This window comes from Diadema antillarum, unplaced genomic scaffold (genome assembly GCF_040938485.1).
Source record: "Diadema antillarum isolate AM-2024a unplaced genomic scaffold, OU_Dant_1.0 seq00002191_RagTag, whole genome shotgun sequence".
NCBI classification, from domain to species: Eukaryota; Metazoa; Echinodermata; class Echinoidea; order Diadematoida; family Diadematidae; genus Diadema; species Diadema antillarum.
Genome location: NW_027272828.1, coordinates 178,800 through 250,888, shown reverse-complemented (window position 1 = coordinate 250,888; position 72,089 = coordinate 178,800). Strand labels below are relative to the sequence as shown.

General features: G+C 39.2%; 3 protein-coding genes across 3 annotated transcripts in view; 2 read left to right on the top strand and 1 right to left on the bottom strand.

Moving 5' to 3' along the window:
• Positions 1-858, top strand: part of LOC139714208 (E3 ubiquitin-protein ligase TRAIP-like) — a 9,246-nt gene extending 8,388 nt beyond the window's left edge. The window contains exon 10 of the mRNA XM_071625923.1: positions 745-858. Within this exon, the coding sequence (XP_071482024.1) occupies positions 745-858 (114 nt within the window). The remainder of the gene's footprint in view (positions 1-744) is intronic.
• Positions 859-8,445: 7,587 nt separating this feature from the next.
• On the bottom strand, positions 8,446-31,794 carry LOC139714201 (ER membrane protein complex subunit 1-like). Its single transcript, XM_071625915.1, has 23 exons — positions 31,684-31,794; positions 30,290-30,480; positions 29,229-29,340; positions 26,587-26,712; positions 25,410-25,542; positions 24,746-24,892; positions 23,508-23,669; positions 22,864-22,932; positions 22,171-22,263; positions 21,490-21,583; positions 20,425-20,550; positions 19,858-19,913; positions 18,909-19,109; positions 18,046-18,210; positions 17,055-17,225; positions 16,231-16,447; positions 15,657-15,767; positions 14,559-14,671; positions 13,892-13,971; positions 12,576-12,706; positions 11,886-12,043; positions 10,028-10,103; positions 8,446-8,656 (listed from the first exon to the last, which is right to left on the bottom strand). The coding sequence occupies exons 1-23, from the start codon at positions 31,785-31,787 to the stop codon at positions 8,496-8,498; spliced, it is 2,997 nt and encodes a 998-aa protein (XP_071482016.1). The 5' UTR covers positions 31,788-31,794; the 3' UTR covers positions 8,446-8,495.
• A 21,238-nt stretch (positions 31,795-53,032) lies between these two features.
• LOC139714210 (translocation protein SEC62-like) lies at positions 53,033-65,416 on the top strand. Its single transcript, XM_071625924.1, has 8 exons — positions 53,033-53,095; positions 57,456-57,570; positions 59,996-60,101; positions 60,692-60,854; positions 61,976-62,128; positions 62,883-62,943; positions 63,579-63,698; positions 64,492-65,416. Exons 1-8 carry the CDS (start codon positions 53,060-53,062, stop codon positions 65,058-65,060), a joined length of 1,323 nt encoding a protein of 440 aa, XP_071482025.1. The 5' UTR covers positions 53,033-53,059; the 3' UTR covers positions 65,061-65,416.
• Positions 65,417-72,089: the final 6,673 nt, after the last annotated feature.

The window sequence follows — 72,089 nt, the reverse complement described above, 5'->3', positions numbered from 1 at the left end:
GATTTTAGTGGCCTGAATGGGCCACCAGAGAAAAACAGTTAGTGTCCCCCTGGAGCACCTTGGTGTGGTGGATGGGTTCTAAATAGCTCGTAGCTTCAAGCCCTGCCTGCTGTTAATGTTATCAGACATGTTTTGCTCACTCTGTTTCTCTTGACACAGGTGTTCAAATGAGTACGTAGCAATATGCTGTGGAAACGAAAGTGGCAGGGCCTTCAGTACCACCATCGACAAGCTACCCAGGATAAATGATGTCAAACCAAAATTATTGTCATACATTTTATGAAGAATTAGAAGGAGGGAAAATTTCAACTTAAAAGATTTGTATTTGTACTGTCATCAACAAATCAATTAAGTATGTGGGTAATGTATTCATAAAGAAGCAATTGCCGTCAATAAGTATTGTAAAAGTGGAAACTCTTGTGATCATTATCACCATCATGTACATTTTTGTGCTGGGTCAATCTCTGTGAACTCTGCCATTTTTGATCTTATGGAAACTTTCACTTTTATAATATTCTGTTGTGGTCTAGTCTTGATGAACTTCACCTGTGTATAATTTTATGAATGTGAGACTTCATGTCCAGATATGCATGTAGTATCCCAATATTTTTTGCTTTTCATCATTTTCATGATGGTTCTGGCGAGCACAAATGTGTAATCAGTTGAGCCTTGTTTGATTTCCTTAACTTCCCCTTCCCATTTCCTGTGTTTACTTCTTTCCCGTGGTCCCTTTCGCACCCTCAGCCCACAATCATCAGACCAAATCTCAAGAAGGTTCCTCGAGGAGTGAAGCGGAAACCCTCGGGCAAGCCCTGCCAGCACCCTCTCCCCACTCTGGACAAGTTCATGACGTCATGACAAGACTGACCAAGGATGCTCATCCATCTCGCAAGTTCATGAGGAGCTTGCCATGGCAACCACTGGTTGCGCAATGGACAAAGTCATAGCATCCTCATGACGACTGAGGATGTAGCATGGCTCATTTGGTTTTTGAACAGTTTGAGCACATAATCTGGAAATCTGCTCGACACCCGAAGATGAGAACATCATAACAGAGTTAAAGGATTCTTTTCTTGTCTGTGGATATGGTTCCATCACATCTTTAAGGGAAGGTCCTCAAAAATCACAGAATGAAGCAAAACCAACTTTTGTTCGTCGGGTGATGCGAGGCCAGTGCTTCTCAGGTGTAGGACTTCAAGACAAGGTCATCACGAATGTGAGAGAGAATGGAGCCTTCAGTGGATACCATGCAAACTGTTGAAGTGATCTTGACATACCTCATAATTTTTTTTTTTTTTTTCATATGAAAATGTCTTTGGAAGTCTGCCTTGACAACTGAAGAGAACATCGTGGCAACATCAAAAGATTCTTGTCTTGTCTGTGGATATGGTTCCGTCACGATGGTCCTTGAGAATCACAGAATGAGGCAAACCCAACTTTTGTTTGTCGAGTGACATAAGGCCAGTGCTTTTCAGGTGTACGACTTAAAGACGAAGTCAACCATAAATGTGACTGAGAATAAGGCCATCAGTGGCTACCATGGAAGCTATTCATATCATCTTGACATAGCTAATTGTTTTCTTTGTCCAGTGTATCTTTTTTTCTTTTTTTTTTTTTGCTTACATGACTGTCTCATGCTCTGGTCAGTATGTCACATTCATAAGGGTCAGATCTTGAGAAGGCTCCATTCAGAAGTAGAATTTGCTTCTGTGTGCATTCTCTTCCCTTTAACGTAACTTTTTATAATCTTATTCCTCCAACTAATGTTGTTGAGTATGTATGAGTATCATATGCAGCCATCTTCATGGATGAGACAATAACCAATCAACCAAAGTGAAGACAAATTCTACCTCGGATGGGTATAAACATGTCTTAATTCTATCGTGTAAGTCGCAGTTCACACAAGTCAAAGGATTTTTCAGTGTTCCATTGGATTCAACTTGGGCGAGGTTGACTGTAATCTCATTGCAACAAAGTAAATTTTTTTGCTCCAAAGTCAACATGTTTTTCGCATGGTATATTTTTCTTTGTTATTGGGGAAATTGACATTGCAAACTTGAGAAATTGATCATTTCACTGGTCCGAAGGTGTTAGTTATAAAAAGGTTCAGGTGCATCCAACAGTGTGTAAGAACTAGAACGGGAGTCTGGTGTAAATCATCTTCATATAGATTCTCAGGAGATTTATTGCTCTCTTTCTTTTTTAATACAGTCAAACCTGCCTATAGAGGCCACCCAAGGGAGATGAAAAAAGTGGCCATTATAGACAGGTTATCCAACTTTGTGTGCATTGCCTACATGTGCATGTATCATCGTATACATCTGTAAGTACTTACATGTACATGCATGTGTGTATGGGGATTGTGTGCACACGTGTGTGTTTATTATTATGCATTGAACAATGCCGGTGTATATGAAATTGTTGCACAGTAGCATGTGTAGAGTCGTGAAGAAAGCTTAACACTAGTGCAGTATTATGACTGAATGAGTGATGAATGCAGCGGTTGCAATCACTGAACGTTGCCCATGAATGACTGGCACAGCTACAAAGCAGAAAACACGCAGCATTACTGGTTGGGCTACGACTCCTTTGGTTCTGTGGCCGCTGTAGACAGGTTAAAATCTACCGCGGGAAACAAAATTTGTGGTCGCTGGCCGCGTTAGACAGGTAGCTGCTATACACAGTGTCCTTAACAGGGCTTTTCTCTAGGGGGGGGGGGGATTTTTCAATGGTCGCTATAGACAGGTGGCCGCTAAGGCAGGTTTGATTGTATTTTCCTTGCTTTAACAGTGGTTGTTGTTGTTGTTTTTTGCTAGTGCCTTTTTTTTTGGGGGGGGGGGGTATTTTTATGGATGTTTGGAGTCCCATAGACTGTGTTGGAAAAATTATGGTTAGCATACTACTGTGGATGGTATGATGCCTGCCAGTTTGAGTAAATAATGTATTGTAAATGACTGCTAGTAGATGACTGTACTCGACATGAATGTGAATCATGTAATTTATTCATATTGCTGTAAATATGTTCATAAAATATATAAAAATCTTTTTTTTTTTTTGAAGAAAGAAACTACTGTATTACTGTGTATTCTCATTCCTTTCAAAACAAGTTTTTGTCAAATGCATTTCAGTTCAGTCAGGATATGACTAAACACCATGGCTATACGTGTATTCTGTTTACAGATCATTTTGTAATCTTTTGTAGATTTGAAAGTTAGAAGACGGTACCAATGATTCTTTTCATCCCTTTTTTCTGACAAATTCGATGGACAATAAGCAGATAGTTGTGCTGTATAACAACTTTTCACAACAGACTATATCATTTACCCAATGACTTTAAAAAGCAGCCATCTGATTAGTGTAAAATTAGATGTGCACCAGAGGATGACTGCATAGGACAGTATGACACAGTGATGAAGATGAATATTTTCCAGATTCAGCTCTGTCTGAAATGTTGCTGTTAAAATGTTTCTTCGGATTTATGTCATCATATTCGTATTGTATACTACACTATGTACATGTACATGTATGTGTGTGTCTGCACATTTATGTCTCACTTTACATACACACACACACACACATCTTATTAAATAACCGCGTAAGTCAAAGGTCTTTTTAAAGTCCTCTTCTCTTTATATTCTATTGATTTTAATCCTTATCCCATAAGTCAAAATTTTCTCAAAGTTGAAGCTATTTCTTCAGTCCAAATAGATTCGACTTGGGCAAGGCTGACCGTGCATGTACATGTATGTACATTTCACCTGGTGCGGTGATGAAACATGAATATAGAAAAAATAACAATGATAACACTAATAATAAATTGCATTATCATGCAAATATATACCAAAGTCAGTTGAAATAACCATTCAAAACACATGTTTCTCTTACCAAACATGATATTTAATGTTCTGTGAATGTCAACAAAAACTAATCACCATAATCATATGCATAAAATGCCTCAGTTCCTGGTACAAAGTGCTTTGACAATAATACAGTCTGGAATTCAGAAAGACAAAACAAAACAACACGGTACAAAGAATAACAAAATATTTAGCTGTCGCCAAATGATTCCATATTTCATTGGGTCATCTGCTAAATCCCTGTGCCTACCAACAAATTCATGATAAATTTATTGCAACATTCTTTCAATTCAGTGATTTTGATACACAAATTTCTCCATACTCCTTTCCACTTTCTATTCACATAATTTATACTAATCAACCAATAGCTACAATTCACAGACATTTCATTAACAAAAACAGAATAATGACTTCAAGAACTGACTTGGTGAGTAATTCATCTGTGGTACATTAAACTTGTGCGTCCGCATCAAATACTGTACTAGTACATTTGGAATGCGATTTCAAACATTTCTTTCAGCACTCAATACCAGAATTAGACACACCCTCTTAAATAATGCTGAAAGCACACTCACTGTAAAGTCAAGATTTTCCCCTGCATATCTTTTCAAGCTGGGCAAAATTTCAGTGAACTTACCATCATTTTTTAAATTTATATCGTCATGAGAGTACTTTTTGACATATTCTGATCCCTCTGGAAATATTCACTCATTATTTTCATGACAGTTCAGTGGAGCTAAAATATCTCAAATATTTGGTTTCTTTGTTTTGTTTTGTTTTCGGGGGGGGGGGGGGGGGATTTTTCATAGGAATCCCCTCCGACCAAAGTTGATATACATGTACAAGTGATAATTTACTCTCTGGCCATAATTGCTGAACACAGGTCTCATAGTACGTATGGCAGTATGAATTTCACATATTTGTTTTAACAGGGAGCAACTAAGATGCTGAAACCTAGAAGGCCGACTTTGACAAACAGACTTTAAGTCAAACAAACCACAGTAAGTTTCATTGATAAATGATTAAGGACAATCATGCTATGAAAATTTCAGTTCCATATACACATAATGGGCATTCATGTAGCAAATGAGACTTCTCCTTTAGAGAGAATCATTGCTAAACCATTGCAACAAAAGAATAATCAAATGTTATGAGATTTCTTTCTTTTTTAGAGGAAAGATAGCAAAGATTTTGGTGCACATCAATGAGAGGCTAAAGCTGGGATGAACACAGTTTGTAACACTCCTTTTCTTTTTCAGAATGATATTATGTGAAGTCAAATGTAACTTGAATCACGGCAATCAGTACTGACTTGAAGCATGGAACAAAGGTCTGATGGCTCCTACCTCAGAATACAAGCCAAGACAACCATGGCACTCCTACAAGGAGGATCTAAAAACCATGACAATTACCTTGTTATCACGTGTGGGATTTGTTACATTTATTACAGGATATAAATATAAAGAAATATAAAGACTTGGTACCTGTAAATCTCCTTGTTAGAAGGTTTTGTTGCATCTGACCTCTTATATAACGAGGATCCACTGTAAAGCCGAATTTTTTTTTTTTTTTTTTTTTTTTTTTACTGCAGTTACTTTATGACAAGTGGGGTTTAATGAAGTCAGTATGAGCAAGATTAGTTGACACATAAATGTAAGTGAACAAATCTTCATGTCACAATGTCCCATAGGAATTCTCAAATAATGATGTCATTTCAAAAGAATGTCTCAAGGCTAGTGCAGAATGTACACAGAATTGCACGGAACGTGCCCACGCTTTGGGGCTTAAAATTTGAACAAAAATGTTTCTTACAGTCATACGCAACTCGGCTAAACTTCGTCAAAGGTCTTCAAGCTGTTTAGCACTGACAATTGGGAGCGAAAAGCGTAGAGGCCAAGCACATTAGGGGATTTTTTAGATCTGTCACCATTATCATGTCGTTATTATGCATGAGCCAGTAGAAAGCCTAAGCAGCACACCACTCCTATTGAACAATTCAGCTATTCACTTCGACCAATGGCATTGCCAGGTTCACCCCCATGGGCTAACAGTCTGAAATGTATCGCGCAAGAGCTTCTTGGCAGAAGACAGCCCCAATGACTGGATGCGACATTTTGACACCAAATGCTGGTAAAAAAATAAGTAAATCAAAGGCGTAAGTGTAAGAAATTCTAATGGGTCTCCAAGGGCCACTTCGACTGGGCTCGCTTCTCGCTGGTGGCTTGACTTTGAATCTCATGATGGCTCTCTGATCGCTTGCTTGCCAAGTACCACGGCAAGAAAGCCTTGGACAGAGACTACAACTTAGCTCGTAAAATCAGCCTGTAATAAGGATTTATCAGCTATTGTTCGGTGATATGACAAGTAAACTTGAAAACATGCCAACTCTGTCTCTTCACCTTTGGCTCCCAACATTTTGTCATAGTGAGTTTTAACCCCACTGTACATCCACAAATTCTAAATTTCTCAAAAAATTCCACACATTTGGCAAGTCATAATCACTCGTGATACTGTCAAAGTCCACACTTATACAAAAGAAAAGACTATCATAATAATCTCATCCCAAACGTGTTGATATATAACCCACTACAAACTAACTACCTTCTACATATATGTTGAAATAGAATACAAATATGGGCACTTTTATTTGCAGACATTAATCCTACCCTGAACCCAATGGCATGACAATTTAACATATGTCATTTATTTCAACAACTGTCATACCACTGGTTGTGAGAGATTTCACATTGATTGATGCCAGGATAAAAGATTTTCACAAAACAGCATCCATGAATTACTTTGAGTAATCTCTCACAGTCACTTTTTGCCTTGGCGGCATTTCACCCCACAGTTCGTGAGTCCTGGTTGGACTCGTAAATCTAACACAGCCACACATCAAGTATGTCCTCTTGAAGTTTGTCAAAAAACTGTACCGACTACCTCTGATGCATGATGAATGTAGCTATGACAGCCATTCAAACTTTCTTACCTAGTGTGGTTGGACGATTACCAAAATATCTTCCACCTCCAGTAATTCCTTGTCTGGCAGTTAGCCTTACGTTGTCAAAACAGCATCATTTCACAAGATGCATCAAAGACTATCAATTCCTTTCATCCCAATATATCACTCTGACCCCTAATCTTGAATTTGGTGAAGATTCTATCCACAGCATACATTACTGTAAAACATGATATATTCGCGGTAAGAAATTTTCGCTAATTGCCAATGGCATTCAATGCATATAGAGTAGACAAGAACTTTCACATGCATTTTAATTTTGCGAATCTTGGTGCTCGCGAAATTCACGAAATTAAAATGCATGCAAACATTCCTCGTTTTAAAGTACTGTAAAAGTGGAAATTTTCGCGGTGTTGAAATTTTCGCACATTTCGCGCAACCAGAAGCTAGCGCGAAAATAAAAGCACGCTAATATTTTTGCTTGCCATACGTTCCCGTGCGTGATGTCTTGATTCCGCGGAATTAAAAACATGCGAAACTCTTCTGACCCGGCCTAGCGCGAAAAATTAGTCGCGCGAAAATATCCACTATTACAGTACTCCATTCTACCAGTCATACTTAGCACAGGAGCTTTCACATCAAAACTTAATCTCAAAAAGAAGAGGCTCAGGCAAAAGTATGAGTGAAGTTCTCCTGATAACAAGTGAGTCATCAAGTCCATAATCACATTGTTGTACACGCACAACTCACATTGCTATTAGATTTGCAGGACGGTGGTTTACAGACAGGAGTCCAATAAAGATGAGACAAACTACCTTCAAGTGTTTGCCATACAGGGTCTACCTTGCAGCGCCTACTCAAAGTCCCGGTCACAACTCACTGTGCATATCTCTGCAGTCTACAACTGGTTCAAGGCTGAAAATCCATGTGAGTTTGTGCATCTTTTGGGCATGCAAGTGCATGCAAGCAGCCGTACTGGACGCATCTGATCACTCCTAAATTTGGCTTTGCTTTTTAAATGAAGGAAGGGTAACAGGTATAGTCATAGCAAGGAGATACACATCTTGCTCCTTGCAGTGGTTTCACTGGAGTGGAGAGACGCCTTTTGGCCGTGAACCATGCTGTATCATGTCGAGTCAAGCTACAGTTGCACGTGGCACCTGCACTGGAGTTGTATATACATTCATCTTGTCGGTTCTTGTTGGTAAGAGAAGGGAGGAATTTTCATGTGGCAACAAGAAGTCACCCGCAAGGGACACAACTATTGCAGGAGTGGATCCACGACCAAGACACAGCTGCAGACATGCATATCGTCGCTGGGATGACAGGACATTGTATCTCAAATTTTGGTGAAAATGACTTTTTTGGATTAATGGTCAGATAATCAGTTAAGTGATGTCCTGTCCAAATCCTAGCTGTCTTACCCCAAAAATGAAGCCACCTTGGCATGCCAAAGGAAAGGGAATCCCATTCATCATAGCACTTTGGCTGCCATGTGTTTTTGCTCACCTGAACATATGAAATTTTGTAGATACGAGGTCCTGTCACTCAAGCGACGATATACAAGATCTCAAGAACAAAGAAACAAACACACAGACACACAATCTGCAGAGGGGGTTGTGACCGGGACTCTGGACTTATCTACCTTACAGCGTTTAACCTACAGAAGGGATGTGGGGCTATCTCCAGGCCTGTCGCAAGGCTTTCAGCGAGGCTAACCTCCTGGTCGAGACGGCGGCCACGACCAGGGCTAAGAGAACCATGACGATGAACATGTAGTCGAAATCCTCCTTCAGGACGTCAAACAGGTTTGATGGCATCACGCGTGTGAAGTAAAAATCTGCAGCACAATTTTCCGGTGACAAATATAAGCAGAAGAAATGATTATGTGACCATGCACCTCAAAACGAACATAAAGTCGCACACACTGGTTTTGCGTGAGGACTGAAAATAAGCGAAATGGGTCAACCTAGCCGAACTTGACTTTTTCATATTTTCTGAAAGAGCGGGTCTTCTTTTACATTATGCTAAAATTTGGTATCATAAAACGGACAGGAAAGTGTGTTTTTTAGCAGTTTATCTCGAACATTTTTGGTAGAATAGTGTGATTAGGAGTGTCTTTAGAATCCCTTTTTCATTTCTGGAAAACCTTGTCCACACTCTTCACTTTTAACCCTAATAACTTTTGAAAGGATAGGGCTACTGCTTTGAAAGTTGGCATTAATTATGGACAGAATGTGTTAATGAGGCATGCTTAATTTCAATTTAATCTGATAATCCCTTCATTGTTGTTGCTCTGGTGGTTTACTTCCTGTTTTTTGTCCCATTCATCACACAGCCAGCACGGTTTGGTAAAGATTAAGCGCTTGAATAGACACTGTACTTCAGAGCCTCTTTTCTCAGTTCACACTTTTCCTGAGTTTGTGCTTTCTTTCCAGTATTTAGATAGGTTAGGAGAGTCCATTTGATTTGAGTTATACATCATTGTAAAGCTTAAAGTCTGCTCTTTCAGAATATGGTCTTAACTAAAAATTCATGTCTGGCGACTTTTTGTTTGTTTTGAGGTGCAGAGTCACATATGATGTAATCACTGATGATGTATAGTACTGTAGCTCAACAGTAGAGGAAAAAGTAATGAAGGTCTTTGCTATTTTCATGAATGGCTTTATCCACTCTTTTCCATTAAAATTTTGGAACACCTCAGCACTAACATATGCATGCATATATACACCCACACACATATCAATTAATAATATTCATATTATTCGTTGATTAATCTATTCTTTCAAATAACTTTTTTATTCATGTCATAAAATCATACTTACTTCAAACAGAAAGGGCCAAACAATGTTCAGACACCATGGCACAGGGGTACAACAGAATACTGATACTTATTTAGGGCAAATGCCCCTTTAAGTCAAATACTTCACTAATACTGCTGTATATCTCATCTTATCTCATATCTACTTGGCATATATCAATCGCACTGTTGACATGTATGCTATCAAACATTCCAGCAAACATTCTTGGAATACTTCACGCACGACAATTATATACTGAATGCGTACCTCGATATGAAGAAAGTAAAACAGGTGAGCAAGAACAAAACGGGGCTTATACGGTTCGCAAATTGGTCTTTTACACTATAAACACTGCTGAAATTTTGATCATTTTCAATGAAACCTTCTTTGGATTAATAGCAAAGACTCACCTAATCCATACGTGAGAACAAGACATGTTGATTCCAGGCCCGCTGGGGCCGTTTGTATACCAGTCACACCAAATATCTGTTGGGGTCAATCCAGAAGCACAGCACAGAACAACAAATGAATGACAACATCAAAACATGGATTGAGAAGTGTAACTAGTGAATGGCTGTAGAATAGGTGTGGTTTTTTTTATAGGTTTTGCACATCAAACAGGGCTCAGTGGCAGACTGCCATCATTCTGGTGAATGGTTTAACTTGCATAAGTGATGGACAGACAGACAGAAAGGAAAAAAGAAAAGAATGTAAGAAACAAAATCATTACAGTTTGAAAATCTTAGAATTGTTCATGAAAGAAACAATGTTAAAACTATTCTTCCTATTTCAAAATCAAAGACATATTCATAATAAAAGTGCAATTAAATGCCATCTGCCATTTCTTTCTAAATCTTACATTTGCTCATCACAGAAACACTTTCAACGCCATACTCTCTGTTTCGAATATTTCAAACCTGTTCATCATAGAAGTAGTATCAATGACATCTGCCTACCTTTTAATATTCAACAAGAGACCATTGAGCATAGCGCTCACATGAGCAGCACATTTCTTCTTCACGGCACTCCACTTTAGGCAAACTGTTTCGAAATAACTGGCATTTGTACAAACTATGATCCCCCCCCCCCCCCACTGATGACTCCACCCAGTTTGGTCAAAACTCCAGCCACCAGTTTCCAAGAAGGAGATGAAAATGTCAACAAGTTTATGCACTGCATGATGGATGCTGGATAGCAAATGATCACGATAACTCACTTGACCTATTTGGCTCAGGTGCGCTAAATATTTGCCCATCATGCAAACAATGTCAAACACCATTGTCCATTTTCAAATTCATCCCTTGGATGGCAATGAATGATGAAGACATGATATCAATTGCCTCACTGGAATGAAAACAAGGAAAAGTAGAAATTACGCGGTGCGTAATATATGTCCCCGCCGGAAGTAGCATTTTGTAACAAAATGTGCAATATAGGTAAAAAATCAAGGTCAAAGGTCAAAGAAGTCAAAGGTCAAAATTCTGTGTAGAAGTTTTGAAGCCCTCACCTAGTGCTATCACATAAAGCAAACGGAATCGAAATCGGGTTAGAAATGGCGAAGGAGTAGCATTTTGTAGCAAAATGCACAATATAGGTCAAAAATCAAGGTCAAAGGTCAAAGAAGTCAAAGGTCAAAATTCTGTGTAAAAGTTTTGAAGCCCTCAACTAGTGCCATCATATAAAGCAAACGGAATCGAAATTGGGTTAGAAATGGCGAAGGAGTAGCATTTTGTAGCAAAATGTACAATATAGGTCAAAAATCAAAGTCAAAGGTCAAAGAAGTCAAAGGTCAAAATTCTGTGTAGAAGTTTTGAAGCCCTCACCTAGTGCCATCACATAAAGCAAACGGAATCGAAATCGGGTTAGAAATGGCGAAGGAGTAGCATTTTGTAGCAAAATGTACAATATAGGTCAAAGGTCAAGGTCAAAGGTCACAACTGAAATTCTGTGTACAAGTTTTAAAGCTCCCATGTAGTGCTATCATATAAAGCAAACAGAATCAAAATTGGCTCATAAATGACAGAGAAGTAGTAAATTGAACATTTTGATCACACACGGACGCACACACGGACGCACGGACGGACGCACGGACAGACGAACGCACGGACGGACGGACGGACGGACACACGGACACACACACGTACGGAGCCCGTTTCATAGTCCCCTGCTCGAACTCGTTCGGCGGGGACAAAAAACATAGAGGTAGTGGACTGCCACGCCCTCCCAATTTCTCCAACAACCACAACCACCAATGGTACGTGGACTCACCGACTGGTTGTAGTTCACCATGGACTGGTGGGCGACCGGAAGTTCCGGTAGGTATGGGATCAGCCCCTCCTCCCTGTGCTCCGCCTTCAGCTCCAGGGGTCTCCTGGGATCCAGGAAGCGCTTGGGGAGAGAGAGGAGACCTCCGGTAGACAGGGCCACTATAGAGGGGAGGTGGAGCAAAAAGTAGCTTATTGAAGCTTCTCCAGCTTGATTACATGAAATGTTCTACGTGAGCAAAATATGATGATGGTAGCTGCAGTGATTTCAAACTTGATCTGCATATATTGTCAGAGGGAAATGCCTTCAAGATGCTTTCTACACTCGTGCTCAAGGATCTCAATGAAGCTTACCACTCTGTAACTTCACAAAGAAATTGCAATGAGGACCCTGAACTGTGAATTCCCAGTTTCCGAAGGACTAGAAGAATTCACTAGTAAAATTTGTGGAATTCCATGGAAACAGGAACTGAGGAAAATTCCTAGATGTCCATGGAAACTTTAGAATTTAGAATTCTTAAAATTCCAAAGAAACTGGAACTCAATGAGTAGATTTTCCAGAATTCAAAACAAACTAGAATTTAGAGTAGAATTCCTAAGAAATTAGAACTTACTGAGTAGAAGTCATAGAATTCCAATAAAACTAGAACTCATGGAGTAGAATTCATAAAATTCCAAAGAAACTAGAACTCACTGAGTAGATGCCTGGCAGTAATTCCCTTCTCAGTGTAGGTGGCAGACATAGCCTGAAGAGACACTGGAAGGACGTACGACTGTCTCTCAACCAGCGGAATGTTTGGGGGATCCAGGGAGGAGAACAGCGTGCTGCGAAAGACGAAAGAACAGAACGTGAAAGCGGCAGTCTAGGCAATTTTATAATTTCACATCATGTAATACATAAATCAGTAGTGCCATGAATAGACTTGTGGAATTTATTGCGGTCCTTGAACAGAACCAATACTCTGAAAAACCCCAAAATGTCTACGCTTTCATTGCAACTGATTGACAAATTGCCCTGCATCAACGTAAATAAGCACTGAATTGATCAGTGTTTTAGTAGTAGTAGCCATGATAAAAAATCATGGGCGTACATACTCAAGCGAGATTCGAACCCACGACCTCCTAATCACCGGACAGGCGTCATCTCCACCAGACCACCGAGCTTTTGCCCGACAGCAAGTGTTGGTTCTAATCCTTATGGCATGCAGCGGGTACTGCGTAATTATTCAAATTCATGATATTCTTCCGTCGAGATGCTTTCATTGCAACTGATTGACAAATTGCCCTGCATCGACGTAAATAAGCACTGAATTGATCGTGTTTTAGTAGTAGCCATGATAAAAAATCATGGGCGTACATACTTGAGCGGGATTCGAACCCACGACCTCCTGATCACCGGACAGGCGTCATCTTACGCTTTCTTCTTTTGTTCTACTTCCTTGAGTACTCAAAGATGCATTCTTATGTGAAGCTATGTCACCTTTCTTATTCATTCTGATTTGGTATGAAATTTGAAAACATTTTTATTCCTCATCCCAATCAGTATTAATTCTGAAACTCTGTACCCAGTTTAACCAATTTACAGATGTTAAAATGTTAAAGTCTGAAAATCATCTGGAGGTCTCCTTTAACAAACAGAGTGTAATCACTCTGACAGAATAGTAGAAGCTTTGTGAAAATCACATTTGGTAAGAAAGTGGTGGAATTTTTATATATGTTTTCTTGAAATAGTCACATCATTTGCAACGATATAAGATGTGTTGAGCTGACACTAGCAACCATAGCTCCTTCTCCCTTCAAATCATTGCTGAGCTTTCATAACTTTAAAAATCATTTGAAGTACATGACATAGTTCATAATCTCATGGCTTAACGTCAACATAAAGTGATACGCCACTTTAAGATTCTCTTTCCGACACCATGTTAAAAATATCGCTTGAGAAAACAGCACAATAAATTGGGATGATGTATAGGAAAGCATTGAAGTAAGACTAGAGGCATGCTGACTCACCTATTTTTCTGCTTTTTGCCTTCGAAGAGCTCCAACACGGTGATCTCATTTCTCCTGAACCGACTGTTCCAAAACTGGTACTGCAGGAGACAAACCACAATTATGTGCCAATATTACGATTATCCATAAACAAGATAGGTGCACTGAAATTCAAAAACATACTCTGACCCCTTCGAGACTCATCCATTGTTACTTCTCCCAGTCAGCAAAGGGTTAACAACAAGGCATTTTCTGCCAAGTGACAAAAAGATGATCGCCTTGTTGTGGTGTCCCAGAAAGTTCATTTATAAGATGCATCCCCAACTTTTGATATTTCCTCCTCCCTCCCCCCCCCCCCCCAAAAAAAAAAAAAAAATGTGTCATATACATCGTCGCTGGGGTGACAAGACCTTGTATCTGCAATTTTGGTGAAAATGATTTTTTTGGATTAATGGTCAGATAATCAGTTAAATGATGTCCTGTCCAAATCCTAGATGTCTTACCCCAAAAATGAAGCCACCAGGGCATGTCAAAGGAATGTCTATCCCATTGGATACAGTGCTTTGGCTGCCAAGTTTTTTTGCTCTCCTGAACATTTGACATTTTGTAGATACGAGGTCTTGTCGCCCCAGCGATGACATGGAACTTTACAGTCGTTAACTGAGGAGTAGCGTATGATAAAACTTACCACCACCCAATTCTCTGTGTGTACAATGTGAACGGGTCCCTGCACACGCTTGTGGTCTGCACTGAAGACAATCGCTCCCGTCACCACGTCTATCAGGTACACGCTTATGTGGGCTGCGGAGGGGAGAAGGGCATTTCACACATGGGATGTAAGGATCACCATGGTCTATAGGAACTTTTAGCAAATTGGCAATTTTAAGGCCACTATAGGACAACTAAAATCAACTACTGGAAAATACTGGCTATTGGCAGAAGCACACACAGCTTCTCCACTGTATTGTACAGATTAGTTGGATAATTCTTCTGGCATTTGTAGATTTTTCCCAACATCACATGTAACATTTAAATGCAGTATCAATTATCTCAGAAATGCACTGTGATTTGCAAGTTGACACATTTGATGTCTGTAGTCTGTTCATCTAAATCTTAACAATTGGTTTGCCATTAGAATAATACTTTGAGTCAAGGTTTCTGTTTTTCAATATTGCTTCCATACCTTCAGTATGAACACAATATATCGTCGCTGGGGTGACAAGACCTTGTATCTGCAATTTTGGTGAAAATGACTTTTTTGGATTAATGGTCAAATAATGGGTTAAGTGATGTCCTGGCCAAATCCAACTGTCTTACTCCAAAAATGAAGCCATCACGGCATGTCAAAGGAAAGGCTATCCCTTTCACTATAGTGCTTTGGCCGCCATATTTTTTTTGCTCTCCTGAACATTTGATATTTTGTAGATACGAGGTCTTGTCGCAACAGCAACGATATGTGGTTCTTATACCTGTGCAGAAACCGAATAGGCATGAAATAGCTACATTCACAACAAAGAGGGAAAAAGGGGCCTGTTGTTATAAGTGTTTTATTTCTGGAGATGCTCCTAAAAAGGTCAAAATTTAATGCATCTCAATATTTCTGGTGTTTTGCTGAGAGTTCTTGAAATGGCAAATATGATGAATAAAATGAGGTACTTAGGTGAGGACCTTGACTAACTACGCTTTGAACTACAGAGCTTTCATCTCATTTCGCCTTTACTTGTATTCAAATGAAAGGTCACTGATGTTGGATTTTTTTGAAGAGATATGATCTCAATTCACTTACGTTTGCTGCCAATTTCCTCTCCTTCCGTAACCACGGCGACAAGATTTGGATTCAGGTATTTGTACAAGACAGAACGGTCTCCAAGCACGCGTCCCTGGGAGTGTACATGTTCTATGTATGAAAGGTTAAAACAAATTCAAAGTGACTTTGTAGCATATTTTTCTATTCAACAACTAGTTCCTATTCCATAATATTCATACTAACTATGCCCACCAAACTCTTCTTTTACCTTTCTTATCGTATTGCCCTGTAGAAAAGAAATAAGGCATGTGAATGACAGCCATTGTCTATCTTTACCCAAAATACAGAGAAAGAAAGAATGGGCAGCATGGACATCTATTAGACTCTTCTTTATAAAAGAACACATGAAGAACGAGCAAGATAGAATTAAAGAGAAATATTGATTGAATCATTACTCCACATCAAAAGAGAAAGAGTAAACAATGCATCAATAAAATCCAAATATTAAGGAAAGAAAGACAAAAAAATGCATTCATTGATCCTTGATTAGAACACAAGAAGAATGCCTGATGTTAATCAGCATGATGTATGATTTGATGTGAAAAACACTTACCAATATTTCTCTTTCCGACCACGTGGGTGATTTTCTGGAGGGACGTAGGCAGCTGGACGTCCCAGACTGGCCGAGCTTGCAGGCCGGACGAGGTGGCCACATTGTGAGCCAGCCAATAGCCGGTCAGCCGGCCGGACTCCACATCTGCTGTAAAGAGGAAGATACTCGCAGAGTGCTCCCTCACGATTTCTTCGGCGGAGGACGGTACCACGTGGACCTTTTTCGAATTTGAGGGATCGGAGCAAAAGTTTGTTGAATGTTACAAATCTTAAAACACACATTGCAATATGCTATTGTGTGGTCAGTCATCCTTTACTACAATACAGGATAGATTTTAATAGTACAAGATGAGCTTTTATGAGGTGTCTGCTGCTATGCCAAAATCAATTCTTCTACAGACTACCGTATAATATGTAAAGAATAGGTGCACACACATTATTATATATATATATATATTTTTTTTTACATACGAGGATATCTACACTTTACCTGTACAACCGCGTAGAAGCACCGTAATTGGAATCTACAGAATTTGGGCCCTCAATGGCCCTGCCCCCGAGGCCTCCAAGGGAACGACGTGTACCTTCTGTACAGTTGTGCATTCCCTAGCGCTGACGATAATTCCTACCAAGCACCATCAGAACGTATTTCAAAGAAAACGCCAACAGAGTTAATATTTGTGTGGAGGCATGTGTCCAAAAATACACCTTTAAACTCCAGTTAACAGGAGCTGTATGTGGAGTGTCGGTTTGGGTACGTAACAGTAATTTGTCACCTTCAGCCACCCACCAGAAAAGATTTTCCTCACTTTACTGTTCTCTTACATTATTTTCCATGTCTAGAAAGATGGTGATCTTGAGGAAGTTCTCAGTCATGAGGTTGAGCATGACGACCTGCTTGGCCCGGAAGGGGAGGGTGTTGTCCTGCCAACCGCCCTCCTGGGTTGGTTTGCCCGTGATGGGGTTAAAGGTGAAGGAGATAACATTCCCACTGGCCTGTATGCATTGGTATTGTGAGAGAATGAAAAATACAAAGAGTGATGACATGCAATGGGGGGGGGGGGGGTAAAGTATGGTCTAGGTGTTTGCACTTGAACAGAGGGGTTATGGGGGCTTCATCATCAGGCCCCAAGGTTTGTTTGTTTTTTTAATGCAGAGATTATCGCCGTTTTGTCATCAAATTGGCACCTCTAAATATCAGAGCATATTTTACATTGGAGAAAGATAGCAGGGCACAGGTTTGAATTCATCAAATTGACACAAAATCAGAGAGAAGTTTACAATACAAAATAATTTTGCCTATTTCAGAAACAAGCAGTCTAAAAAGTGTTGCCATTTTGAGAATCAGTTGTAAATTTAGCAATTAGGAGGACTTGTGAAAAATTTTGCAAACCAAAACAAACAATTATTACCATATATATCTTTATGGCTTATAGACAGATAATATGGCAGCAATAAAAGTAGCAAGGATGATGCATGGTTTGTCACAGCTAAGTACGGGATAACTTGAAAGCCTCACTTGTCAGAAACAAATCAATGAAATTACCTCCTGAGGGTAAGTATAAGACTAGCCAGTTAACAGTTGTTATCAATATTGATTCAAAACATTTCAATGCACAATTATTATTTCTAGTCTTTCCAATTCTACTTTCTGACGCAATGAATCCTACTTACTCTCTCTAACAATTCAGTCTAAACTCTCCGCATAGTTTGCTTTTGTTGAGCTTGATACTGTTTTTCCATTTACATAGAAATACGGACAAATGGTAAATGTGAGCTGTGCCAAAGAATCTCACATCCCATTGGTTGCCCTTACCTTGCTCTGACCAATCAGATTACATTGTGGCGGGTTGGGAAAGTGGGCCGTCGTCCTCTGGACAAAGAGGGGCAGGGAGGGACGGCCCGAGGAGTGGAACGGCTCCAGGTCCGGGAGGTAGTGGTCCCACACGATGGTGCCGTCCTGGGAATCTAGACCAAATATCTGGCGGAGGAGAGAGAGAAAGCCATTGAAGATAAAAGAGAGGTGTGGGTTTAGGTATTTATCAATGCAGTTGCTAAATCGCTCACAAAAAACATGACCTTGTGTATAATCCTTCATACATGTACAAACCACTTTAAGCATTACTGTATACGTCACATATCTAGCAAATCTATAATTTTCTTGCATCAAGATTTCCAGACAATTTCATAAGTGGTTCAATTCGCAATCGTGGAGCACATACAGCAGTGGACGGAAAAATATATGTGTGCACGCTGCATTCATGGCGGGATCAGAGTTGATATTTTTGTGAGTTGTTAAATTTGCAAATAGCACCCAACAATAAAAATTTGAAATTAAGTAGAAACATGATATATATGGTGTATGCAGTATTCCAACAATTAAAATTTGCAAATTAAGCAGAAACACTGTGATATATGGTGTATGCAATATACAGTTAGGTCATTATTACATAATCTAATCTAATTTGAATAAGAGGTGGTGACATGCATCACTGTTTTATGAAATAATGTGAAACACTTCAATTCCATAACTTTTGAATTTCTTGTCTGATGTTAATGTAACTTATATCATTTTATTTGGGTTTATTATCTGTTTATTTGGGTTCACTCTATTTATCAAGGTCAACTTGATCATTGGAGTAAGTTTCACCTCCATCCTTTCTATCACCCTCCTCTCACCTTCCCAGCTTTGGTTGCCACGACGATGATCTTGTGGAGGTTGAAGTCATCCCTGGTGAGGTAGTCGTCATCGTCGTCGCTGTCCTCTTCGTCCCTGAGCAGAAGCCGCTGTCCGGCGTGGGTGATGCCCGCTCTGCGGTGGTCGGCGGAGTGTGACTCGTGGCGGCTCTCGATCTTCTTCTTCAAATGGGCCATGTAAGACTGTCGCACAGAACGAAACATGGATAATGTAGACGTACACAGGAATACACCGTGTCTGTCTGTCTGTCTGTCTGTCTCTCTGCTAAAGTGTGAGTTTTCAATTAATACATACTTTGGGAATGTGGAGAGTTACATGGTACTGAAATAAGGACAAAATGAACACACACAAAAAAACTAGAAAATAATGTTTTTTCTTAATCCTCAAAGGCTAAGTCAATTATCAGTTCCTATGTATGAGCTTCTCTAGTGCGATGTGATTGAAAATGAGAATGTGAGAATGAGTTAACACACACACATACTGTACATACATACACACAAAGGCTTCAGAGAACTGAGCCAGGGTGGTCCACGAGGGGTTTTAGCATGTCGCTGCAACATGCTAAAATTCTTGTGCAACATCCTAAAAAGCCAGCAACATGCTATGCAACATCCTAAAGAATTTGCAACAAGCTCAAAGTAAGAGTATTCAAAAATGTGCAAAACATGTGCATAACATAAGAAACATCAAACTACCAGGTACTTTACATATTTGTGTGCAAAACATGAGAGAGAACATTGAATGTTAGCAGCACAAAGAGAGATAAGCAGCAAAATATTGCGTACTACGTACTCATTGTGTGCGCTCCACGCATATTCAATTTCTGCAATATTCTCAGATTCTGAGCTTGCAACATGCTAAAATTTCAAGTTGTGGACCACCCTGTGAGCGATGAATAAAACTAGAGAACTTGAAAAAGGATGAAACTACCTGAAACTGGGCAAGTTGTGTGCTGAGTCTCTTGGTGAACATATTCAAGATGTTTTCTGAAATAATGAGACAGAGAAAAATACATTTGAAATGTCACGGAACAAGTAATCTTTACAAACAAATGGTTGCTGGATTTCTTGACACCTTCATTTTCTCAGTGGATCGTAGGCCAGAACCGACACTACAAATATCATGCAATTCCCCTACGTTACTGCATGGAAAGCAAGTCGGATATTAATTTATTCCCTTTATTAAGAAGAATTCACATTACAACATGTGAGAAGGAATGGAAACACTATCTTTATGATCATGTGAATAAAGATGTAGTGTTTGACATGATTCTCACTCGGAAAAAAAAGAAAATACCACAAAGAAATAATCAAGAAAATATCTACTATCTACTTCTGTCACAATATGACAAATTTCATTACTACCCCAACCCTTTTAATATCAAATCTTCTGTTATTGTAAACATTCATAACTTTTGTAAATATTAACTCTGCATTGCTCTTTAACTCCACTGATATGATACTGCTTTCCTTGATTCCAGACGTTGGTCGTTTTTACCTCCATTCTTGCCTCCAAATTCGTCCTCGAATCTCGCCTCGGTGTCAGAGACGGGGAGATCCACCAGCTCCACCGACACGGTGTCCGCTAACGACTCATCCCTCAGCCACATCACTTCCTCCTCAGCTGATGAGAGGAAGAAACTTATCAATTTCATCTTCCAGGTGGACGAAAAGATGCATTTTCATTTTTCATCATACCTTTGTTTTTCAATTGTTCCATATTCCACACTTCATACAATTTTACATTCCACTTGATTTCCAGAGAGGAGTAAAATACAAAATAGCCAATTTGAGATGGAAATAAACAAATATGAAAGCAAATATCAATAATGTGTAATATGAGGAACCTACTAAAAAGTAGAAGCTTGTAGAATGTTGGCTCCATAGTAATGATTTAAAAACTTAGTAGGATGGATTAATGATGAAAAATGATGAAACATGCAGGAACACAAAAAAGTTGTGTAATGCACAAAAAAACAACAACCAAACATAACAGTGTGTTTGTCAACACCATTTTACATTTACAGTGGGCGTACAGGATTAAAATTATCAAATCTCAACAAATCAGAATATAAGGTAGAAACTTGTGAGGAGGGTGGATAAAGAGAGAAACTTCCTACAATGTAGATGTTGAATCAGTGCATTTTCAATGCACATTGTTCAGAGGGAAATACTTATTCCAAGAAATTGAATATGCCAGAGGATTTTTTTTTTGTTGTTGCCATGATGACTGCAGAATCACACTAAACTTGAGGGGTATGGGGAGGGGAATATAAGAGAAGAGGAATTATAAAGAAAGAGGGGAGAAAATGAGAGAAAGGTTAAGGGGAATTGGATGTCATGCCTCAAAACTACCCTACCCAATTAAAAGGTGCCATGCTACAGTTCACAATATGGTTATTATGTCTTGACTGGGATAGGTCTCTCAACAAAATGTAGTTATTGTCTCTCAAAACAACACACTGACCTTTCTACAGTCTGTACTACACATCAGTTAAAGAGAGCTTGTTTTGTTGTTTTTTACATATGCTTTTTTCATTTTTTTTTGGTAGATGTGACTTACAGCCCACGATGAAGGAGATGGCATCATCTTGAGTCCTGATCAGGACACGTCCATTGATGGTCTTGTCTCTCATCTCATGGAGGTCAATGTCAAGCTGTGATCAATGTGAGTCACACAAGGGGTTAACGAGATAGTCAAACCTGTCTTTAGCCACCACCCAAGATGAAACAAGTGGCCATTATAGACAGGTGGCCACTATAGACAGGTTATCTAACATGCTTTTTTTTCTCTCAGAGGTATTGTTTTTAGTGGTCATATATGGCAGGTGGCCGCTATAGACAGGTGGTCGCAAAGACAGGTTTGACTGTACTATAACTGCAATGAGAACCTCTCATTCAAGTTACCCCATTAAGGGCGAGCTGATTTTGCTATAACGTACATTTCCCATAGACATCTTTTTGCTACAGCTACAATCATACAGTCTTCACAAAATTATGGGGACTATTCCATACAGACACTATTATTTAGGCACCACAACAACTTATATTATTGTGTTGTTGTTTTTTAATGAAGATGATAATGGCTTGAAATCAATTTAATTTCATCATAATATAATTTGATAATATAAGCTGTTTTCAAGACTCTCACACCTAAAAATCCAAGTGTATGTAAAATTTACTCATGTTTGAGGATTTCAAAGTGCATGCGGGTGGACTGAAAATTGTCTAAAAGTTTGAATACCTGAATTGCTGATCCGTGGCTTCCAGGCAGGGTAACATCATTGCTATAAAGAATGTCACTTCCATCCAAATATTCTGACCGTAGTTCTATGATCTGTCAAAGAAAAACGGGGCAAAATGATCAATTCATATACACTCTGTAGTCAAGCTATAGGTGCGTTCAAGCGCTCTAATGAGAAAGGGTACCCCAAGAGTTATTTTTAATCATCAAAATGAATAGTCTTATCATTTGCCAGATATTTGCCGCGTTCAAGTCATGGCTTCCGAAATCTCCTCACCTGATGCCTAAAGGTCAGGGGACTGTTTTATGAAAGTTGTCAGCCCTGACAACTTGTCAGTCTCTGACAATTTCAACTCCCTAGAACTTGCCTCTCAAATAGTGGCTTGACTTGTCTAGTATGAGACCTTCTGCTTGCTTCTCTTGCAATCACGACAGCAAAGAAGGCCTTGGACAAAGGCTACGCCCCTTTCTAGTACGGTGTAAATATTCACAATTGAATGACATGCACCTTAAAAATCAATATAACAACAACAACAACTAACCAAGGGCAAGCTAATATTCACATTGTCAATCTTGCTTTTAAAATCACTTTTTTTTTGCTAATGAAGGGAATAAGTTGATGAATGCAAATGCTGCATTTTTTTTTGCATCAAAATTAAAATAATAAAAGACACAAAACATCATTAATCTCACCTTTCCCTTGCTCGCAGCTGTTGATATCACAAATCTCTCCCCCAAAGTGGTGCCACTGACAGCAGTTGTCTGGAGTAAATATAGAAGGAATAGACAGATATATAATTTTTGTTTTTAAAATTGGGACATCCCAGGCCTTTTCAACACTGTAAAGTCAAGAATAGACATACAACATACATCCACATCATTTTTTCATTTTTTTTTCCTACGGGGGGAGCGTGCGTTGCTGTTAATCTTGTCACCTAGAAGCCAGGTCACTGCTTTTTTAATCCATTTGAAAATAACTACTCTAACAGTGGAATTTTTCAGAGTGGAAAATTTTGCACACTTTGGGCAACATGAAACTACCTGTAGTGCAAAAATACGAGCACACAATCGTTTTTCTTGCTATATATGCAATACTATTTTACATATCTGACTTATGCAGAATCTAAAGCTTAATTCAGTCATACCAGGCTTAGCACACGCACACAAAAAAATACTCACGCAAAAAAATCTGCTTTCACAGCATGTCGCTCAGTCTGCAAAGTTCAAACTTTCTTAAAATCGAGGCAGCAAAGCATCAAATGGCATCTTTGGCAAACTCTCTGAGGTCTGTGACTACAAGTCGTGACACAAAACTTTGTAAAACCACTGTAACTCACCTTTGGGAGGTCCCTGAGGAGAGACAAGCTCTGACCTTCGACCTCCAGCAGTGCATGATGGTTCGCAGCCAGTTGGAGGGCGAATACGGGCGGGCCAGAGACGGAGGAGTACAGCCCTCTGATGAGGAAAGGGGAGTTGGACTGCTGGGCCAGGCCCAATCCCTGGAGATTGGGGGGAGGGGGGTGGGGGAAGGGGGAGAGGGAAGGGGGTATTAGCAGAATGTAACAAAACAAACAGACAAAAGAAGTTATATTTCAGTGTCCTAGATGGCTGGATAAGATCAGGCACTGATAAAAGCAACAGAAAAGAAAGCATGCATGTGCAAGGAGGAGGCAGGCTTGTGAATCAGGCAAAAAAAAAAAAAAAATACATAAAACAAAATGGAGGGGAGATTTTTGCTGTTCCGTCTTTGCGACATTTACATTACAAACAATCACTAAAAATAATTGGAACTACGATGGTGACAGGCATACATTCAAAACCTGACTGGCTTTGTAAAAGGTTGTGCCCTTTTTTTTGCAGCTTATGAAGTAGGCTGAACTTAAGTACATTTCAGAACAGTAGTGTACCAACGTCTAATGCTATTACTTCAAACTCAGTACACCTATCATTTGCAAGATGTCAGAATATGACCTCTGCCTGTGACCTGTGATGATTTTAACCAAATTTCTGCTGTCAGTTCCCTTGTTATATTCTGTCTTTACCCAAGGTTGTTTGAAATCATAATGCAAACTTCTTTACTCAGAATGAAAGAGACAACATAGTCCTGTTTACCTTTGGAAGAGTGATTTAAACAAAATTTTCAAGATATCACATTTGATGCATATGTGTAGGTCTGTTGTATCACAAAACATCCTACCATATAAAATTTTTGCAATGAAGCCAAAAATATGAGGAGATATCACTATTTTTCTCATTAAACCATAACTGCAGACAGTTCAGTCTAGAAATATCTTTATTATAACTATTGTTCACATTTTGTGTATTCAACAATACTTAACATTGAATATACAGATTCAGATTTTTACAGTGGTTGTTTCTATCCCTAACTCACATTCTAGAACTATTTCAAAGCACTAATGCTGGGTTTTTGTTTCTTCTGCAAATGGTAAATCATGCCGTTAATGTGCAGGCATGGCAATAATATGAGGACTAAAACCACTGAAATGCAATGGAAAGCACTTGAATACAAACAGGAGAATGTCCACGAAACAGGACAAGAATATCAACCACTCACCGCTGGTGAATTTGCCAGGAAGCTGTTCTGTTGCCCGATGGAGAGATACTGCAGGGTGCCTGAGGCGGACTCCACGCACACAAAGTAGCCTCCGGAGACCACGATGCAGTTTGGCGACTTGCCCACCCACACAGCCGAGACTGGAGTCTGGAGACGAGGGGGGATTGGCCAAGCAAAGAATATCGTTAGAGGTCACTCGCAAAGGGTAGTAGTTGTTTATAGCCCTTTGATTTTTTTTTTCTTCAGATGTTGTTCTCTAAATGGCAGTAGTATGTTGTAAAGCATCAATTTAACCCAGTGTTAGCACTTTGTATAAAGAGATTCTTCAAATCGACATCATATATTCATAAAATCAGGTATTATGGGTTTGCCTGTATGAGTTTGCAACAACAGTGCAACTCAAGAAAATTTGTTTTGTCTGATCTAATAAGGAAATACTTTGCTGAATCAAATACTTTACTAATCAGTTACAAATGATAAGGAATTTACTCTATCAAAGGAAAAAGAAAGTAGTTTGTCAGTTGGTATTTTGAAATCACTGCAGACCAGGGAGGTGGCATTGACTTTGACCCCTCAACATGCATCAACTTTCATAGTCTGCACAAGCTGATGAAAAACAAGCTCTTTTGTTCACTCTTGTAGCGACATGTGCCACATTAAATACCTGTGAGATTGGGTCACCATTCTGAGCATCGAGAGCAGCGATGATAAAGTGCGAATTCTCCACCACTCCGATGGCATACAATGGAGATTCAGGCTGGTTGTCATAGTACAGCCACTGGAAATCAATGGAGTCACTGGAGAAGCAGGTAGAAGATCACACCAGAAATTTGTCAGTTCATGTTTTCTAATGAGGCCTTCCAGTGTGAATAATAAATTCGAACGGCAATGTGCTAATACAAACTTGTGACATGATGCGTATACAGACCTCCCAACCTTTCTGACTGAAAAATAGGGATAATTTGGCTCAAAAGTAGGAATGAAAGAGCAAGGAGTGTATGGTAAAAAACTATCAAGAAAATTAGGAAACTCCTATTGAAACATGAGCTGGGAATGGTCAGAATTCAGATTTTTACAGATAAATGGCGCTATATAATGTTGTTTCATCATTATCATTACTATCAAAGACAGAATGGTTGGGAGGTCTGTGTGTATAAGAAACTGCAGATTCACGATACAGGCCGACTATATAATCAATGACTTACTCTTTAAGTGCTTCGAACAAGAATCTATTCATTTATTTATTCATTTATTTTTTTTTTTTACAAAGGCAAAGTATAGGAAATCAGATTAATGAAGCTCATGAATCCAGGAAACACTTTCACAAAATCAGGTATACTCTGTAAAGAGAAAGCAAAACTGGACATAATTTCTCTTTTTCTGATGACTGTATAAGAGATGTTGGTAGCAAGACAAGCATATGCAGAGGTAAGAGAAAATAAATATGGCTTGAATGCATAATATTTGGCAGCTGACTCTATAGTACAATTTTGTTATTGAAGTTACCATACAAGCAAAAAGACAAACAAACAAACAAAAGAGTAATCATAGTAAGTCAACATATAATCGAAGTTGTTATTGATATATTTGTGTGCCCCTGGTTGTATATGTACACTATATCAGTCTCCATCACACCTTTTTCTCGTGATAAGGTTAAAAATGATACAGAACGCACACTGATGTCTGCGGGGTATACCATTGCGAACAAACTTTCATCTATCACTGCATAAGGGACACAAGGGGTTTGGTGATACTACATGTGACATTTGTGGTTGGTAGTAAGCACTATCATGCTTTTAATGTGACATGCTCATCCAACAGAATGCAAGCTGTAATCTCACCTCTCTTGGTGAGCATACATCCAAGCCCTCTTTCCTGTCTTAAAGGAGTAGCTGAAGACATGATTTTTCACTGCCATCACGATGTTTTTTGAGTCCGCCACCGCCAGCATAGCAGTTGCTCCATCACTGTAAAAAGAACAGTAGAAGAAAACAGTTGTAGTGTATGCATTTAAACTGCCTATACTCTCCCTTTATCCCTTGTAAGATTAATACTTACTACAGTTGAACCTCTCTTATCCGGCCTCCCTTTATCCGGATCTCTCTATTATACGGACGCAATCTCGCCGTGATTTTTTTAAAATAATTACGGGAGGAAAGGGGGATTCCCAACTCCTTGAGAACTCCTACACAAACACACATGAATTAGTATTTACATATTACTTCCAACATGATTAACATACATTACATCAAATTTCCTTCCAAATTGCTTACCTTCAGACATTTTAACATCCCCAAACATCCCCAAATCATCGCAAGAACATGGACAGATAATGCGCTCGAGTCCTCTCATATCGCATTGCCACATATAGGTCCATACACAGCCGTCGATATGACTAGATAGACATGCATTGTTTCGAGTCATTGGCTGAGCAACGAATGATAAAATTGTTCACACACAGTACACATACTGCACACAAAGAGAGAGAGAGGGAGACCATCTAACAATGGCGACCTACAGTCGACTTTGCCGAGCCGTGATGATCGAATTTTGAAGCGTAGTTTCGTCGACTCGTACTGTTTATTTTCAAGATCTACTTGATACATTTCTTTATAATTATTTAGGTAAATCATCTCAAGAATTTATAAAAGAAAATGATTTCATTCTTGCAAACACGAACCTCTATTTTGGGGTCTGTTACTGAGTGTAACAATGAAAAGGTTGCAGTATACACATTACTACATGTGGTACTACAATGGGCTACATCAGTACATGTGTATGTATATTTACATGTATAAAGCATTGAGTCTCCCGTATCCGGCCAAATCCCTTATCCGAATGAGCCTCGGTCCCGACTTGTCCGGATACGAGAGGTTCAACTGTACTTGTATCATGATTTGTTTTGCGTGGCAGCTAAAGAAGCAATGACTGCATTTACCCATGCAACAATGGAAGCAATGTCTCTAAGGGTGCATTCGAGTGCTCAAAATCGAACCAAAGTGAACCGTACCAAACTGTGCCAGATTTGGAGCATTTGAGCGCTCTGTGGTGAAAGCGTACCTCACGACTTATTTTTAGAGGGGCCAATGAAGCAACAGGGATATTCACCTGGCGCACTTAAGCTACTTGCAGATGTCCCGAACAAAGAGAATGAACTCTAATGACATAATATTATATGTGTGTACATGCAAACTTTTGGTACGTTTTTTTACACTTTTAAAACACATCAGAAGGTAGTCCATATTTGGTTTGGTTCAGTTCGGTATGATACACTTAAGGAGCATTTGAGCGATTCTCTGGCGCGGATACGGTACAATTCGGTTTGCTTTAGGAGAGCGCACAAATGCACCCTAAGTCCTCTCCAGAGGACTACTGTAAAAGCTGTTATTTTCACATACAAATACTCTTGCGTATGAGGAGGTCATAGACATTTTTCATGAGACATTGTTTTCGAGATTTGACACCGAGGCTATCGTAAGTGCACCAATGGCTGTCCGTTTGCAATATTTTCGCATATTGTTAAATTCATGGTCTAACAGGGATTCTCAAAATTCGTATGCCCTCGTGAGAGAGGACATAATCACAGGATGCAACTACCAAGGGATTTTGTCATTGGGGATGAATGAATTACAACATCATGACAGTCTGTTCACAGCTGTAATGTGATGTGTGCGTCTCAGATAACCATGGTTGAAAATATTATGTTTAATGCATCAAAGATGCGCTACAGAGATAAGCAAAACATTAATCAGTGGTAATATCTAACCCTTAACCCGTTGAGGACAAGTCCCGAGTATACTCGGGCAAGTGTCTATGGGAAATGCGTGTTGTAGCAAAATCACATCGTCCTCAACGGGTTAAAGCGCAGCATAGGGATTGCCCTATCTCAAATATGTGAATTGCAGGTAAATGTACCTAAACAAGTGATCACAAGAATACCTCTCTCTTGAAATCCTAATCATATTTGGAGGGTCATCCTGATTAATTATTTTCTTTCTTTTTTTTTTTTTTTAGTCATTTGCCCTTGCCCCATGGATTGGATCCGATTCAAAGGGGCATAGTCCCGGTAGTGTAGAGGGCGCTGTTAATGATACTGCCGATCACCGTTAGCATTGATACAAAGATTACCGAAGTTGAGCTGTCATCAAGAGTAAAGTGCGTAGCTGTTGCTAAGTAACGTTGCCTTCGTTGTCTTCTCTACGCATCGCGCAGTCTGTAGTAATGCCAGGGTGCGTGCATATGTGCTTGTTATTATGACGTCACAAAAGAAGTTAAAGCTGTCATCCTCCTCAGCAAAATCATGAGCCAAACTGTGATCCGACCACTGACTACAGTGAATCAGACTTCTTCGGACTCGGGGAAGTGGGCCAAAGCGTAAGTGCTAAAGAGGAGTCGATAGCGTAGGTCTCTATAGGAAACTTGCGCCATGCGCCCGTGTATGCATTTGACTAAAACATGGTGACCATGTGCCTTTAAGTTTTACCTGAGGAGTGATGAGCTTCCTGGTGAGACGGGGGTTTCCCATTTCAGGTATCCCGTCGTCGAATTCCACACTCTGAGGAGACGACCTCGACCGGATAGCGTCACGATACCAGCTGGGGGGAGAGATGCCATCACATGCAGGATAAATGAATGGATTTCTTCGTTATAATGTTGCCATTTGTCTTTTCTATTTGTGCTGGCTCCCCATGGCATTTCAAGACTTTGTGATTTGAAATTCTGAAACCTAACACAGTCATCTGTGCTGTTCATATTTCAGGAAAACAAAATTACTGGTGTATAATGACTCCTAAAAATGCACCTGTGGGCATGTGACAATCTGGTGGCTTTGAGTTGGATTGTAACTCAGACCTGCCCATACCTGATAAGACAGTATACATGTGTATATATATTCTTTAGTCTCTTTTGTTGTTTTTCCATATTACTTAATATATGTATTATACAGTGCACTCATGCTATATATAGCACAGTAATAACAAAATTTCATTACATCAAATTGTAAATGCTGGTCCCCAAGTTATTGTTATATAATTTACATACTTTATTTGTTTGGCTGTAACAAAATTTTGATATAACAAATGATAACTACTGGTCCTGTGGACTTTGCTATAACGGGAGATGCCTGTATGCATAACATAAGGATGTTTAAAGACAACATTTAACACTGTGGTGGCTGAATTTCAGAAATAATCCAAATTTGCTGGCTGAGCTGTAAGATGATGTCCAAAGGCATGAAAAAGACATGAGGTCAAGCATACAGAGAAATATGCTGTCACCATCAAGATAACTACAATGTATGTGCAAATATGATGCTCATAATATTGTATGTACTGTTTACTGAATGGTTTACTCATACACAGATATCCTTTTAAGTGGCTAGTTTATATTGAATATCTTATTTCTCATGATTAATGATCAAAATCAATTTGCTAGTTTGTCCATTTGTCAATTATTATGTTACTTTGGCAGTGTGGTTAGCATTAACAAAAGAAAACAACAACAGTTGCTTGAGTCAAAGAAGGATAAAACGCATAATCTCCTTACCATCTGCAGGGGAGTAAATCATGGTAATGATGACCCCATCCTGACCCCTGCGCAAAATGTGCCGCCAGTTCAGCTGACCTGCGAGGTTGATGCTGGCGAGGACATTGGATTCTGTGGCGACGAAGATCTGACGCTTGTGCTTGCTCTGCTCGAAGGCCGAGAACTTTACACTTCCAACGTACTGGTGCCTCCTGTATGTGTGACAGATAATATGAAAGATGTGAAAGGGACAGTTTACTATTGCATGAGAGCACGGAGAGAACAGCATGACACGTGATGTCATGTGGGTACTTAGTTGTCCAGAGACTCCAACCCCAAGCACCTTCTGATCTGGAGATTCTCCCGTCTGAAACCCCTAGCAAACGGGAGACTCCAACTTGATGTGCGCAAAGCGCGAAGCTCCTTGCGGCCTGGGTCCAAGCTCTATGTAGGGTGCTACATGCTCTCTCATGCTATCTAAGGCTTATTTTTCAACATACGATGGCACTGAGTAAGAAATCATTTCAAGCGGGAGAAATTAGCTCTCAAGCGGGAGAACAGGAGAGTTTGCAAAAATGGGCTTTCCACGGGAGATCTCCCGTCGAAAGCGGGACAGTTGGAGTCTCTGGTTGTCTGCACAAGGGGGAAAATGTTTGCCCAGTTGAATCAATCTTTGTTCGCTGCCCAATGGGATACGCTCAAAAACCATGACTAGTGCAGGCCTACAAGAATTGAGCTGCCCATTAGCAAATTTTATATTGATTTCTCTGTTCAATGTTGGCCAGATTTAGAGACAATGTCTTACATACTGTGTAGGGACTGTAACCTCAAATTAGCGGAGCAGAGAGTCTAGATCTTGTGGATACGAAAATAAAACTTTGAAAAAAAGCTGACATTTTCAAGTTCAATCATAATTTCATTCAGCAATTCAGGGAGCATGAGTTGGCAGAATTCAGAATTTCACAATTTTACCCGATTCCTGTTTTTACCACAGCAGTTTTTTGCTGGCATCACACCCCCTACGCTACGCACAGCAACACAGGTTGCTGGTTACCACACACTCTGGCACTACTTCACTACTATCTAGGACAGTATCGGATATGGCATGGCATGGCCATGGCACAATGGGGACGGACCGCGACCGTCGACCGCCGGCCGCCGGCGCGGCCGGCGCGGCGCCGGTTAACTGCATGCTGACTGCGAACACAGACACAGCATCAGCATGCACACACAGTTACAGGCAGAGCAGTGGCTGGTGGGTGCAGACACATGCGCATGGCCTTTAGCCATGGCATTGGCATCGCTACTATTGAGGCGAGCTAAGTTTAGATAGGCCATGAGCATTTGCTAATCAGCAACCCTATCCCCACAGTTCATTACAATGTACAAATTAGTACACTTTTCTAGTCACTCACCAATCAAACTTTCCTGTCTGATCCTCATAAAGGGCACAAACAGCTCCGAAAGCGACAACTACTACGATGAATTGAAAGAGCGAGGAGCCCCTGCAAGTCGCCATCTTGATAATGCCGCCGCGGAGTGTATGGCGCCATCTACGCCGAACGCTCGGTCAGGCAACAAAATATTATGCGGTGCTATTTAGTAAAAAAAAAAAAAGTAATCCTAGTGATAGTTTGCGAATTGGCCAGACGACGTACAGGGTCTTGGGCAATACCCCTGGGCAATTACCTCGGAATCTTCACCTGGCCCTAATCCTAGTCCTAACCCTAATCTTTACTCTAACCTTACCACAAAAACCAGTATTTAGCCGGGGGGGGGGGGGTGGGGGCAATAAGGACGAGGAACGTTGTACATGTATAATCGTCCTTTTCTCAATTCAACCAGGGAGGTGAGACAAAAAGGAGTGGGCACTCTGCCCTGAGGGTTTTCCCTATCACTCAACACAGGATTACAAGGGATCAGTGCCCCGAGGAACAAGTAAACGACCTCTTACGTAACGAGGTCAGTCTGATCGTTATCACTGCTGTTTGATGTTCGATCCTCGGGGCCGCGGTGATTTGGCCCTCTATCGTTAGGAGTATGGACAGGACAGTTGACTTGTGTGTGTTCACAAGGACGTGTATGAGGGTTCTACATTCTTTATGCAGGCTCACACGGCATATACTCTTGGGACCTGCTAGTCTAAGAATTCAGCTCTCGATAGATACAAAAATTTTGAAAATCGGCCAAGAAGAAGTTGAGTTTTGACAATGTAACTGTTTAACAATAGCCATTGTTTTGTTCTTGTCTTAATCAAATTACGACGCAATGTCAAGTGTAAATCCTGACTAGTGCTGACGAAATTCACCTGTAGATCAGCAGATGTTGGGGTTTTTCTTTAGTCTGATGTATCACTTCATTGTTCGCTCGTGTTGGTTCTCTTGTCATATTTTTTGGGAAACTTGCGTACATCCGCCAAGACATGTTTTTTGTGGTCCCACTAACATATTTTTGTGAGCAATTTTAGTTCTCCAGGGGATGAAAACACTATTTGAATGTTTTTTTTGTTGTATGCTGGGGATATATTGAGGCAGGAGGGCTCGAATCTACAACAGAGTGGTCATGATGGAGACTACTATAGGACCTAATCTTGGTGAAATAACTTGCCTCCTTGCCTGGTGTACGGTGAAAACATGTGAGAGTTCAGTGAGAGCTGAACTATCTCACATGTCCTGTATCACTGTATGCCTGATAAGATATTCACCATGGTGCTTTTTTTTGTCTGTCTCTCTGTTTTTGTTTTATTCTTATTTGAAAGCTGAATGGGTATTTTTATGATGGTTGTTGCTGTTGTGGTTGGTATTTTCTGTGCTAGCTTGGTATTAAAATCATTATTATCATCAGACATTGTTAGGGCCTGTGTTCCACTACTCAGCTGTTCATGTTTCCTTCATATTCTTACAATCAGTATATCATTATTGGTGCTGGTAATCATTATTATTCAATGTTTTTAAGTCTGTGTTAATTTGTTTCCATTTCATGTAAAAGTTATTTTACCATAATAGCATGCAAAGTACATTTTTTGTTCCCAAGAAATCTTATAGTACATGGACATGTTAATGCACATAAATTATAATACCTTGAATACTAGCTGCAAAATTCAAAATGTGACCATGCAACCAGTTCACTGCACATCACAATGCACCAGTGTTGTTTGCAGGCACAGCAATGGGTAATGCACCAGTAATGCACCAGTATACACCACCCATCCAGTACCACGTGGAGTAATCCAGGTTCTGGCCAGGGAGGGGTGAGACCCACCAGCCTGTTGACAAGGATTGCGCATGTGCACTGTGCGGCCAAGCGGCAGTAATCTAGTTAGTGGAGTGGTCTCTTGGGGAGTGCGGCTCCGAGGATGGTTCAAAAGACACTAATCCAGTGCCCACTCCTTTTCCTCTCACCTCCCTGATTCAACGAAGAATCCCCAACAATGCACTCTTGCACAATCTCACTCGGGGTTAAAAAAAAATGTCATAATCTTATGCGTATGATGAATTGTAATCATATAGAACTCTTCTCTTTCACGGACATGCGCAGTCCTTGAAGCCGTTCCTTGAAGCCAGTCTCCGCGGAACATTATCCCCGACGGCCAGGTTACAGACGGATCTTTTGATCAAATTTACTTGCAGCCCGGTTGTAGTCTGCAGCTCTCTCCAAATACCTTCCCCCTTTCTTAAAGGGATTGTTTTGGTTGAGATTGAGATTCAGGTTTAAACTTTTTGCGAGACAATAAGAAACTATATATGAAATATTAAAGTCGGGGATAAGAGAAATTGAAAGTTGTAAATTTGATGAAAATCGGTTTTGAAAAGGCTAAGATATCCCCAAACAAAGCAAACCAAAGTGGTACCTAATCCACCTTTTATTAGGACATTTTTAAAGTGTGTGTCAAAGTTTCATCCATCGTGTACGTTATATACTCCCATGAATTTAGAAATTGTTTTCTTTTTTAATGTTATCATCAATCTTACTTATGTATTGGCGTATATGTAGTATACAAATTACGTGTAAAGAAAGTTTATTGGACTTAAACCAACGTGTTATACCAATTATTTCAAAATTTAAAGTACCGTTTAAAGAGAATGAGATTGAGAATGAAATATATCAGTATCATCGGCAAATGAAACAAAAGAAAGAAGGGCAAAACCGTGTCTCCTAATTAGGCCTAGAACATTCATGTTCGGTTGGTTCTACACAGCCATCAACATTGTATAATGATATTCTTTTTGCTCCATAAATACACTTTAGTGCGTGTGTCATTGGTACTTCCGCTAAAGATTGGCAAGTCCGCCTATTAGTCAGGGTGTATACCTTCCGGTTATATCATTCTTCTGCCATGATTATTATTACAAATTAATTCGTGGAGCTTGTGACGTGGAAGTTTTGTGACTGTTATATGATTCAAAAGGGTGCACAAGATCTCAGAATTTTAAGTCTAAAATCAGAGTGCTTCTGAATTTCAAGCATGAAAATGAACCACGTGTTGGAGGAAGTATTCCCCTCCCACAGGCTTGAATATAGGCCTATATGCTAAATCCAATTTCACCAACAGAGTGCACTTCGATATTTCAAAGTTGAAAATGCATAATCTTTCTCGTATGGGAGGAGGCAACATTAATTCCCCTTTTCACACATTCCCCCGCACATTATTTTCCCCGTATAGGGCCTTTATTATAATAGGTAAACTGATACAAAGGGTGCAAAATGCATGCGCTATATAGATTAGTTTGCAATTCTCCTCGTTTTTCTCATTGTTGTCCATTACTGCGTGTATTACATTGGTTGCCTGTAAAGCAGAGAATCATATCTAAAACTCTGTTACTATTCATGGTACAGCAACAGTGTACATACAGGAACTTGTAGAGTTAAGAACATCAATTCAAACATCTCATCACCTCCGAAGTTCACGGGTCAAACGTTATTGAAATATCATCAGGGAAATCAAAAGTTACTCTTGGTGACAGGGCATTTTCGTATGCTGCACCAAAACTATTGAATAATCTCCCTTTGTTAAGACAAGCAGCTACAATTAATGAGTTTAAGGTCAGGTTAAAAGTCATATATATCTTGAAGTAACGTATTTTATATGTTTGAATTATGTATGTTATTTTGTAATGCGCAGTAGAGTATTATTATAGTAGCTGCGCAATATATAAATGTCCTTTATCATCATTATATGTATAATACTATTATATACCTAACTTCAGCACGCCTATACCTCCACCCATCATCACTAAGTTGAAGAGTTTGTTTGCAAAAACCGATAAGTCCATATTTGTCAAATGGAGATATTTGCGATCAAAGGTCAAGAAAAATAAAGAGAATAATAAGAAAATTTCTGCTTCTTTTGACCATAACTTTAAAAAATACCTTTATAAAAAGTAACCAATATATCATTTAAAAGGTATTATTTTGTACTTTATGACAGAGACAGTATACTTCAAAATCTTCAAAACTGGACTTATCGGTTTTTGCTTCCCGCAACCGGTTGCCAACTGATTTCCGGCTTGCAACCAGCCCAAATGTGAATTGTACATCACATCTCTTGATAAAGGACAGGGCCCGAAAGCTTGCGAATAAAATCAAACTGTGAGGAGTCAAGCTACGTCTATCGTCTCATCCTTTCTCTCACCTACACACTACTAAGATGTGACGGCCCAGGGGTTTAACAACTGAAAACACACCTTTCACACAGCTACAATTAATGAGTAATATATATAATATATATATATATATATATATATATATATATATATATATATATATATATTTATATATATATGAAGAGTTTGTTTGCAAAAACCGATAAGTCCATTTTTGAAGATTTTGAAGTACGGTCTCTGTCATAAAGTACAAAATAATACCTTTTGAATGATTGGTCACTATACACATAAAGGTACATTAGAGTTATGGTCAAAAGAAGCAAAATTTTTCTTATTATTCTCTTTATTTTTCTTGACCTTTAATCGCAAATATATATCCCCATTTTGACAAATATGGACTTATCGGTTTTTGCGAACAAACCCTTCATATACATATATATATATATATATATATATATATATGTATACATATATCATTTATATATTATGGGCTTACTAGAAACAAAATCAGTATTTCACAAAAAGAGTGCACGAAATCTATGAATTTCAAGACCTAGTCTGAAAATGTAAAAATCTCCCAGGTGTGGAAGGAAGTATTCCTCCTTATACCGTCCCTCCCCCTGCACGTTTCCCTGATGATATTTGTCTTAATTTTGATGCATGCACAAGAATCGAACACATCACCTAAAGGGTGCACCAGACGATTTCTGATTTTCAAGTCTGAAAGATGCATAATCTCCACGTGTTGGAGGGAGTATTCCAACGCAGTTATCCGAATTATACCAAATACAATGGTCAATCCATAGATAGGCATACTTTTGTGCCAATGTTACAGACTGATTGCAATACAAGTTGTAACCCTTTACAACGAATGTTATACGTACAGCATTGATCTGGCAGAACTATTATACGCATATTAAAAAAAAAAATCTGAAATTTCTCTATATGTGTCAAAGCATGTGATTTGAGTTAGATAAAACATAAAAGTTCCCTTTTTGTTATAGAACACATTCCAAGTCAGCGGCGAATCCATTTAAAGAAATAAGCGGGGGGCGCGCGTGCGCCTCCATTAAAGGCACCTCCTGGACCCGCCCCTGCAAGTTATGTGAATACCTCGAAATCGCCGTAGTTTTGCCAGATCACGGCCGAAAATAGTTTATACCACACGCCAAGTAGGCCTAACATAAAACTGATTAGATTCTAATTCGGTTACAAATTTTCTTCGTTTTTATCTTCTTCTTCTTCTTCTTCACATTATGTTACTGTCCAACACCCCTATACAAAATTTGTTTAGTTTCTAAACACCTAACTAAACACTTTTCTGTGACAGTTTAAAAACACTGCGACGCGTTTATTTATTAAACATGTTTAGGAACTAAACACATGCTGTGTTTATTTTCAGCACACCCGAGGTGTTTATCACACACACATGTTTATGTTTTAAACGGTTCTGATGTTTAAAAACTAAACACCTGCTCTGTTTATAGCCTAAACACCAAACGTTTACACCATAATCACTCACAGTGTTTAAATACTAAACACCGCACAGTCACATAATCACCCACAATGTTTAAGATCTAAACACTGAAACAAAAAATAAACATGACGCACTGTTTACAATGTAAACACTGCGACATGTTTATTCGCTGTGACAGATTAAAAACACTGCGACATGTTTATTTGCCATTTTAGTGTTTATTCTCAGAACACATGTCTGATTTTTAGATCGATCACAAAATTGCATACACTAAACATGTGACATGTTTACATATTAAACATCGCAATTTCTCAGTGTTTATATGAGACATGTTTACACCTTATACATGCTGAGTGTTTATATGAGACATGTTTACGCATCATACATGGTAATTTCCACGTGTTTATATGAGACATGTTTACACATCATACACTCATACATGCTAATTTCTACGTGTTTAAATGTGACATATCATCATGTATGTTAATTCCCATGTATTTATTAATGTAAAGTGGATTGTTTCCACTTTTTTTTGCATGGAATGAGATAAACGCATAACATTATATAGAATTAAATTTACCCAGAATTTACCTCTGAATGCAAGTTATCAAAACATCAGTCAAAGCTTGGGCAATATCTGATGAATAATAAGTTGAAATCCTTTAAAGGGGAAATCGAGTCCAATAAATAAGATAGTCTGATAAAAAAGAGCAAAATCTTACAAGTTTAACAGTAAAAATTTTAATGAAATTGGACGAAAAATAAGGAAGTTATAAAATTTTGAAGTTTTGCTAATTTCTTCAAAGCAGTTAAAAGCGGATATGAATATGCAAATGAGTGAGTTGACCATGCCATAACCTCACAATTTTCCGTTGATCGTGTACAAAAAACGATGAAATGCAATGTTTATGTTAATGAAATGTGAAATATTATGGTATTGCTGGTTGAATAACTTCAGAAAAGTAATCAGTTAGATATATCAGGACTTGAGCCTCGGGAATAATTGCGTTTGAATGAAAAACTTGAATTTAAGTAAGTTGTGAGGGAATGACATGCACACATTTGCATATTCATATCAACCATTCAAGAACTGTTTCTTCAAAAATTAGCGAAACTTCAAAATGTCATAACTTCCTTATTTTACATCCGATTTCAATCAAAATTTTACCAATGAACTCTTAATATTTTACTCTTTCTTATCAGGCTAACTTGTATTTGGACTGGATTTCCCCTTTAGATATTGCCATGTTTTGCTATACGACACAACAGTGAGTTAAATGCAAGATACCTGGGAGTCACTGGCCTGTACACGAAGACGTAAATGAAATTCTCTCCTATACACACAGTAAAGTTTGTATATGCAGGAAATGGCACACAACTCATTTTGGAGGGAAAAAAAAATATTGCATTTAACAATTGATTTTCAGTCACATGTAATTCTTGGCCTACTTTCAAGAATTGCCGTCTTTCTACTATATTCAGAACTAATTCTTAATAGTATTGTAAAACAAACTAATAAACTTGTTGATTGTGAATTGCAACTCAACACTTCGGAAGCTTGACATGTATGTAACACCTCCAGGAACATAACTGCAGTCTGTGAACAAATCCATGCCGACCTTGAAGATTGCATCAATTATTGGCAAAGTGCTTTGGGGTGTACCCGAACCAGATTAACTCACGGCAAATTATACCATGCACAACACTATGGTCGTATTGGTACTGATCAGGGAGTGTAGATGATGCACTCCATCATAAGGAGACCAAAAATAAATAAATAAATAAATAAATAAATAAATGTTTTCACTGTATTTAGCCTGTGGTGAACATCTGCAATCCCTGATCAGTACCAATAATGGAACTTAAATACATACATGATATTGTTCTTTTCACTGCGACGATCACTGAAAGTACATGTAGGCTAACAGTACTGTATGGATTTTTCACTTTTGCTATTTTGAGAGAAATATCAGAATGTTAGTGGATTTCAAGGGGTGAGTGAGAAAAAACTTCTACCTTGCTAGAACCTTGGAGAAAGAAGTCAAACTCAATGGGTATACATGAATAGTCTCTTAGAATCTAATCAGTCTCATCATACTCCACATAATCATGGTATGGAGGGCTACTTTCAATCTCGACACAGCAGAGTTTTTGGTAAAGACAAGAGGATATGAACAAAGAAAAAATAATGCATTGCAACTGGAGGCGGGAGGGTATGCAAGGCTGTCATGAACACGCGATGTGATCAGCAAGACTCCTCCCTTGTCAATTTGTCAGTCAGTTGCAAGACTCCTCCCTATTCTCCATACATGTTGTAATACATTTCTAATACCTCTCTCAATGTGACCGATTTCAAGAATATCTCAGAAAGAAAATATTAACTACCGAATACTGCATTTCCTATCAGGTCTACAAGAAAATTGCAAAGAATTCCAAACAAATGTAACTACTGGCCTCTTATTTGCGTCAAATATCTGCTGATTGATTGGAAGCACTTGAGGGGAAAAAAATGAAATGGCTGATATTTTGATTTGATTTGTTTTGATTTCTATTCCTTTTTGCACTAGAATATAACAGAAAGCCAATCGAACAAAGTTCTTGAGTAATACCTTAACAGTGAATTACAAGGACATTGGTTGATGAATAAAATGAAGTGAATAAAATTGTTTTTCTTAATAGTGCAAAACGATTTCGAGCAAGTGTCTTTACATGTTAGATAAAATTACAATTTTACGTACCCAGGGGCGTCACCAGCTTTTTTTCAAGGGGGGTGCGTTTTGACACTAATGTTTACGAGATTTTTTTTTTGACAGACATTTAGAATATAGGAAGCTCTCAGTCATTAGACTTTTACTGTTTTTTTAAGGAAACCAAGCGGGGAAAGGGCACCGGTAGCTAGGATTTCATCTTGGGGGGGGGGGGGGGGGGGGGGGGGCACCGGGCGCAACTGCTGGCAATTACTGGCAGCAACATCAGGTGAATGGCATAATAATTAAACGCGAGCGAGCAAAGAGAGCGAGCTTTGAAATTTTGTCATTTTACAGTCCAAAAACTGCCATTTGGAGCCATCTTTTTTCGCTTTGGAAATAAAGGAGGGGTGGGGGCACAACGGGCGCAACTGACGGTAATTACTGGCAGCAACATCAGGAGAATTGCATAACAATTAAATGCGAGCGAGCGAGCGAGCTTGAAAATTTTAACATTTTACAGTCCAAAAACTGCCGTTTGTAGCCATATTTTTTTGCTTTGGAAATTAGGGGGGGCGCACGAGGCGCAACTGCTGGCAATAACTGGCAGCAACATCAGATAAATGGCATAACAATTAAATGCGAGCGAGCGAAGAGAGCGAGCTTGAAAATTTTGACATTTTACAGTCCAAACACTGCCATTTAGAGCCATCTTTTTTCGCTTTGGAGATAAAGGAGGGGTGGGGGCGCAACGGGCGCAACTTCCGGTAATTACTGGCAGATACATCAGGAGAACTGCGTAACAATTAAATGCGAGCGAGCTTGAAAATTTTAACATTTTACAGTTCAAAAACTGCCGTTTGTAGCCGTATTTTTTTTTTTTTTTTTTTTTTTTTTTTTTGCTTTGGAAATTAAGGGGGGCGCATCGGGTGCATCTTACTGCTGGCAATTACTGGCAGCAACATCAGGTAAATGGCATAACAATTAAATGCGAGCGAGCGAAGAGAGCGAGCTTGAAAATGTTGACATTTTACAGTAAAAAACAAACAAACTGCCGTTTGTAGCTATATTTCTTCGCTTTAGAATTTAAGGGGGCGCATCGGGCGCATCTGCTGGCATATACTGGCAGCAATATCAGGAGAGCATAATGATTACATTCGAGCGAGCGGAACGAGCGAGCTTGAAAATATTACATTTTACAGTCCAAAAACTGCCGTTCTTTTCTTAGCCATATTTTTTCGCTTTGGAAATTAAGGGGGAGGGGCACCGGGCGGAACTGCTGGCAATTACTGGCAGCAACATCAGGTGAATTGCATAAAGATTAAATGCGAGCGAACGGAGCGAGCGAGCTTGAAAATTTTGACATTTTACAGTCCTCAAATTGCCGTTTGTAGCTATATTTTTTTTTTTTTGCTCTGGAAATTAAGGGGGGGGGGCGCACCAGGCGCAACTGCCGGCAATTACTGGCAGCAACTTCAGGAGAATGGCATTACGACTAAATGCGAGCGAGCTTGAAAGTTGTGACATTTTAATGTCCAAAAACTGCCGTTTGAAACTATATTATTTTTTTTTGTGGAAATTAAAGGGGGAGGGGACGCCCGGTGCGCCCGGTGCGCCCCTCTCCCTGGATCCCCCATTGGTAGTCAAGGGTGTGGGTTTATGTCCATGACTGGGGGAGGTTTGACCAGCGAGGTGGCGTCGAAGTGACCAAGCGGGGAAAGGATGTCCAAAATCAGCACTTTAGAGCATCCCCTAAACTAATTGTGCGTGTTTGTTTGTCTGTGTGTATTATGTACATGGAAAAGTTAGGAATTAGCCCAGGTCAAGTCTTTTTACTGGCAATGCAAGACATTTTTACATACACTAGTATGTAAAGCAACACTGCAAAATCATAGCTTTGATATAACGAAGCGTAAAGTACAAAGGTGTACATTCTACATCACATCGCGCAACATTGTAGCCACTCTTCGTTCGGATGTACTGAGTACACTGCGCACATCCTGCTTATATGCAGAATGCCAGAAATCACGCTGAATCACAATCTTTTGTCGGGTCCGGGCTTTTTGAACAATGTTTCACACTATATACCTATCTAATTATGGTTAAAAGAAATCATAGAAAAATGTCTTGATCACCCTTTCATTCAAAAGCAGTTTACGATACACCTGAATTACTATTTCGGTATTTTTTTTTTTTTTTTTTTTACCAGCGGATTGGGAGGGGGACGCACCCCCCCCCCCCCCCGCCCCCCTCCGTAATTACGCCACTACTTTTGGGTGAAATAACTTGGACAGATTTCTTGAATTCTAACAAAAAAGCAAGAAAATCTTTTCATCGCGGGAATTATGATTATGTGGGGTGGGGCAAATGATATGCTTGCCTCCCAATATCTTTATGGGGGCAACATTTTTGTTTTCTTTCAAAAGCAAGAAAATCCTCTCATTTCGGGAATTATTAATTATGGGGGGGGGGGCAAAATTAAAATATGCTGGCCAATCCAATATTTTTATGGGGGTAACTTTCTGTTTTTCTGTCAAAAAAAAAGATAAGAAAATCTTCTCGTCTCTGGAATTATGGAGGGGGGGGGGGGTGGGCAAAATGATATGCTTGCCCCTCCATCTTTTGTTAATGAGGCTAAGGCTCGCTCATGGGCTGGCAATATGGAATGGTCAGAAGTAACGTACATAGACCCTACATACTTGTAAGTGTGCACACGTACATGCAAACGTGTATAAGTGCTCCGTATCGTCCAATACGGATGTACAGTACGGTCGATAAATAATAAACACTGTAGATTACTAATAGATATGTATAAAATCAGTGCTGCCAGAACCAGGGGTGCGAATTGATTTGTGTGTGTGTGTGTGTGTGTGTGTGTGTCCCTGGTGCAAAATATGAAAAAAAATAGAAAAGAGTAATTATTTAGCGTCCGGCGTTGAGGTCTCTCGCAGATTGATTTTTTTTTTTTTTTTTTTAAGGATCTGAAGGGGGGTGCGTTCGCACCCAACGCACCCCCCCTGGTGACGCCCATGGTACCAGCTGTTAAAAAAGACAATTACACATATCTATGAGCAATAAGAATGCAGGTGACCATTATCGTAAGCACAGAGGACAATAGAATCGCTTTGTTTTGGATATCCCTGCCATTTCAAAACCAATTTTCATCAAATAAGCATTGAATTCCTCTTCGAATTATATCCAGGCCCCCTACCTTCATAGTTCTTTAGAGGTTCGTCATTATGTAATACACACACGGAGAACTGAAGCCCCATCGCATACAAAACCCTATCATCCCCCATATGATTTACTTTATTCTAGTATACAGGTTTAGATGCACACTGTCATTGAAGACAAAAAAAAAACCATAGAAAGGTTGCTCTAACAGGTGGGATGCCTCCTAATAGGTCTGTAGTGCATCATGACGATGTGAGACATCACATGGCTAGCGGGAAAAAAATTAGTAACATTCAAAATTATTATCCATGGTTCATTTCCTTCATATGGCATGTAGGCCTATAGATATACTGTATATCAGTATATCTTGCGATGTCCTTGTAATCCTCAGATGTTTGCACTTTTAGACGGGTTGTATAGAAGTAAGCGCATGCATCTTTCATTCTAATCCAGACAGGTTTGGCGTGATCCCTGATCAATTCTTCCATGACGTACTGGTGCTGGTAAAAAGAAATGATTACACAAGGAAAACAAATCAGTTGGCTTTCCAATACAATGGACTTAACTGCTCCCATAGATTCTGAAAATGAATGGATAGCAAAGAAGTTGACTGAATCCATAAGCAAGTTCAAATTAAAAGGAATGACAGAATCCCTTCATCACATTAGCACTTTAATAGTGTCTCGCGTCAGTGTTTACTTTGATGAATCTTCTGGAAATAATTCAAGTCTTTGTTGTTGTTGTTGTTTCTTCTTTCTTATTCATCATCATTATCAAGCAGAGTTACGACCATTACTGTATCATTTGTCTCTTGGGTGAAGATTTTCACATCTGTAATTTACACTTCCAACAATATTTGCAATAAATCAATTTTTCATATTCATTTTAGCTAATGGATTGGATTCGGGAGTCTGGAGTAGGTAATCCCCCCCCCCCCAAAAAAAAACAACAAAAAAACAACAAAAAACAAAAAACCAAAGCAAAACAAACAAACAAACAAACAGAAGAACTTAAAGCATCTAAAATCTGCATTTTGTAGAAACTCATTTACATGCCTATTATTCATTGATTTGGCTCTGCAATTTTGAGTACATGTACTTACTTGATTTCCACTTTCCACATGGGTAGTATACAGTGATGTACTATCCCCAGTTGATTTACTCTGCTGACTGCACCATTCCTCGTTCTCTGCCAGCAGAGGTAATGTCTTGCAGAATTTAAACAGTCATCAGGACATCATCGTCACCCACTTTGGTGCCATCGGCATCCCTTTCCAAGACATCCTAATGGGCTTTACATTCAATTTTCACCACCTGTTGAGTTATGAAGAATTTACAGGGAATAAAACTGAATTTCACTCAAAATATAGTCACTAACCCATCGTCATTCACATGAAAGATACTTCATAACTTCGTAAAATTAAAGATACAGTGAGTTTACCCGCTAGGCCGAGTTTACCCATAACTACGGTACCGGTAATCTGTAGAGTGTAGGAATATTGTAACGTTAACAACACTAACACGTTACAGTTAGAGCGTTCCCCGTTCTAACGTTAGATTTAGAAATAGAAAACTAAAACAAACGAGCAAAATCTTTCAGGGCGTAGCCTATTTCTACGCCTACTACAGTTTTACATTAAATGAGGGCAATTTTGCAATAAATCTTGTTATTCACCGACTTAGCAGACTTAGTAGACTCACCGCTTTCATGCAGGCCGGCCAGGCTAGAACTTTATCGCTTCGACGCCATCTTAGCTGGATCCGCTCTAGTGCAGTATTAGTACGTACGACAGTACAGTCAGTCAGTGCACTGCAGCAGCGCAGTCGATCGAGTCGTAAGGACAGTGTAGTGGACGATACCAAGCCAGCCTCGAACGAATGCGCACGTACTGTAGGCCTACGCACATCACGCTGCTAGGGCAGCGTCAGCCAGCCAATCAGATAGATCCATCCGTACAGGACGTACGCGCACATCTCCTTTCCCGCCAATTGTGCATTGATTATGGTCATAATTATGCATAGCACGAGTGTGCGCTAGAAGCGTGCGTTGTGGCCGCGGCCGTCATGTCACATGCGCTGCTGACTTGTAGAGTACTGAGTAGCACAGTGTTTATGTTAAACACGTGCGGTGTTTAGAACGTGTTTACGAGGCGTTCTAAATGTAAACGCGTCTGTTTACCCTGACAGTAGAAGTGTTTAGGCCTAACCAACAAACATTTGGGTAATGCCCTAAACCATGAACGAAATTATTAACAAAGGCAACTCCCATTTTTTTCTAGCAGTTAGAATATAGAACTGTACATGCGAAACCAAAATATAAATTTATTACAGTTGTATTACATATTTTTAGGTTATCCTTTTTCCTTATTGATTAGGCATTTCCATGAAAGGCCTAAAACATGAATTATTTCATAGTGCATCTTGATGTCGTAACAGTTTCCACTTTCTCGTGATAAAAGGAAACTAGAAATTGCAATTTACACACCATTTCCAACACTTCTTCATATATATGGACATAGCCAGAATAAACACTCCAACTAAACACTCCAAGCTAAACACTTTAACTCTCAATACTTTACACGTGCTATACACACCGGGTGTTTAGATGTTAAACAAAGTGTTTAGATTTTTAACACTGTGTTTAGTTCATAAACATGTCGCATGTCGCATTTTTTACAAGGGGCCGCGTCCATAGGGGGATGCGCTGAGTGTTTACAGAGACTCCATCAATCACATCACATCACATCACATCTGATACGGAAGTAGAGGACTGGTCCTGTAGTATTCCGGTCTCAACATAATATAATCATCTTCTTGTTGCTTTATGTGCGTTGAGGAGCAGAGGTTTTAAATTTTTCCCCCCTCCAATGTCTGTCTAATAAATCTTTGAAATTATTCATCGAGGAAGCTTCAACAACATTAGCAGGCAATCTGTTCCAGTCGGCAACTACTCTCTGGCTGAAAAATGTACTTCTCAGTTCTAATCTTGAACGTTTGGTGAAGAGCTTGTATCTATGACCTCTTGTTGATGAGTGGATGGCTGGTTCGAAAAACATGTCACCAGAAATCCCCAACTTTCCATTGAGCAATTTATATACAGTAATCATGTCGCCTCTTCGTCTCCTGTAGTATAATGAGTGTAGGTTGAGTTTTTCCAGGCGTTGTTCATATGACAAACATTTGAGTTCAGGAATCATACGAGTGGCTCTTCTCTGCACTCTTTCAACTTTGTCAGAGTCCATTTTATATCTCAAGTGCCATAAAATGTTGCCATACTCCAAATGAGGTCGAACCAAAGATACGAACAAAACAGGAAGTATTTCCGTCGTCATTTGTGAGAATGTCCTGTGTATAATCCCAAGTGTTTGATTTGCCTTTTGGACAGCTGCTGATACAATGTTGATGGAAGTTTAATTCTTCATCTATTATAACGCCAAGGTCCTTTTCCTGCTTGGTTGCTTCCAACTCTACACTATTCATTCTGTAGTTTTCCCTTGGGTTATTTTTTCCAATATGAAGAATCTTACATTTACTAACGTTGAAATCAAGTTGCCATCTTTTACTCCATTCATCAGCATGAGTTAGGTCAGTTTGAAGCGATTCCTGTTTTGCGGCTGTACTGACATCACCGATGATTTTGGTGTCGTCGGCAAACATAAATACTGAGTTATTCATTATATTTGGCAAATCATTTATAAAAATAACAAAAAGGACCGGTCCGAGTACACGTCCTTGCGGAATTCCACTGCTAACTTGACTCCAGTCTGAACTTTCACCATTTATCACGACTCTTTGTTCCCTTCCAGTTGTGAATGCTTTGATCCATGAATACAGTTTTCCATCAATGCCATAAGATATCAATTTTTTCAAAAGCCTCTCATGAGGAACAGAGTCGAAGGCTTTACAAAAGTCTAAATATACTATATCAATAGGAAACCCAGTATCAAGTTTCTGAGTTATTTCCTCCATTGCACAAAGGAGCTGAGTCACGCACAGGACCGTTTTGGAGTGAATCCATGTTGACAGTCTGAAAGCAAGTTATACTTCAAAAGATGCTGCATGACCGCATCTCGGACTAGACTCTCCATCACCTTTCCAACAACAGAAGTTAAACTTATTGGCCGATAATTCTCAACACACTTTTTACTTCCCTTTTTATGTATAGGAGTTATGTTGCCTAGTTTCCAGTCTCTGGGAAGAAAGCCTTCGTCCAGCGACTTGTGGAAGATAATTTGTAATGGAACAGAAATAAACCGTGCCGTCTCCTTTAACAATCTTGGATGCATTTCATCTGGGCCTGGAGATTTACTTGCGTTCAAATTTAACAGTTTCTTCTCCACCCTTTCTTCTGTGATAATCAAACTATCTAAAATAGGTGCAGCATGCTGCCAGTCAATGTCAGGCATATTAATCAAATCCTCTTTCACAAATACACTTGTGAAAAAATCGTTCAATAATTTTGCCTTTTCACTATCGCTGCTATGACAGTTTCCCTCTTTACTGACTAAATCACTAATTCCAGATCTTTTCTTTATTTTTCTATTTGCATATTTCCAGAATTTCTTTGGATTTGTAGCCACCTCTTTTGCTAATGATTGTTCATACTCTCTGCAGTCTTGTCTTGTCACATATCGTAATTGGTTACGAATCTTTGCATATTTGGCATAATCTACAACACTTTCTGTGCTAGCATACAACTTCCATGCTTTATTCTTTTTTCTAGACAGCTGTAATGCTTCTTTCGAAATATAAGGACTCTTACTCTGTTTCAGACTTGCTTTCTGACATTCGGGTACACTCTCTGAAACACAGGCAAAGAATATAGGCCTATCTTTAAAGAATTCCCAAGCAGTACAGCATGTCATGTCTTTCAATACTTCGCTCCACTTGACACTTCCAAGGAGATGATTGAGTTTCACAGTTTGTCATAATCTCCTTTGTCTAACTTAAACACCGAAGTCTTAGTCTGAGCTTTTGTTTCAACACAAAGTTTCAAATCAGTTATAATACAGCAATGGTCACTTTTACCCAAAGGAGGTAGTACCTCTACGCTCCTGACCATGCTCTCATTGTTTGTAATAATGAGATCTAAAATACTAGGATTTTGTCCCTGTCGAAATCTTGTATGCTCAGTAATATGTTGATGAAGATAAGAGTTCTGGAGAGCATCTACAAATTTCTTAGCGGGATTTTCAGCTGTACCTCCAACATACCATGTTTGCCAATCAATCCCTGGAAAATTTAAATCTCCAGCAATAAATACTGCCGTATTTTTCAGTTCACTCAATCTATTCAAATATGTATTCAACATAGTATTATTTTCTGTACAACTTGAAGGACTGCGGTAAATACACCCAACCAAAAGTTTCAAATTTTGCTGTAGAGTTATAACACACCAACTAGATTCAGCAAAATTGTCAAACATATCCACTTCAATCACCTTCAGTGATGTCCTTGTGTATATAACTACTCCTCGTGTATTACATTGCCTTTTTTCAATATTTCCAATAATATCAAATCCTCGTAAGTTTAACGAAGTCAGAGTTGTTTCAGTTCCAGACGATTTAGTTTTAACCTCAGTTACTAATATTACACCAATATCAAAGTTTTGTACAAATATCTCTAACTCAATCAGTTTGTTTGACAGTGAGTCAGCATTAGTATAAAGTATTCTCAAATCCTTTTCACATGTATCTTTGACTGAGGTGTCATCTGGGCAGTTGATATAGCTCTCTTGTAGTCAATGACTACTAACTTCCTCGCCACCAACTGCTCCTTCTAACAATTCAGTGTTTGTGTGCCCAACTTCCTGAGAGCTGGGTTTACTTAAAACAGACTTTTCAACACTTTTCCTCTTGGATTTCAAGTCAATATTGTACTTGACTAGCCTTCCCCGTCGAATTGTCAGGTTCTCAACCCAAAGCACCTTCTGATCTGGAGATTCTCCCGCCTCAAACCCCTAGCAAACGGGAGACTCAAACTTGATGTACGCGAAGCGCGAAGTTCCTTCGGTGGCCGGGGTCTGGAAGCTCTATACAGCGTGTCCCAGAAAAAACGAAACCGAGTTTCATTGCAAATTTTTGGGATCATAATCATCAGTCAGGCACAGGCGCAGAAAACTGCGCCTCCCGCCAGGCGCAGAAAACTGCTACTTTGGGGTTATCCGCCCGAGCGCCGAGCAACTTAGTGTGCCCGCTACAATCGATTCTCGTAGTTTCCGCGAACAGTCGGTTCCATTGATATCGTCTGTGTACCAGGCGTATTGCTTTTTACTGATTTGCAGTGCACTAAGTACTGTATGCAAGACAAATTGCCAAAACACGATAGTATGTATGTGTATACTGCACTGTATCACCACAATTATATCGAAATACAGCATGCATCAGGCACATCCAGAGCCACACGCTCTCACCAACAAACACCAGGCGCTATATAGGTCGACCTCTCCACACTGACCATGCTCATTTATAAATCGAGAAATAGGCTAGTGAGATTGAGAATGAAGTAGGAGTCATTGGGATTACCTTGCTGTTACGATGTTACGCTGTTCTGCTTCCTTTGCAGAATCATCTGCAATTAACTCTGATAACTCATGTTTAACTATATGTGCTCTCTTGTATAACTCTGTCTCTCTGGAATCTAATCTAAAACTGCAATTATACCTATCGCATAGCTCCTGCCTCTGTGCTTTGCCCATGGTCAGTTCAAGACCAGGGAGGTACGAGGTAGGCCCCACAGAGAGCCTGGCCGCACTTTCACAACACTTTCCTTGTTTTAAACTGCTGCCCTATGTTTACTCAACAGAGATAAGAACCCAACCTGCCGGGGAGAGTACCACAGAGAAGAGAGAGGAGGAAAGAGATGATGCGTTGAGAGATGGAAGGTGGCTGTGCTGGGGGAGAGAAAGGGAAAGAAGCCACGAGAGGAGATGAGAGAGGAGAAGGGAGAGAGGAAGGTCTGATAGGAAGGAGTACATTTCTGTTACACTAGCCAACACCTGTTGCACAAGAGGGCAAACCGGTGGTCATTCAAAAAACATTTACCTAATTATGTATTCCGACCAGAATTACGCCAGATGTCAAGGTTTTATTCCCCTAGAAATGATTATTATGCAAGATTAGGTATTTGGCTTACTACAGAGGAAATATTAGAAAAGTGTCAAGGTTAGAATTTTCGTACGAAATTAATATCGATTAGGTGTCTTCATCACCTAAATTTTCTCCATGCCTTTTACACTACGAGCATCGCGTGGCATGATGGGTATTGTCATTATAATATTCATGATAGCAGAAATCGGCGCTTTTCGACAGGCGCAGTTTTCTGCGCCTGTGCCTGACTGATCATATATTTCTTTTATGAGATATGCATGAATGGAAAGATTTATTTCTCTCCTTTCATTTGATGCACAACTCATTGTTCATAATTCATGCTTGGCTGATTTAGAACAATAGAAAGTAATACTACTAAATTTTCATTTGCACGAGCAAATGGCGACTTTGGATGAGTTTTTTTTTTCGGCTTTTTCGGCGATCCTTTGTAAAAAATGAAATCATGGCCTTAATATCCATTCTTTTACTTTTAAAATGACATCTCATGCGTAAAAAATGATCTACGCCTGCTCGAGGAAACCTAATTTGAAAATATGCTTCCATTTTACTCAGAAAGATGGATAGTAATTAAGGAGTCAGTTAGCTTTCCCGACGCCTGCCCGACTTGGCAGATAACAATGGCCTTCATGCTTCAATGAATTTACACAAACATGAAGAGAGGGATTAAAAGGGAATGTTAGAGACGGTTCGGAATAGGGTCGTAAATTAGCACATGATCCAACCACAGAGCAAGGGTGTTCATCAGCGGAATGTGAAGGGGGAGAACAGTAACTGAAAAAGCCTTCCAAGCCCTCCCCCCCCCCCCCACACAAAACAGAACAAAACAGAAGACGACTTTCTGCCCTGCACTTGTACCTTTGAAATGTACAAAGCAAGTTCAGTGATAAATAAAGTGAAGAACCCTCTCTTTCTGCTTCCCCTCCCCCTTCAAAAACTTCAAAACCCTGTCACTGATGAAGGACTAACCACGCGTGAGGGAAATGTAGAGAGGAATGAAAACAGTGAAATAAGTTTGAGGTATAAAATCATCAAAATGTGTATCATTGTTTTATGATTTCACGTAGCCATTGGACTGCGTGCAGCCTGAGAATACTCACGATATTAGTCTTTAATTATTGGTTATGTCTCATTGCTTATTCTTAATGAATGACAACAAAGGGTTGTCCGTCTCATACAGCATCCTCTGTAAATATCCCCCCCCCCCCCCCACAACATTCACTGTGGTTGTTTTGTGTGAATTCAATGCTGCAGATGAGCCCATTGTCTAATGCTATGCCGGGAGAGCTGAATGCTTGTTTTCTTCGATTATCAGTAGAATTGGCAGAAAATGAAGCATGCTTTCATACAAATTTTTTTCAAGCATGCGTTATTCATATATTGACGCGTAAGGTCTCATATGAAAGAAGAAAATATGAATATTTGGGTTAACAACTTTATTTTTCGAAACCGTAACGTTAAAAGTCTGAAAAATTCACTTAAAGTCACCATTTGCGCGTGCAAATGAAAATTTGGTAGCACCACTTTTCATTGTTCTAACTCAGTCATGTATGAACAATGAACATTTAAGTTGTACATCAAAAATTAATGAAAGAAGAAAAGTTTATCTTTCCATTGATGTATAGCTCGTAAAGAAAATGTATGATTTCAATAGTAAAAAGTTGCATGGAAACCCGGTTTCGTTTTTTCTGGGACACGCTGTATAGGGTTCTAGATGCTCTAGGGTTCTAGATGCTCTCTCTTGCTATCTCAGGCTTATTTTTCAACATATACGAGGACAATAAGTAAGAAATCATTCCAAGCGGGAGGCACAGAGCCAGGGCGGGAGAAATTAAATCTCAAGCGGGAGAACGGGAGATTTTGCAAAAATGGGCTTTCGAAGGGAACTCTCTCGTCGAAAGCGGCGGGAGAGTTGGAGTCTCTGTGTTTATTTAGCGGAGAGAGAATTCAATTCAATTCAATTCAATAGGCCCTATTATAGGTTTATTGACAATAAAAAAGAACATGCAGCTCAATAGCTGAAATTGTTCATTTTACAATTAAAACACTTAGTCTATACGACATCGTAAATATATATATATATATATATATATATATATATATATATATATATAATATATATATATATGATATACATAGTTGAAATTGGCTATCGATGATATATGAATATGACAGAAACACTGCACAGAAGTTTATAAACTAGTGTCAACTTTCTTATTTCGCCGTTTTGAGACACTCTTGAGAGTGTGAGTTAATTTGTGGGTATAGCTTCTGCATTTTGCTCGATGAAATGGTGCAATAAAGTTGATAAACAGACTCATGCTGTCTCAACTCTATGCATGGATTCACTTTACCCTGATTTGATAGGCCCCTAGGCAGGATACCCTTGATGGACCAAGGAACAAATGGAGTAAGAACACGTATTATAGTAGCAAGAATGATGAAAGATATTGCGAAATCATAAGACCAGAAGGAGTGACACGTGCAATAAAGCTATGAACTGTATTGTTCCCAGATGCCGCAGTCTTTACAGGTTTTGTTCTTTGGAATATTCCTGCATTCATCATATAAAATGACATCTCATATCTGCGTATAAAATCAGACGAAGAATCAGTCTGAGAAATGAAACCTCTCGCTGCGCTCTTTGGTATACAACAAACTGCTTAGGTTGCTGAAATTTGAGTGTGGTAAATGCACACACCACTCGGCCATACCAAAAATTGCATAGCAGACGGTCACATCAAAATGGCGGACCGTGCACGACGTCGGAAGAAGAAAGAGGTAAACAAATCCTTAAGTTAAGGAAAGAGGTTGTAAGAGAGAAGTGAAATTAGACATTGATTTGTTATTTGAGATTTTTTATGATTTTGCATGGATTTTGTAGTCTAACGTGTCTGATTTATACTGTAATTTTCTTCGATTGATTGACGGGCACTGTGTTGTGTGACGTGTGTGTGTGTGCCCTATTCTTATGCATTGCTGGCTGTTGATATAGACTTCACTGATCTAACTGAGCTGAGTACACTAGATTGGTCTTCACTCGTGTGTTTTCAGTAGGTGACAGCTGTTGTAGTGAAGTACAGTGAAAGCATAGACACTCATCTAGCTCTTCCTGTGGTAGCAAAACAACGCAACAAGATGGTTAACTGGCGCAATATTGATGTGAAATAGCTGAGTGCCTTCTTTCGATTGACCCGTTAGTAGTTAACTGTTGACAGTGTTGTTAGCATGCACCCAGGAACAGTTAGATGTCTAGAACCGTTCTACTAGTATACTTGGGTGACCCGCACCTCGTCATAGACATAGTTAATGTTTGCCCATAATTGAATCACATTTCGCCACTGAAATTCTTTGAAATCCAACTCACATACAGGAAAAATGCTGAAAATTCCAATGGAATCACAAGTTCACTGATCGATATTGAAAATTTGCAGCTATCGTCGTCAAAGGCGAACGATGCGAAAAAGTTGCGCGCTAAGGAAGGGGCCCGCAACTCGTCACCCGCTCTCCCATAGACTTAGCACGTAAAAGACGTGTGCGGGTGACCGTGATGTTCCCATAGACATACACGTAAAAGATGCGTGCGGATGACATATAACACGTATTCCTATAGCCCTATTAAAATTTCAGATTTTCGCGAAAAACTGTTCGGTTTTCACCACAATTTGCTTGGTTGTGGTAGTCCTGCCAAGTTTCAAGCGTACAGAACACAGTCCCGGGCATACATTTTTGTTCAGTGCGCTCAAAACGATTTTAAGCGGGTTGACGGTATTCGGGCCCCTGACGAGGTGCGGGCACCTGGCTATACTAGGGTAACATCCCCAGTATTCGATCACTTTAAGCTTTTTTGCAGTAAGCCAATATTTTTCAAACTAAAATAATACATAACGTTACATCATATCTACAGCAATGTATGTGAAATAGAATGCAAATTTCTTTAATCTCAACTTTCATTTTGTTAATATCTCACAGAATTACACAAAATCCCGAAATATTTCACCTTGAAAATTCCCTGATACGGTCACTGGCACCAGTATTCGGTCACGCGATATGCGCGCTCAAAGTCAATGCATGTTCAAGGCAGCAGAAAAATGCGCGTGTGCGCTACCTTGTTGGGGCAAAATTGCATCGGGGACGTTGCGGCGACCGTTGGTGACCGAATACTGGAGCCTCGGCACTTGCATTCAACCCTTGTACATTGGGACACTGTATCGGCACATACAGAAATTTTGTTTTTCTTTTGCATTTTGGAGGATACCATTACACTCCAAGCTTGCGATAAGCGAAAAATCCCGCGAGAGAACAGCGTATTTCTCGATTTTTAGTGCTTTTTGGCGACCTGTATTCTTAAAACTGAGCCTTATCCGCGCGCGCTTTTGGAAAGTAGCGCCGATTCTGCACTTTTGACGGTAAAATTGGGATTTTGGATGGATTTTTGGGGGGGCTAAGGGAGTTTCCTGTTGTGAATGAGTGTGCAAGTAAGTGCATGTGTTGTGACAGTTGGACTTACTGGCTGGTGACTAGTGATAAGTGACCGAATACCGGTGGCTGACCGAATACTGGTGCCCTTACCCTACTACCGTTACTTGAAATATACTAGCATTTTCAGTAACATTAATGTTAGTGTAGACCTTTGTTTGGACTTTCTGACATCACAAACCCTGGGCTAGGGTAAATAAATAAATTAATTAAAATGAATCAGATTTCTACCCTAGCCCTACTAGGTATTCTTCTGAAGTTAGCTCCACCTCTCAAGGACCCATCCAAGCAGTTGATTTGATTTAAGTTTAATTTGTAGAATCTAGAGTAGACTGACAATGGTGCCCTGTGGCAAACGTAGATGTGGGCACTCATTGTATTAATCTCATTAACATAAAAGCCAGAATGAACAAAGATGGTACAAATGAAACCATGGTTTAAACCATGGACGAAAACCATGGAGCACCAAGTGCCGCATGGAATATTTTGTTACGAAATTGGTCATTTTGTTGACAAAATGACCTTTTCGTTAATGAAATTATCATGTTGTGGACGAAATGTTCATTTAGTTACAAAATGTTGTCATTTCTTTACAAAATAATCATTTCATCGACGCAATGACCAATTTCATAACGAAATATTCCATGCTACACTTGGCGCTCCATGGTTTTTGTCCATGTTTTGTAAACCATGGTTTCATTTGTACCACCTTTGTGAATTTGGGCCAAAAAGTTCACAGGGTTGTCAATTAGATGGCAACCTAATTGTTGAGTAAGAGTGTGGAGTGAGACACTGTGAGGGAACGTAACGGGGCGACCAATTCAGCATCCCCAACAAAAGGCAAAACAACGGAGGAAGGCGGGGGGGGGGGGGGGGGGGGGTGCCCCCCCCGGCCTGTTGGTATTGGTTGTGAGTATTGACAATTTTGCATTGTAAATGGTGCAATCTGTATCTGGTGCATACTTAAGTCATGATTTCAACACATCTAGCAGGCACATGAAAATCAATAAACAAATAAAAATTCTGGGTTTTATAGTGCCTAGATTCCTTCAACTTTTTGTTTCAATATTTAAAACTGATCAGTAAAGCAGTCGCTGACCCATGGCATGGGGAAAAAGTAGTAGATCTATGTGACAGTGGCGGATCCAGAGGGGGCGCAACTGGCGCACGCCTCCCTTTATTTTTCGTTACAAACAAATGAAATAAAGAGAAAAAAATGAAATGAAACCCGGAAGTGACACCAGGGGGGCATTTCATGAAGCATTTTGTCCGACAAAGTTGTCGGACAAATCTGCTCTCAGCCAATCAGATGCAAGGATCTCAGTAGCTTCTAACAGTTTGACCAAAAAATATCCGACCAAACTGCTTCATGAAATGCCCCCCAGAAATATTAGTTGCGCGCCCCCCCCCTTTACAGAATTCCTGGATCTGCCCCTGCATCAAGCAATACACTGCTTACTATGCTAACATTCACACTTCACAACATCGAATGTTTGATATATATTAGGACTAGTTACTGCATGATATTTGCCACAAAGTGTGGTGTAAGGAGATAAAATGTTGATTTTGTGTTTGAATACTTTGATGCAGAATTCACAATTAGATCCCCGTATCCTTGGTTTCACACCATACATTACTACAGAAATAGAAATATGTGCAGCCTTGTCATTCATCAACATTGCTATGATTTTTATCATTTCAATCAGGATTATGAGATTAAAGGTCACATTATTGTATTTTATGGGTTACAGTGAACTTCAACTGCCCCAAGTTACAGTATTTGTGTACTAAACGGAGCATAGTGCAGTTAAGGTGCTAAAGTTCAGACTACTGTCCAATAGCAAACTTAGCAGTGTCTACATGCCTGTCCATTGATCCTGTTGTCTTTTATTTCGAATTTTCAGTAGAAAAAAAAGAGTAGTTATTTTCAGAATCCCCCTTAATGTTAACTTTATCTGTAATACCCAATAAACTTAGTGGTTTGATCATTGCTATGGCAACTTCCATTGTTTGACAGTATCCTGCGTGAATAGCATTGAAGAAAATGGAGAGAATAAATGGTAAGAATAGCGTAGTCTGCTTCATGCAAGCTAGATTTGACCTGCGCTTTCAGTATATCATTGTAAGGATTTATTTACATCATCATGTGACATTGCAGTATACTATGAGACATGACACAGGTAACATGCATCAGTTTTTGAAAGATATTTGTCATGTGCCCTGCAGAAGGACCTTAGCATAATGTTAATGTTACCATGCTAAGATTGCTAGAACCCTTCTGCCAGGCACACAAGGAATTGTCCCAAACCATCACAAGACAGGCAGCAAATAGTGAAAGAATCATTCAGTTTGAAAACTCCACAGTACAGGAGAACCACGTTATAAATAACAAGTTGCTTGGAACCACTGAATTTCCTCATTATGAGTTACCTTGTTATATCAGAAAAAGAAGAAAGAATATAAAATGAATAGGACCTGCAAAACTACCTCATCATATACATAAAGGTATCTCACTATAGCCATCTTTTATAGAATGAGGTTCCACTGTAGTACTAAAGTAGAGAAATGCGGCCAGTCAAATATAGAGGTTGATTGATGTTTTAATGTTGTTGCGATAATATGAGACATGCTATGATGTGTGACTTCCTTACATTCTGTACAGAGTGCTGAGCCAGAGAAGCCAACGAAAGAAGAGACGGCTGTGGCCAAACATCTTCGCTTCAATCTCCCGACTAAGACTACGTCCATAGATGGCCACAAGGTGGAGTACTTCACAGGTATGGCATAAACCATACACGTATGTTATCAGAACCAGGAGGGCGTTGGGAACCTACAGTAAACAGTGTATTAGAACCATAAGGGATTTAGGAACATACAATGTCACAATGTATCAGAACCACAACCTGGGACTTTAGGAACCTATAATGTAACAATGTATCAGAACCATGGGGATTTTAGGAACCTACATTTTACAATGTAACAATGGGAGATGAAATGCCCCTCTTGTATGCAATCCATTGACCTCTTAGAAAATTTTGTTACAGAAATAATCATCTTGTCCTAATTAGATTTGCAACTATGCATTCCTTCTTTTGGAAAAAGATTTGATTAACCTATTACATTCGTATGCTCAGCATTGGGGAAAAAGTTTACAAAACTTTGCCTGTTTTGAGACAGAAACACAAACTTTGAAATTCTGCAGTGTGTTACCAATGTAAGCATCATGTCTGAATTTCGAATCAAGAGACATTTGAGAATTCCACAGAATCAAATCAAACAACAATAGAGGGCTCCTAATGAAGTAGTAACAGTGTATTTCAAAAATATTAATGGAGAGATGTAGCACCAACAGCAGAAATGTTGTTTCTGGGATTTGATCCATTAGTGGAATGCTGTACTGTATACCACTGACTCATCAGGGGAAATGGAATGTCAAAATGTCAAGTTGGTACAAAGCTTGTTATGACAACCAGACTTACAAGTATGGGGGGGGGGGGGGGGGGGGTATGACAAGTCGGCACCATGACACCTAAGTTCTCCAGATTAAAAAAAACCAACCAAACAAACAAACAAAAAAACAAGCAAACTATATTTTGGTTTTATTTTATTTCATAGTGAATGTTTTCAGTGCAGGACCTTGGAAGTGAGTGCTGATGACTGATATAAACAGACTGAACCCAAAACAAATAGATAGATCTGAAAAAGTTTTCACAGAAATGATAATGATCATATTAGACTGTTGCAGAATTTCTAATTGGCATGTGTTCATAAAACAGAGGTATCAGTCACAACATGTAAAAATAATGTGAACAAATTATGTTGTCACCTCCTGTTCACCCACACACTAACCTTCACTGAATTTCCTCTTTTTGTTTTTGTTGTGGTAATTTATAAACAGATAATGGTTTCTATGTGTTAAAGATGGGCCATCCCTTTTGCATGCAAATTTTTGAAAAATTGGCGAGAACACGTAGGTATTGAAGAAAACACTATTTGGAAACCTTCTGTAAATTTTGAATTCAAGAGGGTTTTTATTTGTTTAGATAAATTGACCTTTAAGATTTGAATGATTTTTTTGAACTACGAAAAAATTACAAAGCTAAACTACTAGAATAGTTTTACAGACCTGTGTGATGCACTTATGTTGTTCATGTAGGTGGTGTGTTGTTATTTGCCATCGATAACAAAGTAAGAGAAGCTAGTGAATTCTTCTTTTCTGACAGCTTTAATATCTTTTGTTCAAAGTATAAGTATCATATTACAACCACAGGAGGATTAATGTATGCAGATGTGCCTAGAGCACAGAATACGTTATGGTGAGCGTTTGGTGCATTATTTGAATTTTAACGGGTAACAACCTTCAAATATCACAGAAATGTTATAGCTTTACAATAGTCTTGTCATTCTGGTGGAATATATCATGTTCTGTGCTATTTGGAAAGGAATGCAAAAGGGATGGCCCATCTTTAAATGAGGTTATTATTGCAGATTTGCTATTGTAGCAATATTGACTTACAAGAAGAAGGGAACTGTTTAGCAGCTTAGTCAATGAAAGACAATTATGATTTCTGGAACATCCTGTATGTACAAACCCAGTTTTAGAATACTACACTGACCACATTGGCTCATCTAATATGTACTGTAGTACACATATCGTTCCTGGGGGTGACAAGACCTTTTATCCCAATTGGTATCGTAATTATTCAAAAGCGTTACTCAGTTTTGAATTTAAAAAATACTTATTTGAGTTTTAAAATATTACAAATATTAATGTAATTTATGATACAAAATGTTTCTATAGCATTTGATGTCAATATCGTTCTTATTTTGTGAAAATAATGGGAAAATGAAAAAGTTTTATTGCTTTCCTGGAAATTTGACCAGGATTTTTTTTTTTTTTTGATACAAGGACATGGCACCCCATGTGTGGCCATATATGGCTACTACCAGCATAAAAAAAAAAAAAACAAAACAAAAAACATAACTTGTACTTTTTGTCCAGTTGTGATGAAAATTTAACTTTTCTTGTTTGACAATCAATGTATTTCTGTCGGTTTGATTTAACTCAGTCTTGTAATAGCAAGTTTGAGACAGAACTGCTTTCTTCTTTGCTTGGCTATTGGAAGTGCAAAGTACAAGACACTAGTCATTTATCATTTAAAAGAGTCCTCATTGTGGTTTGTACCCATGTTCTTTTGGCAGGCTCCAAAGCAGTGGACTTCCTTCAGGAGTCTAAGTGGGCCACTGGGAAGGGGAACACGGAAATCTTGTTCACTGACAGAGAATCGGTGGCAAGCTACTTGGATGGGTGAGTGGAAGAGAATCTGAATGTCAGTGACTTTGAGATGCTGGGGTAAAGTAGGGAGCATTGCCTGAACAAGAGCTGCCATGTTTCCCTGATTCTGCAGGCTTACTGAAAACTTCCATATCTGACCTTGTGTAGATAAGGAAATAGTATAAAATAAAGAAAAAAAAGTTATTGACCACTTGACATCATTATGCACTAAAAAAAAAAAGATTCCCTGGTATGTACTAGAATATGTGCAAGGCCAGATATCGCAGTTTCAAAAGAGTTAAGTAGTACATTGTAAACAAGGAAACGAGTATTCACAATAATTTGTTTTCAGTCTTTGAATACCAATGTTTTCCTTTGCTGAAAATTACTGTATAGTAAATATGTCTCCCTGAAATCATGGTAGGTTGCATTTTGTTGTCTAGTATACACATATCTTCAACTAGTCATTGTATACATCTATTCCCAGCTTTACAAAAAAGCATGTCTCTGTTTGTGAAAATTTGAATAATGCAGGGAAAAGACAATTTATTTCTTTTTTGAAATTCTGTACATGCATGCCAATTTTGTAATGCTCCTGTGTGACTGCTAATCATCTGTTCCAGCTTGTTGTGGAAAGGACTGTTCTACCGTGCCCTGAAGGTAGTCAAGAAGGCAAAGAAGGAGGGCAAGGAGAAGGAAGGCAAGGAAAAAGAAGAAGGCGTGAGCAAGAAAGAGAAAAAAGGGAAGAAGGAGAAGAAGAAAACCGAGGCAGAAGCGACAGAAAAGGTCAATTGTTTTTTATTTGTATTCCACTGCATCAACAACCATTAATCAGTCACTTTTGTCAATAGTCTTTGTGTTTTAAATACAGCAAAAAAGTTTAAGTACAGTTTTTGCTGATGGATGCAAAGATGAGTGTCTGGAATTTATCTGCAGAGAGTGAAATGACAGTTTGTGTATGATGTTCAGTAGGGCAATCATGCAAATATTATCATTTTGAGTTCATCGACGCAATTCTATCAAGTGTGAAATTTGCCTATTATTAGAGTATTAAGGGTACTCCCATGTCTTTTGAAAACTTTCCATATCTTTCTCCAACTAGCTGTAATAATTTGTATTAAGGTGAATCTTCAATGGAAGAGGAGACAGTCATTGATAGAGATCTGTCCTGCATCCCAATACCATGGACTCCTGTTATAAAGAAGTCCTCGGGACTGGCAGTTTTCTTTCGTTATATCGAAATTTTGTTATAAGCAAACAAATAAACAATAAAAATACATAGAGTGGATAACGTTGCGACCTGAACTTTTACTTCATTGTAACCGGAATATCGTTATTACCTTGTTAGTTATATCGGGAGTGCACTGTACAGGGGGACCCCATTATGACGACTGGCTTAGGACTGCTGAAATTTCCTCATAATATCAGGGATAAAGCAAAATGATATCAAAGGATTGGGATAAAATTAGTTTGTTATATCAGGTTCCTTGCTATATTTGACCTCATTTTTAAGGACGTTCCAACGTCTTTCCATATTTTTGAAAGCATGTCTCATCGTGTTTGTCAGATATTGGTGAAAGTCACATTTTTTGGATCAATTGTCAGATAATCAGTCAAATGATGTCCTGTCCAAATTGTAACTGTTTTTTCCTGAAAATGAAGCCACCACAGCATATCAAAGGAAAGGCAATCCTGTTTGTTAGATTGCTTCTGCTGCCATATTTTGTTTTTTCACTCTTCTGAACATTTGACATTTTTTAGATACAAGGTTTTGTTGCCCCAATAGCGACTAGTGGTATCCTCATCATAAATCTGTACACTCCTATTACTCAAATAATAAAAATCAAACTTCAAACAGGTAATTTCTCGTTTAATGTATTTATTCTGTGGTTTAACAACAACAACAGGTGGATGAGGAGAAAGAGGCGGGGAAGGGAGATGGAGGAGACGCGGCCAAGGATGGAGGGAAGGAGGGAACGCCAGTCCCGAAGAAGAAGGATGGAAAGAAGAAGATTAAGCTGGAATTGACCGACGATCAGAAATTTGTGGATGGAAATGACGTAAGTGTTAAAATGTTAGAATTTACCACTTGCACTGACTTCCTGGTACGCATGCAGCATTGCACATGGGATGTTTAAGAAGACAATAATATGAAGTGGCATTCCGTGAAAACCTTTTTGATAATCACGACTCTTTAACACTGCAAACTCTGTCTAATACTTGTGTGATTGATTGTTACATGGAGCATTAGACTGTTGCTATAGATAAAAACACTACAAATTTGCCCTGCCACTACCAGTCACAACCTGCCAATGAGTGTCCTATTCCGGGAACCATATACTTTAATATCCATTTTTCATATTATTTGTTTAATATGTACTTATACAAACCTGCCAAGTAGTACATTTATATTACAGATTCTGATTTTTTTCTCTCTTTTTTTGTTCATAAGTATTTGAAATTTTCAGTCATTTTCCCCCTCCCATTTGATGTACAGTTGTAGCATGGTTACTATGCACTATTTTCCCATTTGAAACCATGAAATTATATTTGCCTTTAAAATATGTGGTTTTTGTTTTTTCTATACAGGTGTTGGCAGCTCTGTATAAATGTGTAAATATGTTGTTTCATCAATGAAAATATCAAATCAATCAATCTGTCCCTCAATGGATAATATTAATTGATAAATTGATAAATTAATCGATCACAAGATCAATCAAGCAACTAATTAATCAGTCAGCCAGTCAGGCACTGATTCTATAGTGAGACTTAATATATATTCCCTTTTTTTTTCCCCCTACATTTCGTCCACAGGCCTTTGTGTGGGTGTATGACCCAATCCGACCAATGAACTACGTCTATGGCTTTGGTCTAGGTGAGTGTAAAAGACTAGACAGTGCCTACCTTTAGCACTGCTATGCAATGTAAATGACCTTCATGCACTGAATGATAAACTGGCTTTGTATATCAGGTACTGAGGCAGATTGGGATAACTTGGGAAATTGGTCCAGAGCAATTTACACTGTACTGAAAGTAGAATACCGCACAATATTCAAAGTGACTTCCATTAGATCAAAATTGCACAGAACAGTTTCATTAAAAGTGGATAGAAAGTATGTGCTGTGTGAATTTGTTTTGTTTTTACACAAACAGATTATTAGGAAGTGATGATATGTCACGCACCTAATAGATTGGCAATGGTGTAATAGCCTTTGCCACAGAGCTGCTACTCAAAGCACAACATAGTCTCTCTTCATGGAATAGAATAAACAGAATTCAGAGAGTATTGCTGGCATCCAATTCTTTAAGAGATGTGATTATTTTGCACAATTTTTTTCTCTCATTTTTTGAATACTTCATGCCACAAGAAATACACACACATGTATCATTGTGCTGATTATATTTATTTTGCAGATGTGCAGGGATTCCTGTTAGTCCCTTACACTGGAAAATATGTTATTACATTTTTTTTTTCTTGTACATCTTACCCACCACTCTTTCTTTGGACAGTTATTGGAGCCATTGCTGTGTGTCTGTTTCCCCTCTGGCCCCCCTGGATGCGCATCGGTACCTACTATCTTAGTCTCTGTGGAGCTGGATTTGTTGGTGCCATCCTTGCCCTTGCTGTCTGTGAGTTTTCTTTTTCATTGTCATTACCTCCACCGAGGAGATTTCACATTCGCCAGCTCCTGTTTGATCTTTTGTTTTTGAGCAACAGGACTGGATAAGTAATGAACAATTTTTGATGAAGTGTTTGGGGCATATTTAAGTCTGACTGTTTAACCCGTTGAAGACGAGTCCTGAATATACTCGGGCAAGTGTCTATGGGAAATGTGTGTTGTGGCAAAATCAGCCCATCCTCAACGGGTTAAAGGAATCAGGTGACCAGCATTTGCTGGTAAGCTGGATCAGAAATTATTATCATTATTTTGGTTTTTTTTAAAGAATGTGCAGAGTTTCATAGAATTAGTGACCCTATTTGCTTGGCATTCAGCAATTTCTAAGCTCTCATTTTATTTGTTCATTTATTTATTCATTTGTCAGGAATGTTTGTGTGCATGTTTTTATGAATGAAGTAGTCGTGCTCCACTCGTTTCTTGTTTAGAAATATTGCATGTGACAGTGATGATGATATAAAGTGAAAAGTGTGATCACTTTTCAAAGATTAAATCAGCTTGTTTACTTCGTACTCTAACCTTTCTCTCTTACAAGCCAGTGTTTATGAGCTGGGCAGAGTGATGTTTTGGCATGGAAATCACGTCTTGTTAAAGGACAGTGGCTGTTCAGTCGTATTTAGGATCATATGAACATTAAAGATTGCTCAATGAGCAATACCTGTCTCCTTTTCGATATTCTTATGTTTGCTTCTTCTCTGTCATGCCACATTTCTGTATTTATATTTGATTTTGTCTTGCCTCAACAGTACGGTTCATCCTGTTCGTCATGGTGTGGTGTGCGACGTTCGGTAAAATCCATTTCTGGCTTTTCCCCAATCTCCTGGCGGATGTTGGCATCAAGGAGTCCTTCATTCCATTCTACACCTGTGACTTTGTGACCCCCAGTAAAACGGATGACAAGGATAAAAAAACTAAAGACGATTCAAATGGAGAGGAAGGCCCGCCAGACGACCAAGAACCGGATCGGGAGAAATCGAGAGATTCAGAGATCGCGGGCACCGTAGAAAATATTCCTGAAAGTAAAGCTTTAAATGTTACTGGATTATCGGACCAAGGGGCTGAAATGGATATAGTCGAGAAAGAAGGCTTGGCAGGGAAAAATGGTGATGGTTTAAGTTTAGGGGAAGAGGATGAAGAGCGGGAAGGGGAAGAGGAGGATGAGGAGGAGGTGGATGAGGTGGATGATGATGATGAGGAGGAGGAGGAGGAGGAAGAGGAGGAAGAAGAAAATGGCGATGGTTTTGAAATGATTGATGAAGAAGAAATCTCAGAGGTTTGTGAAAGCATCGGAAGTTCTCAGAGAGAGGAAGAGTAGTGGCAAAGTCAGGACCAATCCACTCACTCCTTGATTTCTCTGCCTTTTCCATTGATTTATTTATTCTTATCTTCTTCTTTTTTTTTCGATGGTGCGATGTATCACTCGCTTGCTTGCCAAGTGTCGTAATTACCTTCCTAATACTCTTCTAATGCATGATTAGGTGATATATATTTATGCTATATGTGTAGTTGCACCCTTTTAATTCCTGATCATTGTAGAGCAAAAGCAAACTGCCTTTGTTGCTTTAAATCAGTGATGTTAAATGCAGCATCTGTAATTTAACCTGAATTAGGTTTTGCTGTAGTATTTGCGTCGTTATCCAGCTCAGGTTTTGCATTTCTATATTTTTTTTTCTACTTCCCCCCCCCCCCCCCCCCCCCCCCCCCCCCCCCCCCCCCCCCCCCCGCTGCTCTTTGTTGTAACCATTTACTATGTCCCTGACACTGAGCAAAGGTAATTCCTTGGATATCAGGATCTCAAGTGGTTACTGTGTAGGAAAACAAACAAACAAACAAACAAAACAAAATGGAAAACAGAAAAGAGCTTATTGTTTTGATGTCCCACTTTCAAGTTAGAAGTATCTTGATTTAAAATGTCAAATATCAAGTGTCTGCTGAGCTGTCTAGATCATGTAGATGAGCAATGATTAAAACCAATCTTCCTCCCCCCCCCCCCCAAAAGAAAAAACAAAGTGTTGCGAAATGTCTGAAGAGCCAATATTAGGGACTTTTTTATTGTGTCGCCGAAAGCAGTCCACACATGGATGAGAGAGGTTTTGACTTTCAGTAAAGATATTCAGTTGACCGTGTTGGAAACATTTTCGATTTGGCACAATACTAATGGGTCAACGTACAACTTCACAGTCACTGCTCATTCATGTGAGTCTGGATTGTAACAATTGTCATCGCCTGCTACTGCTTCGTAAATGGGTTATGAAGCCATTTCACAGATTCATAATTGAGAATATATAGAGGACCGTGAGTAATTATACTTTCCACACTGGAAATGTGTTGTCTCCGTTATTGATATGTCAGTGAAAAGATAATATGGGCAGAATTGTACCTGTTGTGCATGTTGATTGCATTGCAAAATCTTTAGACACGCTAGCAACTATCCATCTGCACATACATGAGAAGCTCATACAGTGGCTAGCAGCATGTCAGCATTGGGGTCACCGATGACAAAGTAGGGTTAACATGCCCAAAAATCAGATGCTCACCACTCGACTCACTTGCAGTGCTTGTATGAGACGGTAATCATAGGGGCGATTCGGTGGCCACACAAATAGAAAAGTCCCTGTTAGTATGTTTGTTTGTGTTTTGATTAAGGCATCATGGGTGTGAATTTGTGATGGCAACAAAGTATTGCCATTTCAGTTATAAGGTTTTGAAATCCATAGTTGACAAGCAATTATTTTTGCCTGACCGTTCTCGAAACAAGTGAGAATATTTTCACCTCGTTTCCCCCGATTTTTCATGGACCGTACAGGCTACTTTGCATGTGGTTAACACGAGTTATGAAAGTTTGAATTCTCTACAGGGGAACCATTCTGTAATGAGAATCTAAAAACCATAACAGTTACCTTTTTCTCACTACATCAATGTATATGAACAAAGAATAAGAGTTGTTACGTCAGAGGGTTTGGTGTATATGTATCTGACCTTAAAACAAAATTTCAATGTCACATTTGAGGCACTCTTTGAAACACACACAGAGCAAAGACATTAACCTGTTAGCTCTTGATTTTGTTCTGGCTGCCCCTTACAAATTTATGTTTGTGTGTGTATATGTGTGTGTTCTTGCTTTAAAAGTTTATAGAACCCTTGTATCACCCTTTCTGCAAATTAGCCTTCATGAATACACAATCAATTTGTCTAACCCTGTAACAGCATGATATTTTCCCATTTCCTTCAGTGAGTAGTGGTTGATACTACCAGCAGCTTGTAGATGCTAAAGGGCGAAGCTAAACTAAATACAATAGTATTTAGCTGCTTCTTGATTTGCTAATACTTGCTGTATATCTGAACTACATTCCCACTTGCTTTGACATATTCAGCAGTGGAAAAGATTGGAGGGTTCTAGAGTCCAATGCTGTAAGAGTAGGTGATAGTTGGATGTTTGTGTTGTTTCCTTTTTGCTTGACAGCTGTTAGTGGGTAAGAAAGGGCGATAACTTCTTATGAATCATGTATTTCATGTACAACTCATTCAACAGCACTTGCTGTTCACATCAGGCATTGAGTGAGTGAAAATCTTTGTAAAATCCAATCAAGGCTAGACCAAAGGGTTGCTAGATTACAAGTTTCTTTTGCAAGGCGAATCCCGATTGTAATGCCTATGCAGGGATCACATAGGGTGCAGGGGAGTCCCATTATAGTTGGGTCACGCATGACAATCTGCTTTTAGCAAGGTATTTAAAATTGTCCGGTCCCATCTAAACCTCATGTGTTTACCTGTGGGATGACAAAGTAAAAATGATTGCAAGATACAGTTCGGGTCAAACCTATGGAAGTGCGAAACAGAATCTGTGCTGATATAACAGGAACAAATTTTGATCCAGAGCCAAACAGTGGGCAAAACCATGCACTGCGTCAAAAACAGGAAACTGCATGTAGTGCTGAATACCCACTCTCTGTACTTGTTTGCATTATTGCTGCATGCTTGCAGTGACTACCCCAAGTGACAAACACCAGGTACATGTATGCACCCTATTATCTGAGTTCCTATTGGCTTTGTGGAGAAAAGCGTTCCATCTGTGACATGATTATTGTCAAACCTTAAGAGTCGGTCATTTTTTTGTTGTGGGAATAATTGTACGTAGCACTTCCCCACGTTCCTGTTCAACACTACTGCGTCAGACTATGTACACGATGTATGTAACCCGATCATAGCAGGACATGTCATTCGATGTTCATTTGTGATTTGTGGATGTGTTCATAGTGTACGGATACAACAAAGGTCCGCACCTGATAAAAATCAGAAAAGCCTGACCCGACGATCTCATTACGACAGGATTCCCCTGTGTAAGACAAAATAATGATCAGAGTATGAAATACGTGCGCTCTGAAAAGTGCTAAGCCTCCCAGTGTATTCAGGTTCACTCTGAGACAAGTCAAAGCAGTAGAACTGTGAACATGAAATTCGAATAGGACAACAGTTGTGCGTGTCTTCATGATACATGTAGATGATAAAGCTCATTATCTCTTGTGCAACTTATGATTAAGTGATGCCCCAACCAAGCCAACACAGAGACATACTCAAGGTTAGTAGCAGATAGTAAATGGACTTGTGTTTGTGTTTGGAAAGACTAATGTGTGTATCTACCATCCGTGTTAAGATAAAAGCTCCAATATGTTATTACCCTCGGCAAGTAAGGTTTAATTGCGCTCATATGTGAATGAGAAAGTGAGAATACATTGGTACTTTTATTGACTGCAGCCCAATGTCATAGAGGAGATTCGCAGTCTTTGTCCATCACAAGGGCGAAAAATGATTATCCGCTGATTGTATGTTGTGGAGCTGCAGCCATGGAAACAGCGACACATGTTAAGTTAACAAGAAAATAAAATCTTGATCTCATCAATTCATATGTAATCAGAGAGAGTCAAGAGTGAATTTCATTTGTCCTTGTGTGTGTTTCGTTTATCCAAATTGATGAAATTTTGTTTTTTCTTTACATTAACTTGTGAAGATTGATATCATGTTTAAACCTTGTGGCTACAAGTAATAATGCATCCTACTCTGTTATGGTAGGTACAGTATTTTGTAGCATCCTGTGTGTCTGTTCTGTGATTTGGTGTGCACCCTGCCGAGTAAGATCAATTTTGCATATCTTTAATGCCGCGGAATCAAGGCATTACATAGTGGTGCATATACCGAGCAAAAACATTCACATGCCATTATTTTCGCACTTGTTCCTGGTCACGTAAAATGCACAAAATGTCCACACCATGACTATGTTCACTTTCACAATACAGGTATAAGTGATGCATTTCAAACTCTTCAGATGTTCCTGTACCTGCCATTGGAGTTCTCCCCCCCCCCACCCCCCCCCCTCCATCCACACACATGCACATGCGTAAGCACACACACTCCCACACACTCCCATGCACACACCACCCAGCAAGAACCTGGGCCATATTGCCATGTCTTGATTGGGAACTATTAAGTGTCGACCAGCCCAATAACAGTAGGCCTATACTTCTTCCTTTCCGTAGTACAGTGCACTCCCTCACCTCCCATCCTAGCAATAACTAACATATGCAACATTACATTGTATATGTTACAAAACCAGTGGCGGATCCAGAGGGGGGCGCAACCGGCGCACGCCCCCCTTTAATTTTCGTAAAAAACAAAAGAAATAAAAAGAAAAACAATGAAATGAAACCCGGAAGTGGCACTAGAAATATTAGTCACGCCCCCCCTTTACAGAATTCCTGGATCCGCCCCTGCAAAACTGAGTGTGAAATATAGAGGCAATCTGATTTGCTGGGCTTTACTGAACTTACAACAACAAAGAAAATGCACATTTTTTTTTTCTTTAAAGATTTAAGTACAAACTCTGTTGAATTTGAAAATTACTTTGCTTGAAGCAAAAAGAAATCCCTGATTTTCACCATGCATCCATTTATCAAAGACACACACACACACACACACACACACACACACACACACACACACACAAAGAACTATATTAAATGGGTTAGTCAAATACCGGTTAGTGATTGGCTAAACACAGTCACGCGATGGAGGCACATTGGTTATGTTCGCCCATGGGAGAACATTTTTGTAATGTTCTCCCATGGGCGAACATTTTCACGTAACAAATGACATAAGGACCCGCGCACAGTGAATTTGGCTCTGCGTGAGCGATTGAGCGCGTTGTGCTGGTGGTTGACATTGACGTATTTGACTAACCCATATAATACAACAGATGATGACTTTTGTTGTCGGGAACATGTACCAGACGTTCCACCCTCAGGGTTTGAAATGCTATTTCGGGAGGCTATAAGTTCCTCGACTTCGTCTTTGGACTTACAACCTCCCTCAATAACATTTCAAACCCTTCGGGTGGAACATTTGGTATGTTCCCTCCCCTGCCGGTCATCATCTATATATTGTCTGAGCCAGTTCAGAGTTGGATATTAGATACACCTATTGAAGTCACAGGAAGTCCAGTTCCTTTCAAACATTTTGCATATATGTATCGGTACAGAAAAACTCTAATCATTACATGGCTTTACAGGCAAGGTCACTGACATTAGCCTTGTATGAAATATCAAAAGTGCAAAGTTCCCACTTTCCTAGGAAGAAAATTTGATGTATGCACATAAAACAGAAATGGGGGTGGGGTTTGAGGACTAATTCCAAGAGGGTGCACAAGGGTATGAGAGTAGGGAGGATTAATTTGAACAGCATAGCTTCATTGTGTATATGTAGTTGGCTTGTAAAGTACAATGTATTGCATATTTTTTTCACAACTTTATTGCAGCTAGATTCTTACTAGACATATTTTGATGTCACATGCTAGACTGCAGGCCAAGCACAGCAAACAATTCTGTGATTGCCACTGCTACATTCAGTCACCATTCAGGCATAGTAAGGCACTCTTTAAAAGCTTGTGTGCCATACGTACGCACAAAATGTTGTGCAGTAATGCAGTTAGCACTGTAACAGCATTGTTCAATGTCCAACCCTTGTATGAAATACATATTGTATGTGCATATTTCCACACATACATGTGCATGTAAACACTGACACATGCATGATTAGAACGATAATACATGCACATGTACGTGAATACTGATACATGCATGAAGGCCCAAATTCACGAAGGTGGTACAATTGAAACCATGGTTTAAATCATGGACAAAGACTGTATTTTTGTATGGGGCGCCAAGTGTCACACGGCCTATTTCGGCATAAAATCAGTCATTTTGTCGATTTCGTCGACGAAATGGTCATTTCGTTAAATGGTCATTTCGTGAAAGAAATGACCGATTTCGTAACGAAATAGGCCAGTGACACTTGGCGCCCCATACAAAACTACAGTCTTTGTCCATGGTTTCAATGACCACCTTCGTGAATTCGGGTCAAAATGTTGGAGAACCTGTCTATAATGGCCACCCATCTACAATGCCCACTCTTTTTGTCTCTCTTCAGTGGCTGCCATAGACAAGTTTTACTGCATATACTCAATGTAACAAGTATTATGATAGATGCTACTGAAAGAAAAATAGAAATCATGGATAAAATATAAAAGCTGTTATTTTTGTGACTTTCACAAATCACTTTTGGGCTGCGAATTTAACAATATGCATAAGCGAAAAAAATCACCACCTAACCTTAACTGCATTAAAATTTGACAGGTGTTATTGCCCTTATGGTAGCCTCATGCGTCAAACAGCATCTTGTAAAAACTGTCTGTGACCACGTACAAGTGTACCTCATTTGTGAAAATATGAGCTTTTACAGTATGGGTAGTATGACAGACAAAGATGAAGACATTATATGGCCTACAATTATGTACACTATGGAATGTGTGTGTATGTGCATATGTACGTGTGTAAGTATGCATGCATGTATATTAAAGTATATATGTATGTATAGACAGATAGATACATACATACATACACATATACATGGAGACAGATAAATACCGGTACATGCATGTATTTATAGATGATAGACAGATAGTTTAGGTAGATGGCTATAAATACAATGTATAACATAGAAAACAGCCATTTGTGAATGTGTGTGTGTAACACATTCCAGTAACTCTCTCACACACAGAATCTACTACAGTATTGAGAGACTACACATGAAGAATGTATTTCCAATTGTGTTTTGCTTTGTTTTTTATTTCATTATACAATGTATTTTTTTTTCTCAGTAAAAACTGACATTACATAGTCACTATTGATAAATGGCCTATGAACTTTGTTAAACGAAAATCTCATTTTGTGCTCATGATATACAGACATGGGAAGACATGGAATGTGAAATCAAGGCATGGACACGACAGGCA

Bases quoted from the DNA above. Each gene is read 5' to 3' on its own strand.
- LOC139714201 (XM_071625915.1), bottom strand. From the start codon at position 31,787: ATGGCGACTTGCAGGGGCTCCTCGCTCTTTCAATTCATCGTAGTAGTT. The intron at 24,893-25,409 runs GTATTTAATGTG...CCTCGTCTCCAG, and splicing joins ATGGTGACCCAATCTCACAG to ACTCCAGTCTCGGCTGTGTG. The intron at 15,768-16,230 runs GTAAGTGTTTTT...TTTCATACATAG, and splicing joins GGTCGGAAAGAGAAATATTG to AACATGTACACTCCCAGGGA.
- LOC139714210 (XM_071625924.1), top strand. From the start codon at position 53,060: ATGGCGGACCGTGCACGACGTCGGAAGAAGAAAGAG. The intron at 60,855-61,975 runs GTCAATTGTTTT...CAACAACAACAG, and splicing joins AGGCAGAAGCGACAGAAAAG to GTGGATGAGGAGAAAGAGGC. The intron at 62,944-63,578 runs GTGAGTGTAAAA...TTCTTTGGACAG, and splicing joins CGTCTATGGCTTTGGTCTAG to TTATTGGAGCCATTGCTGTG.